This window comes from Mus caroli, unplaced genomic scaffold, assembly GCF_978045245.1.
Source record: "Mus caroli unplaced genomic scaffold, Mus_caroli_1 scaffold_13, whole genome shotgun sequence".
In the NCBI taxonomy this organism is placed as follows: Eukaryota; Metazoa; Chordata; class Mammalia; order Rodentia; family Muridae; genus Mus; species Mus caroli.
Genome location: NW_028227268.1, coordinates 56162582 through 56234670, shown reverse-complemented (window position 1 = coordinate 56234670; position 72089 = coordinate 56162582). Strand labels below are relative to the sequence as shown.

The following is a 72089-nucleotide window of genomic DNA, read 5'->3' as shown; positions in this document are numbered from 1 at the left end:
TGCTCCTCTAGAAAGTGTTTAGTGCTTTACCAGGCTGTACATATTGATAGTCTAGACTAGTCTGACAGTAGGTGTGGCCTTGAGCTCAGAGGTTAGCCTCAATCTCAGTGGAAGAACTTGATAATGGATCATCAGATAAGGAAGAAAGCTCTCAGGGTAGAGATGGGCTGTGTCTCATTTCAGGACCTGAAGTTTAAACAATACTATTTTCTATGACTCTGCCCCCACAAGTCCCTCCCCGTTACCCATACTCCCAGAATAGAAGTCTAAGTTTGCTTTACTTTACTTTGTGACTCAGAAGATATAAAAAGAGCAAAAAATATACAACACTGTAATAAGTTATTCTTCATGGATCCTCATGAGAGCAGTACCAAAGATAATGCCACCAACCCTATAGACTATAATTGCTGAGTTCAATGCCTCTTCCTCCAGCCAGGAGTGATAGCCTCTCTCCACATACTTGTCTAAATACACTTATTATTTTCATAATAAGAGGGGTGCTAAGAATCCAGAATTCAGATTCTGACTTTAGAAGACAGAAGCATTTCTTGGGTACCAGTTAAATTTATAACCCAATTCTGTTCGTTCCAAGTGCCCTACATTATAGTGTTGGGTTAAAGGGGATTATATAACTTCTTGTGTGTATCTCTTTGGGAAGGAAGAGGTGATCAGAAAATCAGAATTTGAATAGTGTTGAGGTCCTTGACCACAACAATATCAAAACCTGCTCTTGACTTAATGACATGCTACTCAGAGATGAAGAGATGTCATATGGGAAAATTCTCAAAAGATGAATAAAAATTTGATAGGCAAATAAACAGATTAATTCCTCAAGTTCCTGGGATGTGTAGGGAGAGGGTCATTTGGGACAAGTTTGCCCGAGAAATCAGAGAGCATTGCTATGTGCATGAAGGCAGACTCTGCCTCCTTGATGTTTGCACCATCTAATTGGAGTTGTCTCCTTGATGGATGGGCTAGGATAGCTGTTTCTTGGCTGGTAAGGGATTCAGAGTCTGCTTGGTCCGCACGTTTTTTGGCAGGCTGTCTGTCTTGATTTGTGGCTTTGAAGGGCCATTGCTCAGAAAGCTTTTGTTATCAGAGGAGCCTAGGGCTGTTGGGTCCTGTCTGTTTCTGTACTCTGTAGACATTCCTCTCCAGGCTCAACATTTTGCTATCTTCATTATCCTAGCTGGGAGGACAACCCAGCTGATGGCTGGGCAAACCTGTCCATCCACTGCTTGTCAGCAGGTGATTCTGAGATGGGTTGGAATCTTGCCATTCAGTGCTTAGGACTTGAGTTGTCAATGAACTTAGGTGAAACTGGAGCCAAGAATAGACTGACTGCCCCGCAGGACAGCATATCATACATTATTCATGGAACAAGTATTTCTTGAGCTCCTGGTTTGTTTCAGGTGCTGGGAAGAGATACAGAATGATGCTTGTTTTCCCTAAGAATAAACCAATGAGCAGAGCAGCATGTCAATGAGTCACATCAGAGGGGAGCACCAGAGTGTTTGGAGCCTTGGAAGAGCATCCTTCACAGGACTATTCTGTACTAGCCTAGGGTAGAGAGAGGGCAGTGCATGCTGTGATAAGGTTAAAGGAAGACTCGACCTGGAAACCTTCACCCCATCACATATTATTGTTGTGAGAACCAAATGACAATGTCAAGGTTGAAGGAGGATTGTGTAAGTAGAAAAATCAAAGAGGCAGGGATCTGGGTTGTTTTAACTGTCAATCCCTGATGATGCCACACAACAGAGTTCTCAGGTGGGTATGCAAAGATTTGATTCAGTGTGATCCCTCCTAATCCCTGTGGGTGGCATTTCCCTGCACTATATCATCTTTATAGAATATCTTTCTCTCAAGTTCCTTGTCAATCCCCAAACTACATGTGTTTGTTTGTTTGTTTGTTTGCTTGCTTGCTTGCTTGCTTGTTGAGTAGTAGCCTTGCTCCATCCTCACACAGAATCCTCTCCAAGGGAGCCTGAGTATAATGCCCCCTGTGGCCTGACCAGGTAGGTGATAGATATAAAGTGAGGGAGAAATTCTACTCTTTTGGACCTTAAGCCCACAGCTCAAGCCTACAGTGTACATGGCATTTGGACAGCCTTAACTTTGCCCTCAGCCTATTTCATGCATGAAAACCTTATATTTCCAACTCTACCATAAGTTCTTCAAGGGCAAGGCCAGTGCCCTTTGGGTGCTTTTCTTTACTCTTTATTGGCTAGCATTATGTGAAGCACCATGCTTGTCACTGTTTTACCAGTGAGGCTGATCAAAATGAGACTGCTAATTTCATCTGTGGAGTTTCATTTGCAATTAAATGAATAGTGATGCCTTGGTTATGGCTTAATTAATAAATTCAATAAACATGAATTAAGAATCTATGATGAGGCAGACTCTGTGTTAAGCACTGACTCTCCAGAGATGAATGACAGCTCTTGGCTCTCAAAAAGTTCATAGTCTAGTAAGAGACAAATAAACAAGTGTGAATGCATAGTTATAAGGCAGGGGGTAATTGCCAGAGAATAGATTTGTTTAAAGGACTGTGAAAACTCCAGAGGAAGGAGTGAGAAATGATGCTTGCTGACATGATCGATCATTTTGGTTTTGAAGGATGCAAACAGAATTTTTGAGGAGTAGAAGGAAAGTATCAGAGGCAAAAGTAACAAGGGTAGCAAGGGCACAGCTATGTGACAAATCAGGAAGCCATATTTGAGGGTCTAGGACCTGGGTCATGTGGTGAGGAATGGATTCAGTGGGCACGGGTGGGGTCTTTCCAATCAAGTTTCATGCAGTTCTGGAAAAAAGCCAAAAGAGATGCTTAGTGTGTGGGACACCGTATGTTATCCTATCTGTGAATATTCTTTGATTTGGTTTGGTTTTGCTTGGAATGCTAAGGAAAGCTCCACGGAGCTGAAGAATGGCTAGCCTACTGAGTACACTAAAGGGCAGCTATGACAGGGACCCGTTTATAAAGGAGACGTATTAAGTCAAACATGACAACTCAAGCCTGTAATCTCAGGAAGGAAGAGATAGAGGGATCAGAAATTCAGGCTGGTCTTGAACTCACTATGTAGTTATTAATGACCCCCCTCTCAAAACTTTAATATGATGTGATATCATTTGAGATTATGCTGACAGCAGAGAGAACCCTTCAAGTAAAAGGAGAGAGATAGGGGATGGTGAATGATCTAAGAGTGACACACATTTCCTAACTACTAAGATGTTTTATACAAACACAGCAACAGGGATGCAAAACAGGTCAACATGCACATTAATTAGGTCAATTACAGATGCAAACAAAATACAGTTTTTGAGTGTGCAGAAAATACAAGTGACTAGATACAATGGAGAACATGCCTGCTAACCTGTGGCCATAGCGAATCTTTGCCCAAGTCAAACTGGTCTCCTTCCAGGCACATTCAAATTTTGTTGCATCAAAACCTGTAAAAAAAAAAAATGTTGTTGGAAGATCTTCAATGGCATATCATGTACAGTATGACCTCCTCCCCTTCTATCTCAGACATATTCCATCCAGTACTTCCCTATCCAGTACTTCCGATAGGAAATCCTAATTCTCTGGCATTAGAGAAAGAGACTAAATAGAGGACATCACAAGCATAAAGCATTCCAAGAAGGCTCAAATGGTGGCAGCTCCTCACAGGAGTCACTGAAGTCCACAGACTCCTCCTCCCCCATCCTTCACATTCCCATTGCTATTCTCCTCCATGTTTCATAGTTAATTGAGAAAAGCTGAGCCAACAAAACACTGCCAATTCATTCATTACCACCAGCAACATAACGTTAGATGGATCACACACTCCTGTCCTCTAGCCCTCAAATAGCATCTTTGCTCTGTGTTGACATTTCTAGGAGAAGCTGAATTGCAAGTAAGCGAGAACTCTCAGCTGTGAAAGATGGAGGTATGAAGAAATAATTGATGGCAGTAGGTACAAGCTGTCTGTTGCCGTCAAAGGGTTCTCCTGCCCAAACTCCCATGAGCATCTGGGGACTATTTATTTCAAGAGTAGACAAAGTGTTTAAGAGAAAATCCAGGAAGAGATGTTATTTAGGTGGGAAATTAAAAGTAGCTGGTAATATTAAGGTTTAGAATTAAAGTTGCAGAAGATTTTTTTCGTGCATGGGTTTATTAAACAGTCATCCAATGCGCATCTGGGTTTTCCTGTGCCAGGTATCACAGTGCAGATCCATCAGCAAGCAAAGCAAGGGCTCTGTCATCAGCAGGCTCGGAATCAGTAGGGTAGAGATGTGATAACAAGACACTACAATCCAGGATATAGTATCATGGCAATGAGTCATTGTTCTAGATATGGCAGGAGAGAGAAGTAAAGAGTTCTGATACTCCTGACATCAGGGAAGGCTAGACAGGGGGTTAAGTAGTTGACTTAACTCCCAAAATTAAAGAAACTGAAAGAAAGAAGAAAGGGGGAAGGGAAGAAAGAAGGAGGAAGGGAAGGGAGGAGGGGAAATGCATTTTTATGGTTGTACATTTACTGATAGTACAATCATACAGGGAAATACTACTGACCTTGTGGATCAATTTGAATTCTCCTACATGATAACCACCAGTTGAGCCAGCACCATTTGTTGAAAATGCTGTCTTTTTTCCACTGGGTGGTTTTAGCTCCTTTGTCAAAGATCAAGTAACCATAGGTGTGTGGGTTCATTTCTGGGTCTTTAATTCTATTCCATTGATCTACCTGTACCAGTACCATGCAGTTTTTATCACAGTTGTTCGGTAGTACAGCTTGAGGTCAGGGATGGTGATTCCACCACAGGTTCTTTTATTGTTGAGAATAGGTTTTGCTATCCTAGGTTTTTTTGTTATTCCAGATGAATTTGCAAATTGCCCTTTCTAACTCGGTGAAAAATTGATTTGGAATTTTGATGGGGATTGCATTGAATCTGTAGATTGCTTTCGACAAGATGGCCATTTTTACTATATTGATCCTGCCAATCCATGAGCATGGGAGATCTTTCCATCTTCTGAGACCATCAGTTTTTTCTTCTGAGTTCTTATCATACAGATCTTTCGCTTCCTTAGTTAGAGTCACACTAAGGTATTTACTATTTTTGTGACTATTTTGAAGGGTGTTGTCTCCATAATTTCTTTCTCAGCCTGTTTATCCTTTTAGTAGAGAAAGGCCACTGATTTGTTTGAGTTAATTTTATATCCAACTACTTCACTGAAGTTGTTTATCAGGTTTAGGAGTTCTCTGGTGGGATTTTTGGAGTCACTTATATACATTATCATATCATCTGCAAATGTCACTTGATATTCTAATTGTCTGGCTATAGCATAATTTATCTAACTGAAACCCCAGTGCTGAATGTTTAATTTATATTTACTTAAAATTATTAAGTTATTATCATATTATAATAAACATTACTTATACTAATTTACATGAATTCTTTATTATTATAATTAAATTGAGAGGATTTTTGTAATGGCAGTAACTCCGTGATGTACATGGACGTTAGAATCCAGTATCTCCTGCAGTTACCTGCCCCACAGATGTGCACAGATGCCCTAGCATATGCTAATGATCTTCAAGCATCCTCCTGTATACTTTGCCACCTCCAGATTACTTACACCACTTCATAGAATGTAAATTGTTGTTAGGCCATTCTGTTTAAGGAGTGGTTGCAATAGGATTGTCTGTGCTTGCTCATAGGTGCAATTTTTAAAAAATATTTTGGATGCACAGGTGTTTAAATGCACAAACATGGAATCCAAAAAATAGGAGTCTGACTATAATATATATATATATATATATATACATATATATAACCTTTCACTTCATAAATGATGAAATAGGCCTCCAATGAGTTTAAGTATGATTTTCCCCAAAGCATGTGAATGACTAATTATAGGCCTTGGTTTATAAACCTGACAACACTCACTTGGGAAGGAGGAGCAGAAGAGGCTTATCTAAGATCTGATTGACATAGAAGGCCCTGGAAGGATATGATGATCAGGAGGAACTGAGCAACTAAAAGTAAACAGGACAGAGGAGTCATGGGGTCTTGATGTCATGCATACATGTGAGATCTTTCTATCTAGGGAAATGACCCTAGCCAATCAGCCTTCAGGGGTGACAGTTGGGAGATTGGGGGTGGGGGTGGGGGGAAATGTGACCTTTTGCACAGTATCTGACTGCATCAGGAAACTTTCAAAAACTTCACTTAGCCTGGCTCAGAAAACCCACTACAGAGGATCTGACCAAGGCAGTTGGTACTAGAAAGAAGTAAACTACTATTGGGGGAGTGGGGCTGGAGAGGTAAGCTCATATCTGGTCACTCACAACCATCTTTTACTTCAGGTCCAAGGAATGTGATACCCTCTTCTGGCTTCTATGGGTACCCACACTCATGTACACATACACAATTAAAAAATGAAACTTTTTTTAAAGAAAAATACTCTTTTCTTATGCACAAGGATCTTTGTATCTAAAGATTAGCTACTTCTCTCACTGCCACAATAAAGCAACTGACAGAGTTAACTTAAGGGAAGAAGAGGTCAGTTTGGCTCACAGTTCTAAGGACAACAGTATATCGATTGCTCACATTGTGCTCACAGTCAGAAGACAAGAGAACACTAGTGCTTACACTCAGATACCATTCTTTTTTATGTTCTCTCTGAGGCTGAATGGAATGGTACTGCCCACATTTTGGTCCGTCTTCTCACCTTTTTTAGTTGTTGAAGGTCAAGATTAATATCACAGCTCTCTATGACTAAAACCAGATTATTAAGAAGAAGCACAAGAATGAATTACTGGGCTGGTGAGATGGCTCAGTGGGTAAGAGCACCCGACTGCTCTTCCGAAGGTCCGAAGTTCAAATCCCAGCAACCACATGGTGGCTCACAACCACCCGTAATGAGATCTGATGCCCTCTTCTGGTGCGTTTGAGGACAGCTACAGTGTACTTACATTAAATAAATAAATAAATAAATATTAAAAAAAAAAAAAAGAATGAATTACTATGTTTTATAATAACACCAGGCCTTCAGAGATGATGCTGCATCTGATGAAGAGTGGACAGGCATATTGAACTTTGGCTGGAAGAAATGTATGTGATCTACTCAGAATAAACAGTGGTGGATTTAGTGTGGGCTGTTTCAATTCCTCTGCGTTGGTGTCTTTAGAGAGAAGGATTCTCAGGAAGACCATATAGCCTGCCTCAGAGGACACCAGTTGGGATGAATGAGAAGAGAGTTCCTGTGATTTTCTTAAATACCACAGGCTGTATTCTGTACTCATCCTAAGGCCCAGGAACATACGTATGGCTACTAATAAAAGCATAGCTTATAATATGAACAAGGGAAGTCAATGTCAGGGAAGAGCTGAGCATGTCATGGTACCTTCAAGGGCCCAAGTTGAGTTCTGTGATGACTTCTTATCTCATTCTGCTTTTCCAGGAATTGTTTCTTTCTCTCCTTTTCATAGTCTCCTTTGACATGATAGCTGTATTTTCCTCTTCTGTTTTAGAGATCTACTGTGACACAGCACGATTTAGTACTATACAACTACCCCCATCTTATGACACACATTCTTTTCTTTATTGTTCACTTTATGGTGGTGTGAAAGCAAGACATGTTCAGCAAAAATTGTACTTCAGATTTAGAATTTTCATATTGTCCTGGGCCCCTGGTATACAGTACAATCCTCTCTCGGGCTAGACAATGGCAGAGAGTGGCAAGACCCAGGAAGACACAGGAACCACAATGGAAAATCATCCACATGCCAGGAAGCTCTGATTTGCTAAGAAGAGATGTTTGGTAGGCTAAGTGTGTGAACCTGTTTCCTTTATGATGGGTTGATCCAGACTCAACTTCTTCATAAATCAAGGGTGTCTGTAATACTGTAAGTGGACCATCAGTTGGGGGATTTTGGGGTGTATCTCCTACAAGTGATATTGGCTGGGGGGCACTTGGTAGTTGATAATCACTGCCCTCAGGCTGGGTTGAAGGATTCCAGAAGCTTCCTTACATTCTTAGAGCCATGGTGGGGATAGCTGAGGAATGGACTCGGCTGCCCCTTCTCTGTCTACTCCTACTCTAAGGCTCACCATGCAGTCTCCTTCGCAGGTCTCAGGTTATGATGCGGTCAAATTTAGGCCTTCCAAATATATCCTGTGCTCTTTGCTTTCTTCCACATTTTTAAAAACGCAGGAAAAGGAAAGCATAAATGTATGTGGTTAGTCTTCTATATCAGTTGCAAAATCACCACTTTGTAAATAAGTGAAAGGGAGGTGAAGAATAGATATGAGACAGGAGACAGGTGGCTAGAAGCTTCCAAATGTGCCCATGTGCAGAGTAGCAAATGCCTTCAGAACACTGTTTCAAGAAGTATCTGAGCCCCAGTTAGAACTTACCAAGACTCTTCCTTTTTTTTTTTTTTTTTTTTTTTTTTTTCTAGTCCAGCCTCAGACACTGGTATTGCTCACCCTTCCATTTGCCAGCTATGGAATATCAGACAACTCCACTTTGTTTCTTTGACCCTTAGGATTGGCAAAATGCCTCAAAGGGTTAATGTGCTTGCCACAAACTCTGATGACCTGAGTTCAATCTCCAGGACCCACGAGGTGGAAGACAAAACCAACCCACTCCTGCAAGTGGCCCTGTTGTCCTCTGACCTCCACACAAGTGCACGATGTGTGTGGCTACATGTATACAAAAGAAATGGATGTAATAGAAGAATTTTTTTAAAAAAAATTTCACTTTTCTTTGATGTTTTCTTCTGAAAATGGAAATTAAGATGCACTTGGGTGAGGGATGGCTGGAGAGATAGCTCAGCTGATAAAAGCACATGCTGCCAAGCCAGAAGACCTGAGTTTGGACACATAGAACCCAAATGGTGAAAGGGAAAAACTGAATGCCCCAAGCTGTCCTCTGATCTCCACACATATGCAGAGGTATTCACAAATCCTCATCCATGCACACAAAATAAATAAATATGGTACTATGTTTAATCAGGAGGAGGAGGAGAGGCGGAGGAGGAGGAAATGAAGTCAGGCTGTTATGAAAGGCCCGTGATCCCAGCACTCAAGGAACTGAGGCTGGAGGATTATAAGTACTGTCTGAGCTACATATTAAGACTCTATTTCAGATAAACAACAAAACAAGAATAAGTTGAGTCATAAACATCTTCATACCCTTCAACCTAGTAATCTTATTTAGTGTAACAGACTTAAAAACAAAAACAAATAAGAGCTAAAATCGTCAATATTAGTACAATGTAAACCTGGAAGCAGGTTAAGTGGTCACAAAAAGGATTAATTTAAAATCCAGTGAGTGCATAAAAAGATAAGGTTGGGTAGCATTCTTTTAAGCTTTAAATGATAAGACTAAATTTCCCAAGGGTAATTTCTTATTATAACTCTAAGCAAAAAGACTAGTTACAGCTTTGTGGGAAAAAAAAAGTACAAGCATGGGGGAAAAGAGCAAGAATAAAAATAAATTCTAGAAATTGCGTCTGAGTGGTGATATTTCACACGATGCTTCTTGTGTTTAAAAAATGTTCTCTAATGTTATCACACTGGTTTTTAAATTATATATATATATATATATATATATATATATATATATATATCAACACCCCTCGATGGCATCATGATTATTTTGGCATACTGGGACATTTAACAAAAGGATGTTGAATGTTGGTGCTTTGCGGTGTGAAGCTTTGGGTTGGAGGCCAAGAAGGCTTGTCCTGCTTCTGGCTTGATGCTCTGCTCTGGGAACATCTGCCCATGTGCTGGCAGCTGGGGTGTCTGAGAGACTGAGCAGATAGTGTTAGTTTGTGCCTGTGAGGTGCTGCTTCAGAATACGTTGTACTTTGCACCTTTGTGCCTCCCACCATCAAGAGACACACAGTTCCTTCCTGTGAAGTTTGCCCAAGAGTCTTGTTGTTGTTTTCTTCTAAGTATGGATTTTCAGCCCCAAATGGAGCATTTCTCATAGTTCAAAGGACTACAGCAAGCTGTGCTCAGAGTGTGCACCAAGGGGAAACTGTTACCATAGTTGTTTAAATCACACTCAAATTTTTGAAGACTTAGTGCAGATGCAGCTCATCCCACAGACTGCATCCCATTATATAGTTAAAGCATTTAGAAACATAATGCCACCATAGCTGTCCATATGAGAAGTAGCTCCAGGCAACAACGAGCCGTGGCTTTCAGCATAGAAGACTGAAAGCCAGCTCTAAGAGTCCACTAACACAATTCAAGACTACATACTTCAACCCTGAGTCTTGCCAGTGAATACAGAAAGACTGGGCATCCTTAGTCAGGATGCTGTAGTTTCTACATATTCCTCCCCATGTATCTATTTGGTTTTAGTGACTCTGGAATGACAGAGTCTCAGAGTCACTTATTAGACCTAACCTCTTTATTCTGCCCTGAGATGCACTTCTCTGTAATTCATCAATGAATGTCTACTGTATGCCTGTTATATTCTAAATGCTAACTATTTGCATCTTGAAATAACTGCGATGATGGTGAAGTGGATGCTGTTAGCCCAACTCATAGCTTAAGCAACTTGTCCAAGGTCAAAGTACACTGCTCATAAATAGCTACAGCAGGAATCAACCATAGGGCATCTGACTTTAGACTGGGGCTGTGAGCTACTTTTGCTGTCTTTTGAATACAGAACAATCGACATGACCTGCTTCTGCCTTCAGTAGCCAGAATGGACAAGAAGAGTGAACAAATGTGAGCTTGGTCTTCCCACATCAATTAATAAGCAAGACAATCCCCTACAGACATGTTCACAGGTGAACCTGATAAAGATAAGTACTCAACTGAGACTCTTCCCAGGTGATTCTAAGATGTGGCAAGTTGATACTTAAAAACTAACCATCACAACCCCGAGTACAACAATGGTCCTGTGAGACCATAATGGAGCTGAAAATCCTCTACCTTCCAGTGATGTCACAATGTCCCAATGCATGGCTCATGTGCCTGCTGTGATGTCATTATAAACAACCTAAAGCATCAACAGTCATATGAATGTCTAGCATGTACAACTATGCACCATGCATAGCAATGGAAATAAGCACATGTGCTACCAATATTCATAATTATGGAACTATACTTCATATTATTATTTGGAGTTTGTTTCTCCTTGCCATAAAAATTATAACCATCATTCTAACAACATCCATCTCGTTATTCATAATAACTTCAAGAGGCCAAGTCCATCAATTGACACATACCATGTTGGTATGTGTAAATATACTCTATGATGTTTCTTACTATGCGTTTCATAGCACATAAGCCCATCATCAAATGATACATAACTGCATCAATAAACTTTCATTTAATGATGCAAGATAGTACTGGCTGCAATCTTGGTTGAGCTACTGGTACCCATCTCAATGGCAATTTGTTTCTTGGTCTTACTGGTTTTTTTTTAAACACATCATTTCTTTTGTAATTACTTTTATTATCTTTAATCCTTTTTCACAGTCTAGTAGTTATCCTCCTCCTGTCCTACCCTACAATGGTTCCCTATCCCATTCCTCCTCCCTCATCTCCAAAAGAATGTCCTCACACCCCAAAATATACCCCATACCCTGTCAGGCTTCCCCATTCCCTGGGGACTCAAGTCTTTCAAAGGTTAGGTGCATCTTCTCTCATTCAAGCCAGACCAGGCAGTTCTCTGCTGTGCATGTGCTGGGGGCCTCAGACCAGCTAGTGTATGCTACCTGGTTGGTGACTCAGTGTCTGAGAGATCTCAGGGGTTTGGGTTGGCTGAAACTACTGGCCCTACTATGGGGTTGCTCTCCTCCTTAGCTTCATCCAGCCTTTCAAACTCTGACTCAGAATTGTCCCTGTCTAAAAGAACTGCAGGAATGGGAAGAGACTACAGGAAAGGAGGTCCAGTGACCAGTCCAAATTGGAACCCATCTCAAGGGGAGGCTCCAAGGCCTGAGACTATTACTGATGCTATGATGTACTTACAGATAGGAGCCTAGCATGGTTACCCTCCAAGAGTCCCAAAACAAGCAGCTGACTGAGACAGAAGCAGATACTTACACACAACCAATGGGCAGAAACCAGGGACCCCCGTGGTTGAATTAGGGGAAGGCTAAACACATCATTTCTTCTGAGTCATATAGCATTAATCCTCAGTGAATGGCAAGGACCAAGGTTTCCTTGTTCTGAGGAAATTAGAAGATGTGTTCCTGAAAACTGCCCGATACATTCAAGTAAGACACCAAGACAACAGAGTCCAAACCAAAAGACTGAGGGTCTCAGCCCAAGAGTTCCTGTCTGTTCTTTATCTGGCCTAATCTCTGTATTTATGCATGCTGTAGCCCCTGTATATGAATTTACAGAATGCATCACTGCATTTTCTTCTGACAAGAAAATTGCAAAGGAAGTCACAATTGATGGAAAAGAGTCATTTTTCAATGAGTGAACTTTTTGTATTGTCGGGTCTGTTTGTAAAATCCTCATATCTGACTGTTCAACCTTAAAATTGTGATATTCTATGCCTGAGATTGATAGTTTAAGCCACTTAAGATTTAAATAGATCCTTGAAAAGTACCTCTTCAGGAACACCTCTTAAAATGACCAAAATATACCAATTTTTCCACTAGTAAAATTCCTTCATCCCATTCATTTTCCCTTGCTTATTTACATATCAATTTATTTATTGTTGAAAAAATGTTTTCTGTGGCTTAAATTATAATATGTCCTTAATTCCAATTTCTTAGAGGCATCAGCTTTCAATTTCTCCAGTTACATATTTATTCCCTTCTATTTACCCCTACCTTCCTAGAGACCGTGCATGAGTGTTGAATTTTTCAGGCACTGGGTTTTGCTTCTTGGTTATTAATGTAAGCAATGAGAATTCAGTTCCCACCGCAGCTATTCCTGCCACTTTAGAAACATGGCACTCCCCCCTCCATCCTTACAGTGTAGACTCAACACGGCTTGTTTAGACACATATGTATTACTTACCTTGTTTTATTTTTAACTGGTCCATTGTCTTAGTCAGGATTTTGTTGCTGTGAAGAAACACCATGACCAAGGCAACTCTTATGACTCTTATAACATTTAATTGAGGCTGACTTGCAGTTTCAGAGGTTCAGTCCATGATCATCATTCCAGGAAGCATGGCAACATGCAGGCAGACATGGTGTTGGAGGAGCCAAGAGTTCTCTACATCTTGATTAGAAGACAATCAGGAGAGACTGTCTTCCTCAGGTAGCCAGGAGGATGGTCTCTTCTGCACTGGGCACAGCTTGAGCATAAGAGCTCAAAGCCCACCCCCACAGTGATGCACTTCCTCGAACAAGGCCATGCCTACTCCAAAAGGCCACACCTCCTAATAGAAGCACTTCCCATGCGCTAAGCATATTGAAACCACCACATCCATGTAGTCTCATTCTGCTTTATTTTTCTGACTTTCTTACTTCCTTTGTTTTCTGAGTATCTGTCACTTATTTACTGCTAACTCTCTTACCAATGTGACTATCTTCTCATGGTGCATTTGGTCCCATTGTACTTGAATTTCTAATGTGATAACAAAACACAGATTGGATAATGTATATAACACAGAAATTTCCTTCTCTTGGGGTTCTGAAAGCTGGAAATCCAAGGATATGGCAATGACATGTATGTCTCTGTTGAATATGTGATGAGTACCTTCCTGCTGCATAACGTGACAGAGCGGCACACATGATAAGGCATAGCACATCATCTAGCATGCATCTATCTTCCTCTTACATAATCACTAATGCCAATATGGAGACCTGTGCACACTTGATGCTAACTAATTACTTCCTGACACCTTACCTCCAATGATACCTACACAAGTATGTCAAGGTTGTTTCTAGAACATGGGTGTGAGGGAGGGATTTTTTTTTTTTTTGAAACCACAGTGAACAGTCTGTGTTTCTAAGTAACTTTTCTGTTTACTTGTCTTTGCCCTACTACTCAAACCCAAGTGGAGAATGAACTTGCTGCCTTCCTGTCCCTGGAGTCACCAGCCACCTTTCAGGACTTCCTTCATCCCCTTAGGTGCCATTGCTTTCCTGGATCTGATGTTTGAATCTTTTTCTGTTTACTTTTTTTCGACAGTTGATCTTCCATTAACTTTCGAACAGATGGACAAGCCGACATTGATGACAACATTCATGAGAACTCTAAGATCTAAAACACACTAATTTTGCATTCACATCTGAATAATAATTTGACTGATTGTAGAAGCTGGGAGTAGAAAATCCATCACAGAACTCTGACCACAGTTGATCACAGTAAGTCACAGGGCTCACTGAATAAATGGATGCATTTGATCAAGGTTCTCAAAATGATACCTCTCTTCACTTCTCTTCCTCTCTCCATCTCTCCCTTCCTCCCTCTCCCATCTCATTATCTCCTTCTCATGTGTTCTAAAGTTAAGGGGATCTATCTTTTTTCTTCTTTTGAGGAATTCTGTTTTGACACACACCTGATTTCCTTTGCAATCTAGGAACTCATAATCACAAAAATGGAGAATTTATTAAGATGCTCTTCAGAACATTCTTCTATCTGCTTACCCTTCCACTCCTATTCTTTAGCTGTCAAACCTACCAAACTGGTCTATTATTGTTGTCGTTATTGTTGTTGTACCACCTGTGAAGGAGTCTCTCAACATTATTCTCCAGAAATGTGTATTGAATATTTCATCTTGCATCGTATTCTTACCTAAGTGTTTTTTCCATCACATCCAGTATTCCTGTCCTGTTCTGTTTCTCCCGTGTGTCTTTGGAGATTTACATTTTGTAAGTGGAAGATTTTTGCAAGCTTCACTTCTGCTCCTGGTATCTCTGCTTCCTCTGAAACCCTTGTCTGCCTTTCCTGGCATAACAGAGGGTTTCCATTGGTGATTGGTAATCCCCAGCAGTAAAGGAATCTTCATATAAATGATGCAAGATATTTTAATTTTTTAACTTATGCTTTATCAGGATATATCAACTTTTATATAGTAATATGCTTCATTGTGTCATTTCATATGTGTATATAATGTGTATAATAATTGTACTAATTCCCCATTCCCCACTCTTCTTCCCATACCTGTTAATCTCCTCTTCTTCTATTCCAAATTAGTGTTTCTCCTACTTTCATGCCATGTGTGTGTGTGTGTGTTAGAGAGAGAGAGAGAGAGAGAGAGAGAGAGAGGGGGGGGGGGGAGAGAGGAGAGAGAGAGGGAGAGGGAGAGGGAGAGGGAGAGGGAGAGGGGGAGAGAGAGAGAAAGAGAGAGAGAGAGCTCTGAGGGGGAAGGTATCCTGACAGTCAGGAGTCAAGGAATACTACAAAGTCACACTGTATAACAAAACTCACAAGAGGTTTATCGAGAAGGAAAAACCCAGAAGTCCAGAAGTGTAGTTGCTTCTACTTGGGCAAGAAACAGCAGAGTACTGAGCAGAAGACAAGGTTTATATAGGGTTTCTTGAGGGGTGAAGCTGTCCACAGCAAAGATTTCCATGGTGGGAACTGGTAGGATTTCAAGCCCAGGGGTTGATGGGTTTTCAACTCCTGAACTTTTTACTGTAGAGCAGAGCTTGGCTGCCTGTGTCTGGAGGGACTGGGTCCAGCTGATATGGTTGTTTGAGTGTTTTGTGGATGGAGCCTGGTGGTTGAACATGCTCAGAAGCAGGATCTTGCCACCAGTGCACCTCTAGGGGCTTACATGCTACAGAGAGGTGGGGGAGAGGGAGAGAGAGAGAGAGAGAGAGAGAGAGAGAGAGAGAGAGAGAGAGAGAGAGAGAGAGAGAGAGAGAGAGAGACCCTGCAAGCTACATCAGGGTTGCTTACAAGAGCACAGGTGAGATATTACTTAAGGAACATGGGCACCACACCAATGGCTACACCACTGATGAAAGTATCTTCCTACTGCAGAAACCATAACCTACCTACAGATCCTTGGAGAAAGAGGGATTAAGGACCTCAAGCTGTTCCATCCATACCAATCTGCACCCTCCCCCATGAATCACTAATCAAGAAAATGTCCCATGACCGGATCTTAAGAAGGCATTTTTTTTTTCCAATCACGATTCTCTCCATTCAGATGACTCTAGCTTCTGACATGCGGACATGAAACTATCCAGCACATGGAGTACCTCTATGGTCTTTCCCAGGTCATTGGTATTGCTTCTGTCTGCTCCATTCTTCAGAGCTAAATTCCTCAGCACCAGGCTCTTCTAGCCAAGTCCTCAGTAAAGAACTCTTTTGACTGAGGTGACCAGGTAGAGACATTTTTGTGAAGATGTTCCCAGCTTTAGCATATCTTTTCTCTTACTTGATTCATATTCCAGAGATACTGAGATACCTCATTATAGTTCCTTCATGGAGATGTGGCCTGGTAGCCTTCCAGAAGCAAGGGGAGAATGAAAGCCAAGTGATCTAATTATTTATGGATTCATGCTTTCCCTCTCTTTCCATTTAATGCACCTATGATGGCTAATCTTGTCCATTTTATTACATTAAGAAATGTCTTAGAGATTAATTAAGTATGCCTCTGTGAGCCTTTCTAATGGTTCTTCCAGAAACAATTAGATCATGAGGGCAATGACCTAATGAATGAATTAATCCCTTGATGGATTAATGTTCTGATGACATTATTAGGAGGGGTGAAAGGTAGGTGGTGGGGCCTTGTCAGAAGAAGTGTATCACTGGTACATGTCCTTGAGGGCCCTCTATTCCACTGAGTTCTTGTGTATCCCTTTCTCTGCATGTGATTGCCACAAAGTGAGTGGGTCTGCTCTGATGCACTGTCTTCATCATGATGGACTAACACCTCTGAAACTAAGAAGCTAGATGATCCCTCCTCCCTTAAGTAGTTTATTGTGTACCTGGGCCATAACAATAAAAAACTAACACAGCATTGCCCATAGCTCTGCCCTTGAGTTTCTCCAATTCAACTTCCCAAGGACTTAGAACAGAGACTTGGGAGGGTGAGTCTGGTCTACCCGCATCCTATACACCTTGTTTGCCATTTCCACTTTTTCTACAATACCATCTCTAGATGGCCCTGGTACTTACATTTCTGAGAAGTCTCACTTCTAGTTTTCTTCCACTATCAACTAAAGAAAGCTTCACATTTCCCTGTCCTGACAAATTCACCGATAGCCATGTGCCTGCTCTCTGGGTTTCCAGTCTTTGTTGTTCCCTTTCTAGTTCTTTTTGCCTCTTGGCTCCATGTTCCATTTTCATATCTGGGAGATTTTGGTAGGAAGTTATAGCAAAATCAGATGTTCCATCGAATATATTTAATAAAAAGTCACATGCATTGAGTTTTTATTTCATTTTTCATGTCAACAATTTATAGGAAGAAAGTGGTAGCAGTCACTGCTGGCAGGAAAGGGAGACTAAAGTGAAAAACTTCCATATTTTGGGTAAGGCAGGCCCCTTCTTATCCAGGGTTTCACTTTTCATAGTTTCAATAACCAGAAGTCTGAAAATATTAAGCAGAAAATTGCAGAAATAAATCATTCATAAGCTTTAAATTGTGTGTTATCTGCAGTGGTGTGATGAAATCTCACTCCTGCCTGCTTTGCCTCTCCTGGAATGGAGTCAGCCCTTGGTCTAGCATACCCACACCTTCTGCTCACGTCACCTAGCAGCCATCATGGTTGTCAGTTATCATTGTATCATATTGTTTGTGTTCATGTAGCCCTTGTTTTACTTCATTATGATCCTAAAGCACAAGGGTAGTGATGCTGATACTTCAGATACATTAAAGAGAAAACACAAAATACCTCCGTTAGGTGAAAACGTGAGAGTGGTCAAAGAGAGGAAAGACATCACATGCCTCTGTTGCTAGACCCTATGATAGGAATGAATTTACCATCTAGGAAACTGTAAGAAATGAAAAGATATTTGTGTTGGTCTGCTGTTACACCTCAACCTGTAAAGGCTATGGTCAGATTGTGCACTTAGCAAAAACGGGAAAGGGCATTAAATTTTTGCATGTAGAAAACATAGGTCCTAGAAGCTTCCATCTGCTCCACAATTTCAGTTTCCCACTGACCATCCTGTAGATGAAAAGATTAATATTCATCTCGGAGGTATGAACTTTGTAACACGTATAATGCAACAATACCTGCAGTGGCTACAGTGCAGGTGCACAAAGCCTCTGGATTCAATCTCCAGTACTACAAGTCCTGCATATAGTGACACACACATGGGATCTCAGCACTTGGAAGGGAGGGGCAAGAGGAGCAGAAGCTCAAGGTTATCCTTAGCTACACAGTGAGTTTTGGGCCAGCTGGGGCTACATGAGAACTGTCTCAAAACAACAAAACAAACCCATGGCCTATGAGTGTCAGTTACTCTATGGCTAGTACAGGCATAGCTACGGACAACTTAAGGGAAGTATTCATTTCAGCTCATGGTGGCGGTCCATTGGTCTTGCTCCATCTTTTCTGGGCCCATGGAGAGGCATAATTTCACAGTAGGGCAATTATCTTCCAAAGGCACTCTCACCTTATAGCAGACGAGGAGCAGTGAGCCAGAGACAGGCCTGGGACAGATATAGCCCCTACTGACCTACCTCCAATCACCTACTTCTATCTAGGCCTCACCTTCTAAACTTCCCAACATGCCCTTCCCAACACCTCAATCTGGACACTAAGCCATCAGTATGTGAACACACAACTATGACATCAAAGCTTCTGTGATTTTACTGCATGCAAACATTTCATCACTTTTTTTTCCTTCTTGATCAAAACTGGGGGTTATGTTACTTATTGCTGATTTCTATCATTGGCTAAAGCAATGAGTTGATATCCAAGTATGATCATCTGGGTGGTTAAGGACCAATGCCCAATGGTCTGCATTCACTGATACCTCCTTGGTATTGATTCTAACATGCTCTGCAGTCTCTGACAGGGCTTGAAAATAAATTTAAAATTGTATCTTCTAGGAGCTGGAGATGTGGCTCATTGCTTACTGCTCTTGTAGAAGCCCCAATTTTACTTCCTAGAAGCCACATTGGGTAGTTCGCAAATGCTTGTAACTCCAGCATTCATGTGCACACACATCCACATACAATCATAGACACAAATCTAAAAATAAATAAAATAAGGTTTGGAAAAATCTACCTTTCATGGCATGGGATTTAGTAATTAACAGGAATAAAATTTTCAATATGTTGAACACATATGTCTTCTTCAAATCTATCTAGATATATGTGCATATATATATATATATATATATTACCAAAAATGAATTCAATTGCAGCATATTAATGGTCATGTACAAGTTAAATGCAGATGACTTAAAGTGAGATCATAGCAGTGACTACTTATGGAATCCACTGAGAACCTCAAAGCCAGGAGTACCTGCCAATGAAGGAATCTGGCCAATGACATGTTCTCCTTTCCATTGTACCATAATACTTGTCATTATTTTGAAGTTGACTTTAGAATGTCCTCAGCAATGATGTGACTTGGACCCATTCTTGCTATCAGAGATGTAACCTTGAATGCTGCCTCTACAATTTTAGCCTTCACCCCCTCCTCCACCCCTGTTATTTTGTCTTTGGGAAAGCATACTACATACTCTAAACTGGAAAGCAGGCTTGTGCTTCAAAACTTCAATTAATTTAATGAAAAGCGATGGGCTTTGCAAGTAACATGGAAACATTGGTGGATTGATGGCTTCACACTCACCCTGTAATAGACAGCTGATAGCACAGGGGTTGGAATCCAAGGAGGTATGGATTCAATTAAAACCAGTACTTGGTCACCTCTGAACTCACCCTTTCTTCTTTGGGCTGCTTGTTTAAAATCACTGGACTCAATAGGTCTTGTTTTCTGTTCTTAAGACAGTATTTGGACTTGTAATATTACTATTATTATTATTTTCATTTCTCTTTTTACGAACCTTTCCTAAGAATAATTTCTGATTCATAAGGAAGTTAAGACTGAATGCCACTCCTAAATTTTTCATTGACTGGTGTTTTATATCACAAGTTCTCACCAGCGACAACTAAGGAATCAGCACTGGTTCGCCATTAGCAACTCATGCCTATACACTGCCTCAGTTCCCTTCATTTTTTTGCCTCTCATTCTTTGGTTCAACTTGGGACCCTGCCCAGCTTACCATCACTTCTCATCTGGTATTGTGTCTCCATAGGCCCACTGGTCTGTGGCAGTTTATTGGACTTGGCTTATCTTGAGTAACCCTGACACTTCTGTAGTGTTTTGAAAATTTTTTCTCTTGTGGTTTGACTAATGTGTCTCATGATTACTCCAGAGTCTAGAAATTTCAAGAAGTCCACAGAGGTGTGTCACATCATATTGTGAACATATAACATTAGCTAGCATGGATTGTCACTGTTTTTGCCAGGGCTGATCATTTAAGGAGGGAAGCATTTGTTGTGTTTTTCCCACTCAAGAGTCGATCCTTTTTCTCTTTTTATGGTACATATTTTAGGGAGCACAGCACCTTCCAGAGCCCATATTTTGGATGTGGGCTCCTATGTTCCACCTCCTCAAATGTATAGAAACTACATAAATAGCTTAAAATTCCTCTACACAAGGGAGCTTTCTTTTTTAAATAGTGTCTCACTGCGTAGCCCAGGCTACCCTCAATTTCTATATGTATACCAGTCAGTACATATAATTGCATTAAACTAACTCTGATATGTATGCATTTATGATATGTATGTATTCGTGTGCTTTCTGCCTTGGCATTCTCCATATTTGTCCAAAAATATGTGCTATCCGTTTTTCATCCTTCAAGAAATATTTCACCACTCTAAAAAAGGGCTTATTTTCCATTTACCAATGTGGCCCCTCCCCAATTCCTTGTCATAATCTGTTCGCTGCCTCATATATTCTTCTTTTCATAAGCTTTATGGGATTTTCAGACAGGTTTCCCTATCACTCATTCATTCATGTTTTTTCAGGACTCAGTACCCCATTTCTTTTAATTGTGATAAATAATATCACAATGTACACATGTACAATGTTATCTCATTCAATAACCTATTGGAAGGCATCTTCCGTCCAATATTTGTTGATTATGAATAGAGATGCTATAAGTGCACATGTAGGCATAAGATTTGCATCAGTTAGGTAAATACCTAGGGAAGCAGTTGGTGCATACAGTAAAATTGTTTTTAGCTTTATGAGAAGTTGTCTTTCAAAGTAACTATGCCATTTAGTATTCCCACAAGCACTGAATTAGAATTCTCATTTCTAAACAGCTTCCAGAAATTACTATTTCTAAAGCTGTGGAGCTTAGCTACCCTCATTGTTGGTTTGATGGTATCTTGTTGTGATTTTAATTTGCAATTTCATGGTGACTAATGATGTTATGCATCTTTTCATTTGTTTATTTGCTATCTACAATCCTTTTGACTAAATGTTTCTTAGATTATTTTTCCCATTTTTCAATTGAGTTCTTTTTATATACACTTCTTATATAGATGAGTTAAGACTTTTATGAGAAAAAAGTCATCTTTGAAGTGTTTTTTTTTTTCGTATGTGGCTAATCCACACAGTAAAACCCATCATAAAGTATAGGTTGCCTCAATTTTCTCTTATATTTTCTTCTGGATGCTTTATAGTTTCTACTTATATCTATAATCTATTTTGAACTAGTTTTTGTAAGATATAAAGGCTTAGGTTTATGATTCAGTGGTTTCACATATGAATAGTCATTTGCTCCAGTACCGTTTGTTGAAACGTTTGTACATCCTCTTTGAGTTGACTTAGCACTTTTGTCAAAAATTCCGTTTCCTCTCTCTCTCTCTCTCTCTCTCTCTCTCTCTCTCTCTCTCTCTCTCTCTCTCTCTCTCTCTTTCCCTCTCTCTCTGTGTGTGTGTGTGCATTTCTATATCTGGATAGTTGTATTTCTGTGAGTTTCTAGTCACTTCCATTAATGCATGTGTCTTTACATTGACCAATACTATATTGTCTTGAATATGATAACTTTATATTAAGTCTTGAATAGGTCATGTGAGTCCCTTAACTTTGTCTGTTCTGTGGTGCCTTTGCTGTGTTCCTTTTCCCCCCTTGGTTCTAGTTTTGATTTGGTTTGCTTTGGTTTGGATATAACGTCTCACTCTGTAACCCAGGTTTGGTTTGGTTTGGTTTGGTTTGGTTTGGTTTGGTTTGCTTTGCTTTGCTTTGCTTTGCTTTGCTTTGCTTTGCTTTGCTTTGCTTTGCTTCTGATACAGTGTTATAACCCAGGATGTCCTAGTATCTACATGTAACCCAGGCTGACATCAATCTTCCTAACACAGCCACTGAGTGCTAGAATTGCAAGAATGAGCCACCATACCGGATTTCTAAGGACTTTGAGTAGGATTTTTACCTTTCCATGTATATTTGAGATTAAGTTTGTCAATATCATCAAATAACTTTCTAGGTTTTGACCAATGTTGCCATTTAATTGTACATGAAGTTAGAAAAATTTGTTTCTTGACAATACAACCATCAGACAGTGGAGTTGTACCAGGACCACCTCCCCACTGTAGTGAGAATTTTGGTTTCTTTAAAAACCCAATTATGTTTTGTGAATATGTTTTGTTTTAACTCTGGGCTTCACAGCAGGTGATTATGATTTGCCTCATGCACTAGCAGGGGCGTGATTTTTGTCAGCTGCAGATAGTTTAATTCTGAAAACTCTGGAGTGAATATAAATGGGAGAGGCCTGAGAGAGCCTGTTGCAGCTGCTGCTAGTTTCTATTGTTGCAGTTTGTCAAGCAGTTGTGAGTAAAAAGAGAAGAAATTAGACATCCTGACAACGAAGATTGGACTTGCTCCAAGGAACCCAATGCCCCTAATCAGAAGGAAGTAATCTAAAGAGATCTGTGCCCCATTTCCACTACCTAGTGTTGGTGGGTTAGAAGGGACTAAAGTGGAATAAGGGTAAGAAGGATGATAGGCATAAGAACCCAATAAAATTGCTTTAAAAAATACACCTACACACCACTGTGATCTGCCAAAGCTCTTTCATCAGTGTTTTATATTTTTCTTCATAGATTGCCCTGAGTCCCTGAATATATTCTATTAGATCTATAGTGAATGTGTCATTTTTCCCACTGTAACCTTTTAAAATTCATATTTCTATTTGTAATTTCCTAGTGTACAGGGAAGCAGTATATTTTATGTGTTTACTATGGGCTCTGTGCCCTTGACACCTTCATTAACTAGATCCAGCAGATGCTTTGTCATTTTTTTTTTAAGTGTTCCATTTAGGCAGTTAGGTTATTTGAAAATAAAAGCAGTTTTATTGCTTTCTTCATCATCTGTACTCCTTCTATTTCTTTTTATGATTCTATTGCACTAAGTAGGTCCTCCAGGAAGATGTTGACTTGGGGTGTTGAAAAGAACACATTTTCCTTATTCCAGAGCCTAAGGGAAAGCACAAAGTTTCTTAGAGTCAATCCTGGTATTAATTGTACATGTTTCCTATGCTTTCTCTATTCACTAAAGTAAACTCACTTCATTTCTAGCATCATATGAGTTTGGTCTGAAACTACTGTTAAGTTCTGTCAAGAAGCTTTTCTGCATTTACTGCTCTGTTCATCAAGCCTTTCTCTTTTTTATGGTTTTTATGTTTTGGTTTGATTTGGTTTTTTGTTGTTGATGATGTTTGTTTTTTTGTTTTGTTTTGTCATTTTCTTTTGTTTTGTTTTGTTTTGTTTTTTGTGGAACGAATTGCCTTTACTAACATACAAGCATCAAACTAACCTTCCATTCCTGTGGCAAACTATACCTGGTAATTTGTTGTCCTTTGTATACTTTGCTAGATTTGACTTATTTTAAACTATTTTGAGTTGAGATATATAATAGAGCTGACGTTGGTACAATGATAGTCTTATAGAATGATATCTATATGGAAGGAGTTGGGAACTTGCTGTTATTTTTTTTCTTTCATTGTTTGATAGAACTCTGGGACTGGTATAAGTGTATTTTTCAGTGGAAGATTTTAAGTATGGATTTCATTCCCTTAATAGAAATATGTTTACTTAGATTGTCCATTTTTTTTCTTCAGTGAGATTTTGTGGCCTGTATCTATAAGACATTATTTCATCTGAGTACTGCATTTCTGATAATAATGATCATAAGTTGTTTGTAATTTTCTTATCTTTCTGTTTTCTTTTGGTTTTGTTTTGTTTTGTGGAACAGGATGTCACTTTGTAGCCCAGGATAGCTTAGAGCTCACTATGTGACTCAAGGTCTGCTCAAGTTGAAGTCATCTTTCCTCAGGCTTCCAAGCTACGGGGAATATAAGCATGAGCCACCATGCAATGCCCCTTATTGACTTCCTTACTCTCTGTAGGGTTAGAAGGATGACTCTTCTTTCATCTCTAATGTTAGCATATGTGTTTGCTACCTCTTTTTTTATTCTATTATATATTGCTTGATTACTATTAGCTTTGATGGGTTATTTTGGAAGCAAGGTTTTATCATAGTAGCCTCAAAAATCTGAGATAAGTAATACATAGGACTCAGACTCCCAAGTAGCTGGTTTTACAAAGTCCATTCTACCATGCTTGGCTGCCCTTCAGCTTCCCTAAAAGCTGGTTCTACTGTGTTGGGCAGTAGTAAACAAGGCAAATAGGTCTTTAGTATAGGGTTTAATGTGAATTTCATAGAGTTTAGGATATATTCAGGGATTAAATTCCTTTGGTGTCCTTATTACTATCTCTTCTTTTTGGTTTTATTTCCCAAGTGTAATATTCATGTACAGAGACTCTATGTCTTGCAACTGTTTGTGTTGGGGAACAGAAAAATGACATTTTGTGATTTTTTTCTATATAAGTCTCTGCTTTGCTCACAAATTTTCCTGTGCAATTCCCAATGGTATGGCATTTCTTTCTCCTACTGATCCTCTCTTCTCACCAAATTCCTGTTCCAACTTCTTTCCTTGGGGCACTTTAAACCAATTCCTTCAGGGTCCTGTCCTTTCTAAAGTAGTTATTTCTTAGGACACTGGAATGGGGACAAATATCTTGCTTAAAGTAGGAAAAGTTTTCAGAATTGTGCAGAGGCCAAGTGAGCCATCCATGGAGTGAGGATTCCTACCATGTTTTTAAATGGTTAGCTTCAAGAGGGACCAGATTTGGAGGGTACAGTCATTGGGAAAAATAATAAAATAAAATGGTTAGCATGTTCACCAATTAGTTGGGGTCAGCAGGTCATCTTTGTTGGGTTTGCACCTTGGGAAGCTTGTTGGAGCTCCTAAAGGGAAGGTAACCAAGCTTAGGACCCTCGGACTAAAGCATGTCCAACCTCCAAAGACGGTTGGAGCAACCTGGTACTTGGATGGTTATACCCATTTCTGTGGCCAGTGGCTTCTGATGCAGATCAACAGGTCTCATACATGACATTCCTGAATGCACCTAATGCTTTATTTCCACAGCTGCCCACATTCAGCAATTATTCCTGTAATTTAAGCTTTTGTGAATCAAAAATTGGGGGGGATTGATTGTTTTTATTTGCCTAGCCTTTTCTTACTTTAAACGTGGCAGTAACGTTTCCATACTCCATACTGGAGATAGTCCCTTTGTACTATTTCCATACCTCAATGAATCACTGTGATTTGTTGGTCGATTTCTGTGTACCACAATGTGACCACAGAAAGGCAAGCCCAATAAGCAATAACAAGGACAAACATGAGTCACTCGTGGCAGGATAAGTGTATTCTGTAAATGGTTTCTTAGTACAAAAGCACTGATGAGAACCTCCTGGGGAGCCCTGCAGTCTTCAAGGTGTTCTGATTAAAAAGTGATAGTATTTCCAAGAAGAAGGAAAAAAAAAGTGTGATGAGCTCATTTCCCTATTGTGAAATTCGTTTCTCGCAAATAAAGAACTTACATCTTGCCAATTTTTCCTCCAAAACTGCTGAAATATCTGTGGATTACTTGATAAAACTAGAAAAATTGCATTTGCAGAAAGTCCTTCCTGAGTGGATTTTGCAGGTTTCACTGAATATGTGGCATCCTGTAAGAAAAGACAATATTAATGGTGAGTCCAAGATAAAATTAGGTTTCACATACTCGTGTATTAAGCTATCATTAAATGTAATTGATCTCAAATACTCCAGAACATAAAATTTATTCCCTTGGAGCTGTGCCTTGGTCCTGTTATGATGTTACAACAAGACTACCATATACTGAGAAGCATATAGCAACAGAAACATTATTCACAGTTCTAGAGGATGAAAAAAATCTGGCCCAGGGGCTGGCAGATTTAGTGAGGGCCTGCCTTCTGGTGCAGAGACTCCAACTCCTCACAGCATTGTGGAAGGGTCTGGATAGAAGTCTATGGGTCTCTTTCATGAATGGCATTAATTCCACTTCATTAAAAGTGGAGTCCTCATGACTGCATCATTTCCCCAGAGGTCAAGCTTTTAATACTATCACATTATGGTTAAGATTTCAATGTACACATATTTAGGAACACATTCAGACTGTAGCAAGAGCTATTGTGCATTCCTGTGAGTATAGCCATCTATATATGCTTGAAACTTGCTGTAGGGAAAGGATTTGTTCTTCAAGGACCAAATAAGCTTTCCCTCTCCTTTCAACTGGATCCCCTCTTTGGATAAATACCAACAAGCCATGATAATTGTGCCAGCACTGGAAAAATAATTCAGCATTGGTGCCTCAGCTAGCACCCCTGACTAGTACTATTCTCACTCTTGCATGCAAAACTCATATGTAATATAAAGTGCTTGACACCTCTGTTCCATGCCTAATCTCATAGGAGGAAGGGCTATCTATTTCACAAAACAGGCTTCAAGTGTCTAATAAGAGACTCTTACTCTTAGATAGTGTGTTGGCTAGCCCCTATTCCCTGGAGAAAAGAACATTGTTCTTTCAAGGGTGTTAGATCAGTGAAAGAAAATGCCTTCTGAGACCTGATTTGTCAATTGTAGATTTCTCTAGGCAGGACATGCTGTCACATATCTGTAATTCTAGCACAAAGAAAGCTAAGGATCATGAGTATGGGGCCAGCCTGGGCTACATAGAAAGTTCCAGGCCAGCTTGAGCTACCTAGCAATGTGAAAGAGAAGGTCAGTGGAAGAGGGAAGAGAGGAGTTCTAACTCATAAAAAAAAATCATTTGACATCAAACTGTATTTTTATTGTATTTATGTATGTGAGTATATGTGTCTATTGGGGGAGGCATACACAGGTGTGTATGTGTGGAGTAGATCAATACCAGGTGTCTTCCTTACTTGATCTACACTTTATTTGAGACAGAGTCTCTCACAGAACTCAAATCTCTCTTCTTCAGCCAGACTGGCCTGTGAACCCCAGGGATTCCTTAGTCTCTGCCTCCCCAGTTCAAGGGGCACACACATGCACCACTACACCTAGCTTTTTTATATTAATCTTGAGGTTGAACTCATGATCTCATGCTCACATGGCAAGCACTTTCTTGACTAAGCGAGAGCCTCAGCTCCCAAAACTGTGTGTTGAAAAGAAGTAGGCTATATGAGAAAACGTTTCAATACACACGCTTCTTTTTGTGGGGGAATGTGTTTTATTGTGATAAACTATATATGACATAAAAAAAAATACAGTTCAGTGAACTTGGAAAAAGTTTAAAATTCTTGGAAACTGTCACCACTTCGAAGTTCTTCTCAAACTTTCTCATCTGCCTTAGATGAAACATTGTATCCACTATATTCTTCGTGCCCGTGCACGCGCGGGCGCGCACACACACACACACATGCACCAGCATCTGCCAAATGCTTGTCTACCAGCATACTATGAATTTGACTACTCTAACATAAATGAAAGTATGCAATATATCCATTTCAGACCTACTTTATTTAACATTACATTTTCCAAGTTTATTCATCCTGTAATGCCAGAAGTTCCTTCTTTTGACTTCTGGCTAATCCTCTTTGTGTGGGAATGCTAAGTTTCAGTGGACCATTAGACTATTTTCATTTTTGACCACTGTGAGCATGCCTTGAACATGGTTGTATAAATGTCTATTCAATTCCCAGCTTCTATTTTAGGGCTAGGAAATCTGAGTTAGAATTTCAGGATCATATGGAAATCATATGTCCTACTGAAGAACCGTTGTACCAGCTCTGCAGTGCCTGTACCAGGTGCAAAGTGACATTTTCCTGATATCTTCACGTCCATTTCTTTGTGGATTGACAGTTTGCACCCTTTCAAGTGCTTCCTGGCCTTTCATGTTTCTTCCTTTGGGGAAATGTCTTTCTATTCAAGTTCTTTGCCTGTTTTTAAATAGGACTTTCATAGACTTTTCCTCTTCATTGTTGTTCAAATATAGGAGTTCTTTATATATTGTGGCTATTATTAGTCCTTTGTTTGACAAGAGATTTGGAAATGCTTCTTCCCATACCATTCTATTTAAAAAAAAAAAAAAAAAAAAAGATTTCTTAACTGATTTAGAATACACTTTGGTATAGAATCCCGCAATCTGTTATTAGGTCAGACATGTGGAATAAAAATCCCAACTGCCCCAGTGGAAGAGCTGCTGGAAAGGTTAGCTTCCAGGGCGGTAGACACTTGACAAAACCTTTAACTGAACAAAATGCTTTAAGGAAAGTCTATGGCAGTTGTAATTTTAGAAATTTCATGCAAATCAAAGTTATGATGAATATTTTATATTTTAATTTAGAGTAGCTATTTTATAGATACTATTAATTACAAGTCAGCTTTTCATCTGAATACCTGGCATAACGCTTCAACGTCTCACAAGACCTCAGGATACATCTTTCCAGTGAGAGTTTCATACCCCACAAGACACTGGCTTTTCTTGCTCTCAATTTATACCATAATCACAGAAACATAAAACAAACAAACAAATAAAAACAATACCCCATTGCTTTATTTTTTTAAAAGTCACTATTTTACAAAAGCTCTTAAACATTTCCACCAGAATTTTCAAAGTGGCATTGTTGTAGTAGCAAAATGTTTAAAATAACTAACGAAGACAGATTATAATAGGGGAAAGCCTACAGCTACTGCTCTGCTAGAGGACATAGTATTATATTTTTAAGCTGACTCTCAATGACTTGGGGTTTTTTTTCCTTTCTTTTATTGGATATTTTCTTTATTTCTTTATTTATATTTGCTTCTATGAGGGTGCTCCCCCACCCATCCACCCACTCTAGTTCCATCCATTTGCCTAAGAATTTTATGAAGTCAATGTTTTTAATAGCTGAGTAGTACTCCATTGTGCAAATATACCACGTATTCTGTATCCATTCCTCTACTGAAGGACATCTGGGTTCTTCCCAGCTTCTGGCTATTATATATAAGGCTGCTATGAACATAACATGTGTCCTTGTTATATGTTGGAGCATCTTTTACGTATGGACCCAGGAATAGCACGGTCCTCAGGTAGTACTCTGTCCAGTTTTCTGAGGAAACACCAGACTGATTTCCAGAGTAGTTGTACCAGCTTGCAATCCCACCAACAATGGAGGAGTGTTGCTCTTTTGCCACAGCCTTGCCAGCATCTGCTGTCACCTGAGTTTTTGATCTTAGCCATTCTGACTGGTGTGAGGTGGAATCTCAGGGTTGTTTTGATTTGTATTTACCTGATGATTAAGGATGTTGAACAATTTTTAGGTGCTTCTTGGCCACTTGATATTCCTCAGTTGAAAATTCTTTGTTTAGTTCTGTACATCATTTTTAAATTTTTTAGAAATTTCTCTTTTTTTCATTTTGAATTAGATATTTTCTTCATTTACATTTCAAATGCTATCCCCAACACCCCCTATACCCTCCCCACACCCCGCCCTGCTCCCCAAACCACCCACTCCTGCTTCCTGGCCCTGGCATTCCCCTGATCTTCACAATACCAAGGGCCTCTCCTCCCATTGATGGCCAACTAGGCCATCCTCTGCTACATATGAAACTAGAGACACAGCTCTTGGGGATACTGGTTAGTTCATATTGTTGTACCTCCTATAGGGTTGCAGGCCCCTTTAGCTCCTTGGGTACTTTCTCTAGCTCCTTCATTAGGGGCCCTGTATTCCATCCAATAGATGACTATGAGCATCCACTTCTGTGTTTGCTAGGGGTTGGCATAGCCTCACAAGAGACAGCTATATCTGGGTCCTTTCAGCAAAATCTTGCTAGTGTATGCAATAGTGTCTGGGTTTGGTGGTGGTTTGTGGGATGGATCCCTGGGTGGGGCAGTCTCTGGATGGTCTTTCCTTCCGTCTCAGCTCCAAACTTTGTCTCTGTAACTCCTTCCATGGGTATTTTGTTCCCCATTCTAAGAAGGAACGAAGTATCCACACTTTGGTCTTCCTTCTTCTTGAGTTTCATGTGTTTTGCAAACTGTATCTTGGATATTCTGTTTGGGGGCTAATATCTGCTTATCGGTGAGTACATTTCATGTGTGTTCTTTTGTGATTGGGCTACCTCTCTCAGGATTATATCCTTGAGATACATCCATTTGCCTAAGAATTTCATGAATTCATTATTTTTAATTGCTGAGTAGTACTCCATTGTGTAAATGTACCACATTTTTAATAGGGTTATCTGGAGCCTAACTTCTTGAGTTCTTTGTATATATTGAATATTAGCCCTCTATCAGATGTAGGCTTGGTAAAGATCTTTTCCCAATATGCTGGTTGCCATTTTGTCCTATTTACAGTGCCCTCTGCCTTACAGAAGCTTTGCAATTTTGTGAGGTCCCATTTGTCTATTGTTAATCTTAGAGCATAAGCTCTAAGATTCTGTTCAAAAATTTTCCCGTGTCCATGTGTTTTTCACCACTTTCTCTTCTGTTAGTTTCAGTGTATCTGATTTTATGAGGAGGTCCTTGATCCACTTGGACTTGAGTTAAGGAGATAAGAATGGATCAATTTGCATTCTTCTACATGCTGACCACCAGTTGAACCAGCACCATTTGTTGAAAATGCTGTCTTTTTTTTCACTGGATGGTTTTAGGTCCTTTGTCTAAGATCAAGTGACCATAGGTGTGTGGGTTCATTTCTGGGCCTTCAATTCTATTCCATTGATCTACCTGCCTGTGTCTGTACCAATACCATGCCATTTTTTATCACGATTGCTCTGTAATACAGTTTGATATCAGGAATGGTGATTCCCCAGAAGTTCTTTTATTGCTGGGAATAGTTTTGCTATCCTGGGTTTTTTGTTATTACAAATGAATTTGCAAATTGCTCTTTCTAATATGAAGAGTTGGAATTTTGATGGGGATTGCATTGTATCTGTAGATTGCTTTTGACAAATGATCATTTTTACTATATTAACCCTGCCAATCCATGAGCATGGGAGATCTTTCCATTTTCTGAGCTCTTCTTCAATTTCTTTCTTCAGAGACTTGAAGTTCTTGTTATACAGATCTTTCACTTGCTTGGTTAGAGTCAGACCACGGTATTTTATATTATTTGTGACTATTGTAAAGGGTATCATTTCCCTAATTTCTTTCTCAGCCTGTTTATCCTTTGAGTAGAGGAAGGCTACTGATGTGTTTGAGCTAATTTTATATCCAGACACTTTGCTGAAGTTGTTTATAAACTTTAGGAGTTCTCTGGTGGAATCTTTGGGTTACTTAAGTATACTGTCATCTCATTTGCAAATAGTGATATTTTGACTTCTTCCTTTTCTTTTTTTTTTTTTGTTTTTTTTTATTTTTAATATTTTTATTACATATTTTCCTCAATTACATTTCCAATGCTATCCCAAAAGTCCCCCATAGCGCCCCCCACTTCCCTACCCACCCATTCCCATTCTTTTGGCCCTGGCATTCCCCTATATTGGGGCATGTAAAGTTTGCAAGTCCAATGGGCCTCTATTTCTATCCCTTTGACCTTCTTTTTGAGCATCTGGCTAGGACTTCAAGTACTATATTGAATAGGTAGGGAGAGAGTGGGCAACCTTGTCTACGCCCTGATTTTAGTGGGATTGCTTCAATTTCTCTCCATTTTGCTTGATGTTGGCTACTGGCTTGCTGTATATTGCTTTTTACTATGTTTAGGTAGGGGCCTTGAATTCCTGATATTTCCAAGTCATTTACCATGAAGGGGTGTTGAATTGTGTCAAATGCTTTTTCATCATCTAATGAGATGATCATGTGATTATTTTTTCTTTGAGTTTGTTTATATAGTGGATTACATTGATGAATTTCCATATGTTGAACCATCCCTGCATCCCTGGGAGGAAGACTAATTGATCATGGTGAATAATCATTTTAATGTGTTCTTGAATTCAGTTTGCAAGAATTTTACTGAGAATTTTTGCATCGATATTAATAAGGGAAATTGGTCTGAAGTTTTCTTTTTTTGTTGAGTCTTTGTGTGGTTTAAGCATATTTGTATAAGCGTATAGGTATAAGTGTGATTGTGGTTACATAGAAGGAATTGGGTAGTATTCCTTCCATTTCTATTTTGTGGAATAGTTTGAAGAGTATTGGTATGAGGTCTTCTTGAAGAAGGTCTTTTAGAATTCTGCACGAAATCCATCTGGTCCTGGGCTTTTTTTTTTTTTTTTTTTTTTTTTTTTTTGGGTTGGGAGACTTTTAATGACTGCTTCTATTTCTTTTGGGTTTATAGGACTGTTTAGATGGTTTATCTGATCATGATTTAACTTTGGTATTTGGTGTCTGTCTAGAAAATTGTCCATTTCATCCAGATTTTCCAGTTTTGGTGAGTATGGGCTTTTGTAGTAGGATCTAATGATTGTTTGAATTTCCTTGGTTTCTGTTGTTAGGTCTCTCTTTTCATTTTCCATTTTTCTCTTTTCATTTTCCACTTTATTACTTTGGATACTGTCTCTCTGTCCTCTAGTTAGTCTGGCTAAGGGTTTACCTATCTTGTTGATTGTCTCAAAGAACTAGCTCCTGGTTTTGTTGATTCTTTGTATAGATCTTTTTGTTTCTATTTGGTTGATTTCAGCCCTGAGTTTGATTATTTCCTGCTAGCTACTCCTCTTGGGTCTATTTGCTTATTTTTGTTCTTGAGCTTCCAGGTGTGCTGTCAAGCTGCTCATGTATGACCTCTCCCATTTCTTTTTGGGGGCACTCAGAGCTTTGAGTTTTTCTCTTAGCAATGCTTTCATTGTGTCCCATAAGTTTTGGTATGTGGTGCCTTCATTTTCACTAAATTCTAAAACGTCTTCAATTTCATTCTTTATTTCTTCCTTGACCAAGTTATTATGGAGTAGGGCATTGTTCAGCTTCCATGTGTATGTGGGCTTTCTGTTGTTTCTGTTGTTATTGAAGACCAACCTTAGTCCGTGGTGATCTGATAGGATGCATGGGATTATTTCAATCTTCTTCTATCTGTTGAGGCCTGTTTTGTGACCAATTATATGGTCAGTTTTGGAGAAGGCACCATTAGGTGCTGAGAAGAAGGTATATTCTTTTGTTTTAGGATGAAATGTTCTATAGATATCTGCTAAATCATTTGGTTTATAACTTCTGTTAGTTTCACTGTATCTCTGTTTAGTTTCTGTTTCCATCTGTCCATTGATGGGAGTGGGATGTTAAAGTCTCCCACTATTATTGTGTGAGGTGCACTGTATGCTTTGAGCTTTAGTAAAGTTTCTTTTATGAATGTGGGTACCCTTGCATTTGGAGCACAGGTGTTCAGAACTGAGTAGTTTTTCCTTTGACCAGTATGAATTGTCCTTCCTTATCTTTTTTGATAACCTTTGGTTGAAAGTCAATTTTATTCAATATTAGAATGACTACTTCAGCTTGTTTCTTGGGACCATTTGCTTGGAGAGTATTTTTTCCAGCCTTTTACTCTGAGCTAGTGTCTGTCTTTGTCACTGTGGTGCATTTCCTGTATGCAGCAAAATGCTGGTTCCTGTTTAAGTATATAGTCTGTTAGACTATGTCATTTTATTGGGGAATTGATGTTAAGAAATATTAAGGAAAAGTGATTGTTACTTCCTGTTATTTTTGGTGTTAGAGGTGGAATTGTGTTTGTGTGGCCGTCTTCTTTTGGGTTTGTCAAAAGATGTTTACCTTTTTGCTTTTTCTAGGGTGTGGTTTCCCACCTTGTGTTGGAGTTTTAGATCTATTATCTTTAGTAGGGCTGGATTTGTAGAAAGATATTGTGTAATTTTTTTTTGTCATGGAATATCTTGGTTTCTTCATCTATGGTAATTGAGAGTTTTGCTGGGTATAGTAACCTGGGCTGGCATTTGTGTTCTCCTAGGGTCTGTATGACATCTGCCCAGGATCTTCTGGCTTTCATAGTCTCTGGTGAGAAGTCTGGTATAGTTCTGGTAGGTCTGCCTTTATATGTTACTTGACATTTTCCCCTTACTGCTTTAATTATTCTTTCTTTGTTTTGACAATTTAGTGTTTTGACTACTATGTGAAGGGAGGAATTTCTTTTCTGGTTCAGTCTATTTGGAGCTCTGTAGGCTTCTTGTATGTTCAAGGGCATCTCTTTCCTTAGGTTAGGGAAGTTTTCTTCTATAATTTTGTTGAAGATATTTACTGACACTTTAAGTTGGTAATCTCTCTCTTCAATACCTATTATCCTTAGGTTTTGTTTTCTCATTGTGTCCTGGATTTCCTGGATGTTTTGGGTTAGGAGATTTTTGCATTTTGTATTTTCTTTGATGGTTGTGTCAATGTTTTCTATGGTATCTTCTGTGCCTAAGATTCTATCTCTTGTATTCTGTTGGTTATGCTTGCATCTATGACTCTTGATCTCTTTCCTAGGTTTTCTATCTCCAGGGTTGTCTCCCTTTGTGATTTCTTTATTGTTTCTATTTCCGGTTTGTTTGTTTGTTTGTTTGTTTAATCCTGGATGGTTTTGTTCAACTCCTTCACCTGTTTGGTTGTGTTTTCCTGTCATTCTTTAAGGGATTTTTGTGTTTCCTGTTTAAGGACTTTTACCTGTTTACCTGTTTTCTCCTGTATTTCTTTACGGGAGTTATTTATATCCTTCTTAAAGTCCTCTATCATCATCATGAGATGTGATTTTATATCCGAATCTTGTTTTTCCAGTGTGATGGGATATCCAGGACTTACTGTAGTGGGAGAACTAGTTTCTGATGATGCCAAATAGCCCTGGTTTCTGTTGATTATGTTCTTGTCCTTGCCTCTCGACATCTGGTTATCTCTAGTCCTATCTGCCCTTGTTGTCTCTGACTTGAACCTATCCCTCCTGTGATCCTAGTTGTGTCAGAACTCCTCAGAATCCAGCTGTCTCTGTGATCCTCTGAGTCTGAGATCTGGGTGTGTCAGAGCTCCTAGGAGTCAAGCTGCCTCTGGGATCCTGAAATCCTGGTGTGATCAAGCTCCCGAGATCCTGTTATATCAGAGTTCCTGGAAGTCAAGCTTTCTCTGGATGTTGTATGGGTGGGTGGGGAGCCAGAGTCCTGATTTGCAGTCAGGGCACAGGTGTAAGCTGGAAGGAACCCATTCCTCTGGCTGAGCAGGGGTTTGTGTTTCCCTAGTTCCTGTGGTGTGTTGGGAAAGATGTTGTGGTCTCAACTGTGATCTTGAGTATGTCAGAGGTTCAGTGCTCTTGGGTGTGTCTGACTCAAGCTTCCTCTGTGATTCTGTGATCCTATGATCCTGTGATCTTAGGCCCCAGAGGGATGCTAATGGGTTGTAGCGCTAAAGAATGACCATTGGGGGAAGAGCTTGAAAGGGAGTAGAGGACTCTGCACTGCTCTCTGTTCTCCTTTGCTTCCAAGCTAATACCTTTCCACATACTTCCATCATGAAGATGCACATCCTTACCAACCAACCATAAACTGGAGCCTCCAAAACCATGAGCCCAAATAAATCTGTTTCCTTTTATATACAACTTAGCCCAGGCATTCTGTTTAGTAATATAAAACTAACAGGAATTCTACCAATCAAGAAGTGTAGCTATCCCTGAATAGAGAAGGGCAAGAAAAGAATGAAATCAAGAACATGAGAAGAGGATAAACTCTGCACCTCATCCTTCATGGTATAAACTAGGCAACAAGAACACACTCAGTAAAGAATACCTTATTTTACAGTGAGGCATTTAAAATAGACAAAACCAAGGTAGTATGTAGTTTCTGAGTCCAGAGACAGCTGTTTTAGGAAAGTGTTTCCATTATCTGCAAGCTTTCAGGCCACAGATGTCTCTACATGCTATTTTGCTTCCCATAAAATGGTGGGGAAAATATAAGGCAGAGGTGACATGATGAATTTAAAGATTTTAGCACATCTTCATGTCAAGGGAAAATGGCCTCTATTCAAACACACCTCCCATCGCCTTCATGCTTCTTTAAATAAGCACTCTTATCCTGCCATCTTCCTTCGCTGTTGTCAATGTGTTTCAGCCCCTCATAGAAACAGGGAATAGATGTGTTCTAGTTTCTTCAGATGGCTCTGCTGTCCATATCCTACAAAGATCATGTTTTTGAGACTAGATACTCACCAAGGATTATCCGAAGGAATACTATTCATCTATTTTCTGGAAATCATAAATTTTCCTGCTGGTTCAACTCCCACCATCTGACTGCTGCTGCTCGTCTCAATGGCCTCGTTCTGACTGTTGTTATGTTTACTTGACAGAGCTGAACCTCGCCGTTCTGTATTGACTTGCATTGAGGGATGCTGATCGAAGCAGCTGAGCAAACTTTGCTCTTGAATTTATTACTGAGTGGAATCTGGGATGCTTTCTGCTGAATCAAAAAGTGTTTTGGTTGTTTGTTTGCTTTTTTTATTTTTCTGACGATCCAAGAGAGACATTTTTCTCAACTCAGCAAGATGGAAACTTTAAACAACTGGATTGTCTTTGCAAGGAGACCATTGATCACATTTCCCTACTTCCTCTAGTTTTTAGAAAATGCACACTTTAGTCTGTACCCATCTCCAGTACATCTATAAGATAATTTGGTACATGTTCCTGAGAGTCTAGTATATTGACTCCTGAAATGGTATCTTCTCCATGTTATCTCTTCACTCCAATGTTTTTGATAATTTATTTCCCAAGTAACTTTAAAAACTGACTCAAATCTTTTATGAAAGAAAGTAGGGAGAAAGAGGACCATGAGGATAGAGCAAAAATAAGCATAACATAGAAAGAACTAAGTCAACAAAACTATGCCTGGTCTCTTTTTTATCACCCAAAGCATCTTATGCTCAGCTTCATAAGTAGCACGTGATTGGCCAATATTTGTGACAATAATGATAAAGAAAATGAGCATCTCAGCCTGAAACCATTGTATGTCTGCTCATTCATGGCCTTATGGTTGAGCAGCAAATGAGAAAGGCCCAATGTGCCACTGAAAAGCAAAAGCGAATACTTTGATGCTCTGATTAATAATAAACAGTTTCCAAAAGGAAATGGCCACTATTCGATCACACTCAAATGTCATCTGCCTTCTTTGATAAAGTCCCAGATGGTAATCAAATGTCTCCCTGTGTACGGTCACTCACTCACGATTTGTCTCATGCGAATATATCTTTAAATACAAACACAAAGACAGATTAGGGAGAAAGATCTGGAATCAGGGGAACCTATAGCTATGCATATAATTTAGTATTCATAAGCATATTAACTATTATGTTTGATATGTTCAATAAATATTTTGACTCATTTTATAAGTTCATGCATGTACACAATGTATTTTGATCACATACACTCCATCTCCTTCCAGCTCTCTCTCAACCCCTCACCCCAGCTATGTCCCCTCCTGTCCCTTTTTCATAGCTCACTTGATCCAACTATCTACTGAGTGCAGGGCTAGCCACAGGAGAAGTATGAGCATATTACCAGGGTCCTCCTCCCTGAAGGACACTCTTCACCTATTAAAATATTTTAAGTTCTATGTTAGCTTTCTGTTACTGTAACAAATACCTAAGATCATCAAATTATAGGAGAAAATCTTTCCATATTGGAGGTTCTGCTGTGAACCTGAGCATGTGTAGCTGAGCCCATTGCTTTAAGTCTATGAGGAGTCTACAGCAGGGGTACATAGCAGTATAAAATTACTCCAGAGCAAAATAAAAAAAAATGAAGAGAACACAATTCCTCTCAAGGCCATATCCCCATGACCTAAAGACCTTAGACTATGGCCTTTCTAAAGGTCCCACCACCACCCAACAGCAGGGCTAGGAAATAAATGTTCAACACACAGAGCTTAGGGGATGTTTCTGATCCCAGCCTTAGCCAGTTGGCAAGTCTTTTGCACTAATTTATTCCTATTTATTTATTTATTTATTTATTCATTCATTAATTCATTCACTTTACATCCTGGTGTACCACTACCATTCCCCTTCAGTTCTTCTCTGAAAAAGTGGAGGTCTCCTTGGTATCCCCCACCCTGGCACCTCAAGTCTCTGCAGGGCTAGGTGTATTCTCTCCTCTTCCACTGAGAACAGACCAGGCAGCTCAGCCAGAGGAACAGATTCCAAAAATAGGCAACAGCTTTAGGGACAGCCCCCACTTCAGTTGCTTGGGGACCCACAAGAAAACAGAACTGCACATCAGCTACCTGTGTGGGGTGTTGGGCTAGGTCCATCCCCTGTATGATCTTTGGTTAGTGGTTCAATCTCTGGGAGCCGCTAAGGGTTGAGGTTAGTTGACTCTGTTGGTCTTTCTCTGGAGTTCCTATCCCATTGATTCATATTTTGATAAACTTTGTGTTGAAACTGTTTTCATAGACTAAAATATACAACTGTCAAACACATTGCATTGAGTAGAAGAAGACAGACTCAGAGCATGCTTTTGGTTCTTGGAAGAGCATAACTATCAGGATAGAAAACAAGTTAGCTGGGATGAAGGAATGCAAAAAAATGGTATAGGAAAACTGATAGGGGAGAACAAAATTCATCTAAACCTTGGTTGGCTGGGCAGTTACCTTTGCCAAAGTGCAGAACTCTAAACAAGTGTAGATCTTACTTTCTGGAAATAATGTGCATGTTATAAAACAGTAGGGAAAAGGCAAGATTCACTCAGGGCTTGTTGGAAATATGGAGACTTTCCATCTTCCCTTAGCTAGTAAGTGAACCCACCACTAAGACAGGGCAGTGGGAGGAAGCTTGGGCACACACTGCTGCAGCTTGTGGTGCCCAAAATAGATGTTACCAACCAACGACAACACCATTTTGCTCTAAGTCAGGCAGAGCCACATGAAGGACCTTCAGCAGCATGCTCTTGGCAGCTACTACTGCATAAGAACTGGCATGAGATAAAACCTATTTTATCCGTGAGAACCAGTTCAACTCAAACACGAACTTTGTTTATTATATTGCCCTAGGCTAAGAGTAGACAGTGTTGACAGTTGCTTCACTTTCCACTGCTCTTATTTTTATTCGCCCCAGTGAAAGATATACGCATTTAAAGTAGGGGAATTGTAAATACCAGCACACGCTGCTGTTTTTGCAAACTTCTTCCACCAGCACTTTGCGGAGAATATGTTTTGAACCACACAAGTAGACAAAGAAGAAGTCTCAGGATGTAACTATGGTTGACACATGGAAACTGCAGTCGAATAACAGAACAGTAAACTGGGGACCAGAAGACCTGGTTTGAGACTCTCTAGAACTTGGAATCACTGAGTATGGGGATAATGGTGGACAGGAAAGATTAAAGGCATATCTCACCAGAGATCTCATTTCCTGTGGACTCTGTTCTGGGCACAGGCTTCTAAGCTAAAGATCCACCAGGGTCTGTGGATCAAAATTCACTTGGAAAAGTAGATGTTAAAAAAGCTCCCAGACAAATACATAGACATGACCCATAATGAGAGGAAGCACAGGGTGTTTTAAGAGCATAAAGAAGAGCAAATATCTAAGATGAGCTCAAGGGATTCCCAGTGAATCCCTTTGAAAGAAGTGGAGCCTTTTTCAGAAGGCCAGAGAAAGTGAGGCATTGGCCGGGTGCAATAGACAAGCTGATGCCCAGCCCTTGGAATGGGGAGGACTTCAGTTGAAGCAGGGGCCTTGGCAGGGCCAGGTCACACAGCCCAACTAACCGACTATCCACACTGAGATTTTAAATACATTCTAGGAATACTGCAAAGGGATAAAGTCAAGTGAAATCATCACAGCCATGCTGAAGCAGTGGAGAGAAAGGAGACAAAGAGACTCCAAGGTACTCTCTAAAATTAAACAAAATTCAGAGGGTCACATCCTGAGATTCATGCCATTCTAAGCCTTCTCAGCCTGTCCCTTCTCCTGGAACAAAAGCTCCTACAGATCACCAGCCACATCTTATGAACCCTTTTATGCCCAGTATTTGGAGCACAGTAGGTACTCAGGATATATTCAATGAATTGAAATGAATGCAGACTATCTAAGCATGCAAATACAGAGAATCCCAAAAGCAATTTCATACATGTATTCTATGTCCTGTCCAAAATTGCTTGATCTCTAAAGCTGGGAGGCAGCAGTTCTGAGATGTGTAAAGTTACAGATGTGTCTGCCTTAAGAGACAATAACCTTTACAGATGTCATGAATGTATGCTGATTGGACATAACGCTAAGAATCCTCTGTCATGTATCCAGCAGTGTGCAGCACAACAAAAGACAACATAGAGATAAAATTACAGGTTACTGGGGAAATTTTCTGGAATTCTTTCAAAAACCAAGGCAAGCACAGTAACTACAGGAGAACAGCCAACTAGTAACATTTCCCCTCAGTGCATCAGGAAGTGGAATGACAGCCCAAAGCAGGGACTAAATTGAACAACATGTTTGAAACTGGAAACTCTATGTGTGGCAGGTGGCAGAGTCTTATGGGGAATCCAAAGAGCTCTCAAGCTGAGGAGCCCTGACATAGAATACAGCAGCAGAGAGGAATTACAACAAGGTAACTGCTACAGAATGAATTCTTCCTCACCTCAGAAAATACACAATTTGAGGTTGTAACCCTGCATATTTCAGAAGGAGACCTTATTTGAAGACAGGATCTTCACAAAGACACCAAAGTTAAAATGGGATCATTGAAATGGACTTGAATATGATATGACTCACGGCCTTTCAACAAGGGAAAGTTAGACACAAAGATCTACATGAGAGGAAGGTGTCATATGAACACACAAAGAAGCTCAAGACAAGGACCTGGAGCAGAGTCTCTCTCACAGTTCTTGAGAGGAGACCAGTCTACAGACTGGTTTTATCTTGAACCTGATTACAAGCTTTGTACTTGTGGAACTTCAGCAAAACCACTCAGTTTGTTATACTCTGTTTGGACAGGCCAGCAAGCAAGCATAAGTGACCTGAACAGCAGTAACAACAACAACAACAACAAAATTTCATTTGCCAGAAGAATAAAAAATTAAAGGAAAGGAATAATTGAGTTTGGATGAAAAAAGAAAAGCAGGTGTCCTTGGGCTCATATTTATATAAAGTAGTTTATTTTGGTAAAAATCTATTCATCAAAAACTTCCCAAAGTTGAGCATATGGACATTGGCTAGTAATAAACAATAGTTTACTTAGTACACTGGCCATAACACTACTCATTTGACATAAAACATCTTACTTTAGTCATACAAAATAAGTTCAAATACTTTACTGATATGGATTTGAATGTCAGAGATTGCAGAGACTGATCAGTGGTCAAGAGCAGTTGTGGAAGAATCATGAGGACCAGAGTTCAGATGCCAGCACCTACATAGAAATCCAGGTATCAAGTGCACACCCATAAGCCCAGCTCTGAGTGAAGCAGAAACCAGAGAATCACCAGGGCTTGCTGGCTTCTAGGCTAGCAGGGAAAAAAAAAAAAAAAAAAAAACAGAAAAAAGAAAACATAAGCCCCAGGGAGAGACACTGACTCAAAGGAGTATATATGAATACAAGAGGCCATTGGACACCATCTTCTCTCCTCTTTGCATGCATATATGGGTGCAATCCACTCACTCATAGAGACATATACACAAATAGATACATAGACAGATAGATAGATAAGATAGATAGATAGATAGATAGATAGATAGATAGATAGATAGATAGATAGATAGATAGATAGATAGATAGGGCTGGAGAGATGGCTCAAAAGTTAAGAGCACTGGATACTCTTCCAGAAGACTTGGAGTCAATTCCCAGCACCTACATGGCAGCTCACAACTCTTCATAACAGTTTCAGGGTATCAGACATCCCATAGAAAAACATGCAGACAAAACTCCAATGCACATAAAATAAAACTATATTATAAATAAATAAATACATCTTTGTTAAAATATGAGTCTCAGAGATGCTTGGTTACTTGCCTAATATCAGAGGTTGATAAGAAATGGAGCCAGAATAAAAACTCCATCATCTCCTCTCCCACCCCACCTCCAGTTTCTGAAAAGCTGAGTGCAGAGCACACAGAAAATCTCTCTTAAGCATCAGAGGTTCATGTAAATTGAGAAGGATGGAAATTAGAATCTCTTCCTTGAGCTAGGGGACAGAATATTACAAGAGCAAAAGGTGTTGTCTTCTGTTTCTTCTGCTTCTGCCCCTCTTCCTTCTCTTTCTCCTCCTCATCCAACTCTCTCTCCTCTTCTTCTTTATATTCCCCACGTCTTTTGCCTGCCAATCACAGAGCCGGAACTAATCTCCATGTAACTATGTTACTGTGCTCTGCAGAGTCAGCTGAATTATATGAAAGAAATTCCCCATTTACATGTGAAGGTTTGCAAGGAGAACACAGAAAATGGTGGCCAATGGGACAGAATACAAAGTGAAAGTAACTGAGCTGGAGCAAGCTGTCACAGCCTACCAACGATCAGATAGTTGGCAAGTCAGGTACCAACGGAAGATCAGGCTTGAATTTTAACCAACATAACTTCATCATGGGTCTAACTATCCACTTATATTTCAAAGGATAAATGAGGTGACTTCTGTTTCAGCTCTAACATCAAAAATTCTTAGAAATACTCACACCTCCTCCTTGCAAAAATAAAAGATGAATAATTCAAGGACATTTCCTAGAGACTGCACTGAGAACTGCCATCTTAGAATAGTAAGTGACAAGGGCATCCGGAAAGTCAGAGCTGAGACCTGCTTACCTGAGCAGAGGTTGAAGGAACCTAAACTAGTAAGGACACTAAAACAGTCACTCACATGAATTGCCAGAAGGGATGGAGGAACTTGAGAGGAGAAAGAAAATGCTGGGGACTAGCCAGGGTTCAGACAATACCAAAAAATGGAAGAGGCAGAGGAAGTGTGTGTGTGTGTGTGTGTGTGTGTGTGTGTGTGTGTGCAAAATGATAACTTCTGGGCATGGCATGACTGTTGTACTCCTGAGCACAAAGCAACTGTAATTGCCTGCACAAGATCTCCACAAGATTAATCTTATCAATACCCAATGTAGGGGAAAGAGCTCCTGGGTCCCCAGAATATCCTATGGATATAGATGTAGCTAATGCTTGGTGAGGGAGGAAGATTTTCTTCAGTGGTACAGCTACCAGCTAAGTGCCCATGCATCTGTAAATAACCTCTCACCCAAGATCCTGTCAACAGTCCTAATGAAACTCATTGCATCTCAAGAGAGGTTGAACATGACTGAAATACATTAGGCACATGTCTGAAAATATTATAACGAACTCACTATCATATAGAATTAATATATGTTAATATAAATGTTTAAAAGAAGCTCCTGGGAGTTTCTAAAGGAAGAAGCTCCATTGCCTAGCTTTATCCCCAAGCATTTCACCAGGTTCTCACAGTGAACATGGTTCCTCTGGCTGTGCCATTGTGGTAAGAAGAGTAGCTGTGTGAAACACAAGCAATCCTCTGCCACAAGCCACAGGACGAAGACCAGCCCAGAGCCTCAATCCCACCTCTCCCCAGAAAATATCTCCAATTGCACCCTCCTATGCTCATCCCCTGTTACCCAGAAGAAAAATAAAAAAGCCTGAGAATACCCATTGAGTCCACAGCCTATGGACACTCTACTACACATATATGTTATTACACATCTACACATATAACTTACTACACATAAACCTTACTACACATATACCTTACTACACATATAGTTTACTCATCTATTTTCATAATCTTTCCTAATAGTCTCCATCTAGTTTTTGTTGGTAGTAATGCTGCAATTTTAAAGGTGTGTGTGTGTGTGTATGTGTGGTGTGTGTGTGTGTGTGTGTGTGTGTATGAGAGAGAGAGAGAGAGAGAGAGAGAGAGAGAGAGAGAGAGAGAGAGAGAGAGGTGAGCATTTGCCTGATGAGGCTAGAAGGAGGTACCTGTTCCCTCTGGAACTAGAGTTACAGGTGGTTTCAAGCCACCCAGTATGGATGCTGTGATCCCAACTCTGGTCCTCCTGAAGAACAGCAAACATTCTTAACTGCTGGGTCATGTCTCCAGTCCTCCAGCCCCCACTTTCTGAAATTTTTAAGGGAATGAAAAGATGTCTGTGACTACAGAAACTATGTGTCATCATGAAGGAGTGAGCTGCCCCGCGGTCATTATTTTTTTCATAAAATACATCTACCCCCAAGTCCCCCATCTAGATCTCAAGCTGCTGTGTGTCATCCACTCTCACAATGTGGTTCAATGAGTAATTGGTTCATCTCCCTCCTCAATTTTCCTCTGGCGTTATTATTAGTAAGGAATGTTTTGGCTTCAAAAGATAGAGCCCTACTGTGATGATTAATTTTGGTTGTCAACTCGATTGGATTGATTGATTGATCGAATGTTAGTAAGGACCAACTCTGTGTGCAATGGCATTTCCAGAGACACAGACTTCAGGAATAGATTAACTCTCTGATAGATTCATAGTAGGGCATAATATGGTGGAATTATTGGGAAATGATTAAAAATAGGAGAGGCATACTTAGAAAAATTCACTGGAAGTGTTCTCAGATGCTATACCTTACCACAGTTGCTTCCTGTTGTGAATTTCTACTTCCTGTGCACCAAGACTAGTGAAAAATAATCTCCACCACATATTCCAACCACTAAATGGCTGCCCAAAATGAATTCCTAGTGAAGCCAACTCTCTAGGAGGTCTCACCAGAAATAAAGCAAGCTAACAAACAAAGTCGGCAAGAAAAAAGTAATAATAAAAAGTTAAAACTAGAAGACATATTCATTCCAGCAGAGGACATAAAATATAACAAAGAAACACAAAGATAAAAAGTCTAGGACCCACCATGGTTCACAACCAACTCCCCAGCTCCCCTTCACCCAAGATAGGCAAAGTATCTTATTTTTTTAAAAATGCAGATTTCTGCTTTTAGAAAGAATCAATGACTATATAACAGACTCAAATAAAACTATGCAAACTAAGGATATCTACTCAAGACCTCAACAGGCCAGTCTCTGAAATAAACAAAACAGTTGGTACACTGAAGAAAAAGTTCAAAATATGGAAGAAAGATTCAGCAAGAAAATTGGAACACTGAAAAATAACCAAACTGAAATTCTAGAAATCACAAAAACAACTGATCAAATAAAATAATTTAAAAACACATACACACACATCAGGAAGTGTCACCAGAATGAGGTTCATGCAGAACAAAATCGAGAAAGCGACACACTCAGACATATATAAAGGAAAACAATACTGAATGTGACCAATACAACCAAAAGACCAAACTTGAGAATCCACAGAGTAGAAGAAAATTGAGATAAAGTCAAAGGAAAAAAATAAACTCTTTAGTAAGGTTATAGAATAAAGATTCCCAAATCTAAAGCAAGAAATCAACATCAAAACACAAGAGACTTTAGACCTTTCCACAGACATAAATGGAAAAGATTCTGTCTCCAACACATCACTCTCATGTTTTCTACATGAACCAATCACTGTGGTTAGAAAAATAAAAATATGCTCTGATTGGCTGGATCAATTCACTTTGCCCAGCCCTTGAGCCAAGAGTAACATTCTTCCATATCTCGGTGGAAACGAAATGTGACAGGGAATGTTCCTTGAGAAGAACTAACCTGAGGCTATCAAAATAAGGAGAAATATACTATGCCAACTACCACCAGCAAAGACCAGTACAGCTGGTCCCCTTAAGAGTAGAAACCTCTTTTTTATTGTCCTATATCTCCATCTCTTGACCTGCAGTGCTTAACATGTGGCTTAACAGCCTAGCCACTTTCTGAAAAAGGTATCAGTAACTAACTCTATCACTGTATGAACACAACCCTAGGTGGTTTAGGACACCGCTCAACATGGCTTCTTCTTTAGCTGAGAGACACTAACACAACAACACAGCATAGTATTTTACCGTCAGTTATAATTAGAAACAGGAGACTCTAATAATAATAATAGTAGTAGTAATAATAAACATGATTTGTCATCATTACCAAGCATACAAATGTGCCTTTCTATGACTGGCAATGTAGTAGGAGTGTTTCTACCAGCAACAGCACAAACACATGGGCTGCTTTGGGCTATGGTATTCCAATGGTTACAATATTACTGGGTGATGGGAATTTTTAGCTTCATTATAATTGCATGGGACTTCTGTGTATGGGGCCTGCTGTTGGATAACAGGTTGATAACAGCAAGAATATAGAAAGAATTTCAGTTTAATAAGTTACTCATTTAAACAAATTACAACAATTAGAGCCATCATTAGAATCACTCACTGACACCTTGTACCCCAATCAATGCATGATGTCAGATGACAGGCATAAGGTACTAGTCAAAAACACATGCCCATGGTTCCCTGGATGTTAATGATGCTACTGTATGGCATATGGACCTCTGGGACATATCTTAAGCTTCTACTTCTTTATTTTCTTTTTAAATGATACAGCTCTCAGCTCCAAACATAGCCATTGGTAAAACATTGCCATCTTTTTAATTAGATATCCCAGGAGATCAGACCCGGGATGCTGCAGGAAGACAAAGCTAACAGGAAGGAAATGGAAATGTCACCCTCATTAACACAGCCACTCACAGGAAGAAGGGCCAACTCAGGGTCCTGGTGAGTGTCAGACACCGGGCTACTGGTTGGAAGCTGAAAGGAGTATCAGCGAGAACTGACGATGGAGCCTAAGAGTCAGGCTCTGGTACTTCCTGAACCAAGAAATAAGGGAGAAAGGGCATCATGGGGCAGACTCCAGCTCTGCCTCACTCTATGGTCCCCTGGGGGATTCTAAGGACATTTGCAAGGTGATTATGAAATGTGCATATTGTGGCTATTGCTTATTTATTTCCCATTTATATTAATGTGCCCTTATTATATGCAACTTCTAACCATGATAGACAGGAGTCTTCCAACCAAGCAAGAGGTCAGATGAAGGTGCTTTCTCAAGCGTGCTTCTCTTCTCTTTCCAAGCCCTGCCAGTTCTCTTTACTCTATCCTTTCTACTTGTCTGTCTCTGTCTCTGTCTCTGCTTCTGCCTCTACCTCTGCCTCTACATATGCATACACACACACACACACACACACTGCAGAAAAGTCTAAATAAATACCCTTGGTGGATCCTCTTATTGCTCCATCACAAAACAATGGACTGGACTGGGCTGGCCAGAATGCTGACCAGATGTCCACACCGAGGAAGCCTTGACTCACAGCAGGAAGTACAGCAGACTTTGCAGAAGTTCTGAGTTTAAGTAACATGCTGGGAACTCAGGCACAGCAGTCCTCCTAGCCTTTCATTTCATTACCTGTTAAAAATAAAAGCAAGATTATACAGAGTCTATTAGTGATGAAGTCTCTGTCTTGGCATTAATTTTAAAAATAAGAAATAATAACCCTTTGACAGCATGACTAAAAAAAAAATGTGCAAACCCAAGTCAGACCAAATCCCAGTATGGAGAGGAGAGTGAGACATGCAATCCCACCCTGCCTGAGGGCTATTAGCAGTCATTAATGTTGGAATAGTGAGGGACAGTTTTCTCAAAGAATGAAGCACCTGGTAAGTTGACCAATCCCTAGTGGAGGACCATGCATGGCAGAATCTTTAGGCATCACAAATTGGTATTAAAGGGAAATAACAGACACAAAGTTGAGTAGATGGGGAGGGGGTATGGATCTGGGTGAAGTTAGGTAAATACAACTAAAACAGATTGCACAAAATTCTCAGAGTGAATAAAATTTTTAATAATTAAACAAAAACATATATAGAAGGAAAAAAGAAACAAAAGTTCCTGTCAACAGGGGCAAATCACTAGTATCCTTGAGTTCTCACGTTGCAGCTCTCAAGTAAAAGACAGAAAACATTGGGGACTAGGAGACTGGAAATTTTGGGGATGCCAGGCTTGGGAATGGCAGGACCCAAAGTCGACCTGGAAAAGCACAGGAGCAAGACAGCATCCTGAGATTCGCAGCAGTTACGTGGCTGGAGAGGAGTTCTGGCATGTCTTGGTGGTAGCTGCCTCTGCTCCATTTGGCCCTCTTCTTCCCAACCAATTCATGTCTAAGTGTTTCCCACAGCAGGACCTACCACCGGGATCCACTATGACCAGAACCATAACAGAGGCCTCGTCTCTGACAAGGAAAGATAACTACTTGTCTCAAACTAGGCCATAGATGGCTAGATCATCATAAAGTTTTCATGATACTATGTCTAACAAGGAAAACAAAACAAAACAAAACAAAACAAAAGCATGCCTCAAAGGAAACTGTAAGGGCCTTTTGAGTGAAAGCAGATGCTAGGAATAAAAAGAGAATTAATGAAAGAGTGAAGACAGATGTCATTATAGCTTCTACCACAAGCCTAAAATCCCAACAGGCCAGGACCACATATACATCCACAGACAATGCCAAGGTCACCAGAGACCACATGTGCACCCACAGACAATGCCACGGCAATGCCACGTTGACTCAGCCCTAAAGCAATTGTTCTCACTCCAGCTGGCTCTCCACTTTCCTCACCAAGACCACCAAGAACGTGAATAGAATCTCACCACGCAATGAGCTCTAACAAGTACACATTGCACACAATACTGTGGTTTGAAATCTTTTACCAAATTGCAGTAAGAGAGTGATTGCTGTTGACCTAGGACACCCTTTGGAGAATTTACAAATGGGGTACTGGGTGTAAGGTCAAGAAGTAAATCTGGTTCCTCACTGGAAGCATCTGCTGTTTCACACCCAAGCTAGACAGTTGGCTTGACATCCCCAGACAGCTGTGCTCCATATTCCCAGCCCCACCAATATATCTTCACCTTCCTCCAAAGCTGACAGCCTCTGTGTCTGAATGAAGTCACATCCTTGAGACTGAGCCAAAGCCTGAATCCTTGTTTGATAAGAGAGAACAGGCTCTTCCCACCTCCCCTTCTCTGCATATTCTCCCTATCTCACCCCACCCTCATCTCTGATGTTGCCCATAGCCCCTGCAGGTTAAGCAGAGGGGAGATTAGAAATTATCTAAATCACAACAATTCCCTGGCAGCTTTGTATGATTGCAGGCTCTGGTGAACTAAACGGTCCAGCTGGGTAATTGAAGGAAACATTATTTATTGAAATTCGCATGCTTACAGTTATACTTAGCCCCCAGATATCAGCAAAGCTGACCTGAAAGGGAATAAAAAGGCCCTTGTAGCATTCGGAGTAATCACTCTGTTCAGGCCCTCGGGGGCTTAACTCTCTGGTGTCAAGAGAGAGCTTTGATTTTCCACTCTCCTGGTGCCACTCTCCTGGTGCCAGCTGCCAGCTGAGCTGCCGGGACTCAAGCAAGATATGAAAGTGGGACCCACCCGTGTGACATTTCCCCCTCATAAAAGGCTTTGCCCGAAAGGTGTCAGAAACATAGCCTTGTTGTTCAGACTTCATTTCAGGTTCAGAAAGAGCGTGGCTTTGATCAGCTGGGGAGTCTGTGCTGAGTGACAGCTACAAAAAGTCACAGATGACTTTCTAGATGGAGCACCTAAGACAGAAGCATGCCAATCTGGGCAAGGTCACCCTGTCCCTGTATATCTCCACCGAAAGAGCTAGAAATGCTATTGTGCTAAGATAAAGTGTGTGTGTGTGTGTGTGTGTGTGTGTGTGTGTGTGTGTGTGTGTGTGAGAGAGAGAGAGAGAGAGAGAGAGAGAGAGCCTTTTAGCAGCACACTAATGCTTTTGCCCAGCTATATGTTCAAAACATCCCAGGTCATCAGAACCCATATCCTGCCAGCTGTCAGAATCCTTTCCCTAGACTCTGTTATCTTAACCGGGATTCTGGTCGATTTCAGTCCATCCGTAACGAGCATGAGGTTCCTTGGCTTAGGGTTTGGGAAATCACACACTTGAGTTCATGGGGAAAATATGCCATGTGACAGTTGATGAGGGCTCTGGCAGGCGTGCTAGCATCCTTTCTGCAGGTATTTACTGCCTGCATTCAGCTGCCAGAAAGGCTTCTGGTAATGAGATCTCTTTCTACTAAATGGGCCTGACCCTGTCACCTCTGGGATGACATACGACAGGCAGAAACCAGGTTGAATGAAACTTGTTAAAGCGTTATTGGTCCCCTGGCTAGCAATGTGTATATAGGTAATGAGACCCCATAGCTCAAGTCATAAGAAATAATTTTTTGACAAAGGTTTCTGTTGGATCTGCACCCCCAGATCTGAAGAGCTTTTCCTTGGGACTTGCCTTATTAAAATATCACTTACTGTAGTATTTTTTAATCTTTTTTTATCATTTGAGAGTCTCATATATGCATTCAATGTTTCCATCAAATTCTTCCCCCATTCCCTCCTTTCCAATCCCCCTACCGATCCCAGCACTTTCCCTTCAAACCTCATGTGCTTTTTCCCCACTGAGTCTACAAAGTGGTGCCTGTATGTGCACTGTGCAGGACTATGCTGCAGACGTATAGGGAGATAGGCACACCCTGCATGCTTGAAGAAAACTGATTCATTCCCCCAGTTACCATCAACAGAAGAACAACTAGTGGCTAGGAAATGTGATGGGGGTGGTGGTGGTTAGTTTTGTCTTTTTGTTTTGTTTTGTTTTGTGTTCAACATTCTTAGCCATCAGAAAAATGCAGATTAAAACTACTTTTAGACTTCATATTACCCCAGTCAAAACAGCTAAAATAGAAGAAGAAAACAAACAAACAAAAAATGCTGGCGTGGATGCCTGCAAAAGGGAACCCTTTATTTATTGCTGGTGACAGTGCAAACTCGGTGCTGATACCTTAGAAATCACTGTGGGAGTTTCTCAAGAAACTAAAAATAGACCTATCATACATAGTATTTCTTTTAAATTCATTGAGATATATGAAAGTTCCCAAATAATAAGATTTAGAAATGTCTTAATGGACCCAGGATTTTTATTTGTTAGCTTGGTTTTCTGAGGGTTGCTTTGGTGGCATTTGTTGTTATTGTTGTTGTTGTTGTTGTAACCAACACTGACCTCAAAGGCTGACTTTCCACTCTGAATCCTCCTGCCTCCATCTCAGAAGTGATGGGGTTATTGACATGCACCGCCATGTTGGCTTGGACTGGGGATCTTGGTGTTGAGACTATTTCCTGGAGCCATAACAAGACAATTGGTAAATGACACCAACCCTGTGGACTGCGGGTGACAAATTGTGACGTCAAGAGGAATGTACACTAGAGCTCAAAACTCTTCCGTGTGAGGAGTTGCAAAAAGCAAACAGGCACTGAGTTTGGGCTTTCAAGCTCAAACCGTTCTTTCCTAGGCCAGCCGGGTGGCTCAGACCCCTTGGGTTGAGGAGTCTCCAGCATGAGGAGCTCTTCGACTTTGCTGTTTGAAAATCCACCGTGTGTTGTTTAAGTCCTCTGTGCTGGGAGTGAAGCTTATGGTTTCATTTTCCAACTCAGAAGGATTTGTTAGGTACAATGGACTACATGAATCATATTTAAGGGAGTTAGGAGGACAGACTGAGTTCAAGGATTTTAGCACATCAGCTGCTGAAATAAAGATGGATATAACCAATTACAGTCACTTTCCAAAGCAGTCTTCCGGGGCCTCTCAGCCAGAACACCTTGTCAGCAACTAGTGGTGATGCAGGTGTCTAAAATCACCTGTGATAAGGGAACAGTTGTTTGAAAAAGTAGATTCACTGACCCTCCCTCCAAAGGGAGAGTTTGTTCTGCTTTAAACCGGTAAAATCTACAGTGTAAACTTAGATTTATAAATTACAAGGTACAAAGAAATTTCCTGGATTTACAAGATGGCTCACGGGGTAAAGTGTTTGTTGGACAAGCCCTAGAATCCAAGTTCAGATCCCCAGAGCTGACAAAAAAAAAAAAAAAAAGAAAGAAAAAGGGAAACCATGTTTGTAAGAGGAGTGAGTCAGCATGTTCCGCCTAGCAGGCCGCAATGGCCCACGCATGCGTAGTAGGCACTACCACATTCGCTAACCCTGGACTGGACTGTGTCTGGTACCCAGAGACAAACAAAGACAAGAGTGTGTTACTGAGGCAGCCAATCAGCTGGCGCCAGCTTCAAGGGATAAGCAGTTAGAGTGGGCGGAGGGTATAAAGCACTTTCCACTCTAACAGTAAATCTGCTTCTGCTTGTCATCAGGCTCCTGGAATCTGTGTCGTTGATTCTGCACTGTCTTACCCCCTACTCTCAAGGACCATCTTGGGGGGCCGAGGGCTAGGGAAATACATGGTGACATATTCCTGTAACCCCAAACCTGGGGTCCAAATGTGTGAGGACAAGCAGAGCCCAGGGTCACAAACAGCCAGACAGTTCTAGACAAGTCATTGAGAGGCTGTGTCTCAAAAATTAAAGCCAGGCATAGAGGTGCACATCTTTGATCCAAACACTGAAAAGACAGAGGCAGATAGACCTCTGTGTTTGAGGCCACCTTGGTCTACAAAACAAGTTCCAGGTCAACCAGGGCTACACAGAAAACTGTTGTCTCAAACAATTTATATATTTATATGGTTTGTGTGTGTGTGTGTGTATATATATATATATATATATATATATATATATATTCATCCGATACTTGAATTAAATTTGAATATATATGTATATATATTCAAAAACAATCAAGGAAACATACTAAATATAAACCTATGGCATCTACATGCACCTATACATGTGTACACATGTGCTCACATCCATTCTAACAATCACATATACCACACACAAAACAACATATACAAAAATTTACTATTGTATATCTATACAGAGAAAATTCTTTACTGAATTTAAATGTGTCAGTATCTAAAAACATATTCTTTAAGATAATCTTGGAAGAATTCAGTGACAAAAATAACCTTTATTTTTGGTGTATATATATACATACATATATATACAAAATACATTCTTTCATAGGATCACCCTCCATGTAAGGACAAAGACTAGATTTTTCATGGGCTGTGTTGCCTGGCTTGATGGCCACAAGAACTTCTACTAAGTGTTAATCTGTCTGAAGTGCTTGGAGTATTGATCCTTCTGTGGATCCAATGAGCTTGTGCTAAGCACCTCTTATGGCCCGACTATATCCACACATAGGTGAGACATGCGGCATGAACACCAGCCTTCAGAAATGGCTGACAATGGAATTTAGCTGATATTTGCTATTATCACAAACTTTTACTTCCTCGAGTCCCTCAGTTTCTGCTCAAAGAACCCCCTCTGTCTTCGTGGACTCATTAGGCTGTTGTGGGACTTGGGTACCCATTGTCTCCTGGACAATTATTGAACATCTTCATTCATGCTTGCTCACCCCCTCCCTCCATGAATTCATCTGAGTGCTGTTGATTCTAGGCTTGTGAGTGTACTGTTTGACCATGGTGTTTATACTACATCATGAAAGCTGTGCATCTGCTCCAAATCTGGTGTTGGAAAGCCAGCTTTCCAGCATGATCTCCTTCTGCGACTAACCGCTTTACCACAAATTCACTGTTACCTAAGTTAGCACCTGTCATTTGCTGTTACTCATAACTAAGTTAGCATAGGGTCTAGTATAGACCTTAGGACTTTACATGGAGCCTTAAAAACCTTCTATCAAAGAGGCTAACAAAGCTTTCCTAACAAAGATTTGGAAAATCTGCACATTTTCCAACTGCTTCCAAGTCACTTGATTTGGGGATAGTATCCTTCATCCTTTAGTTTGATGCACTCACTTATAAGTAACTAATTCATCTAGATTTGCCTGTTGCTTATCCATTCTTAGCAATTCAAGTTCCAGATCCTGGCAACTCTTTCACACATATTAAACTGACATGGCAAATACTATAGTTTGAATGTGACTGTCTTTCAAAACTCCATGACTTAAAGGCTTGGACCCCAACAAGACAGTATTAAGAAATAATGCACCTTTATTTGTTTGTTTGATTGGTTGGTTGGTTGGTTTTGTTGTTTTGTTTTGTTTTTTTATTAATTAATAGTTTTATTTATTTACATCCCAAATGTTTCCCCCTTCTGGGTCCCCCATCTCAGAGTTCTTCCCTTATGACCCCTCCTCTTTGCCTCTGAGAGGATGCACACACACACACACACACACACACACACACACACACACACACACACATGTACCTCCCACTCTGGGGCATCAAGTCTCTACAGGATTAGGTACATCCTCTCCCACTGAGGCCAGACAAGGTAGCCCTCTGCTACATATGTGCCACAGTCTTGGTCCAGCACATGTATACTCTTTGGTTGGTTGCTCATTCTCTGGGAGCCCTGAAGGGCCCTGGTTAGTTGACACTGTTGTTCTTCCTGTGAAGTTGCCATCCCTTTCTCTTCCATAGGGGTCCCTGACCCCAGTCCAATGCTTGACTATGGGTGTCTGCATCTGTCTCAGTCAGATGCTGGGTAAAACTTCTCAGAGGTCAGCTTTGCTAGGCTTCTGCCTGCAAGCACAGTATAGCATCAGTAATAGTGTCAGGGTTTAGTGCCCATCCATGGGATAGATCCCAAGTTGGGCTGGTCACTGGGCAGACATTACTTCAGTCTCTGCTTCATTTTTATCCCTGCATTTCTTTCAGACAGGAGCAATTTGGGGTCTAAAGTTTTGTAGGTGGGTTGGCATCCCCATCGTTCCACTGGAAGTCGTGTCTGTGGTCTCTTCAGGTTCCATATGTCTACTGTTGGGCATTTTGGCTAAGATCACCCACACTGAGTCCTAGGAGCCTCCCCCATCCTAAGTCTCTGAGACTTCCTAGAGATTCCCCCCACCCTACCCCCAGCCCAACCTTGGTTGCTACATATTTCCATTCATGCTCTCTCCTGCTCTCCCCATACTTGATCCTGCCCCCTATTTCCCTCCCCCTCCCCTTTCCCACCCAGACCTCCCCCCCACCCCCGCCTTTCATGACTATTTTGTTTCCCCTTCTAAGTGGGATTTAAGCACCATCACTTGGGCCTTCCTTCTTGTTTAACTTCTTTTGGGTCTATAGGATATATCAGGGGTATTCTGTACTTTTTGGATAATATCCACTTATCAGTGAATACATGCCATACATGTCATTTTGGATCTGGGTTACCACACTCAGGATGATATTTTCTAGTTCCATCCATTTGCCTGCAAAATTTATGATGTCCTTGTTTTTAATAGCTGAACAGTATTCCATTTTCTGTATCCATTCTTCAGTTGAGGGACATCTGGGTTATTTCCAGTTTCTGCCTATTATAAATAAGGCTGCTATGAACATAGTGGAACACCTATCCTTGTATGGTGGAGCACCTGTTCTTGTATGGTGAAGCATCTTTTTGTTATATTCCCAGGGTCGGTATTGGCACAGGAGAAAATTTCCTGAAGAGAACACCAATAGCTCAAGCTCTAAGATCAATGATTAATAAATGGGACCTTCTGAAACTGAAAAGCTTCTGTAAGGCAAAGAAAACTGTCAATAGGATAAAATGTCAGCCTACAGATTAGAAAAAGATTTTCACTCACCCTATATCCAACAGAGGGCTAATATCCAAAACACATAAAGAACTCAAGAAGTTAGACTCCAACAAACCAAATACCAATTTAAAAATTGGGTACAGAGCAAAACAGAGAATTCTCAACAGAGAAATCTTGAATGGCTGGGAAGCACTTAAAGAAATGTTCTACAGCCGTAGTCATCAAGGAAATGCAAATCAAAATGACCCTGAGATTCCAGCTTACATCAACCAGAATGGCTAAGAGTAAAAATTAAAAAAATAAAAAATAAAAAAAATTTTAAAAACCTCTAGCAATAGCACATGATGGCTAGAATGTGGAGAAAGAGGAACACTCCTCCATTGATGTAAACTTGTACAACCACTCTGGAAACCAATCTGTCAGTTTCTCAGAAAATTGGAACTAGTTCTACATGAGAACTCAGCTATATGGCCCCTGGGAATACACCCAAAAGATAATGGGCCTTTAAAATGTGGGTCTTCATAGACAGTAACTAGGCAATCAGGTGCATTGCCCTTGATCTATAGGACTGAGTGGTGATAAGAGCTAACCAGCCTCTGAATCTCTCTCAAACTTCCTTTCGCTGCTTGATTTCATCTGCCATGTGGCTTTTGCCAGAGGCCAAACAAATAGGATGGCTGTATTTGTTTTACTGTCTGAATTACTATGACAAAATATCTGGTGGAAACAAGGAAGGAAGGTTTATTCTGGCTTACTGTTTCCAAGAAAGTATGATCCATCACTGTAGAGAACACTCAGCAAGATTGAGGCTCTGTCCATGGTGATGGATGCCTGTGGCCAACTCCTCACAAAGGAAACAAAGAACATAGATCAGAACTAGAGGAGGAATAACCCTTGCCCTCATGACCTAGCTGCCATCAAGCACCTATATCCCAAATGCCCTAGGACCTCCCAAAACAGCTCCATCAGCCAAGGACATTTAAAATTCAAACCTTGCCTGGATTTCTAACATCCAAATCTGTGAGCAAATCTAACCTCTCTTCTTGAGTCAGTGGTTTTGTTACAGCAATAGAAAGAGAGAAACATAGTCACACCCAAAGTGCCGTGCCCCCATCTTCCTTTGCGTGATTATAGTTTTCTCTACCTTGACCAATCACTTATTCTTTCGTTCTGAACATCTACTCTTATCCCATCTTCCCATACCCTCTGAGAACTTATGGAGGCATCAACATAAATCCATATCTCCACTCTTCACCTTTACACCCCACAGATACCAATGCTCGGTGTAGGTATTCACTGTCACTTTGGAGACAACATATCTCAAAGGATTGAAAATAAATACTGGATGCCTTCCATATTCATGAATCAAGCAGGCCAAAAAACACTCCTTGAAGTATTAATTTCAAAGGCAAAGCTAAGGAAAGTGAATGAAAGATAGCATGCAAATGAATTTTGTTAGATCTTTGCTGTAGACTCCTATTCAGCCATGAAGAAGAACTGTTAGAACCTAACTTGTCTTGTTGGGGGGTCTGGTCAAAGCTCTCAGGTATTATATTAGTTACTTTTCCCATCGCTTTGACCACAGACCTAAAAGGTTCAAATGAAGGGGAAAAGGTTTTATTTTGTCTTAGGGTTCAAGACAGGTCAGTAGTACATCATGACAAGGAGCACATGAAGATGGAAGTGGCTAGCCAACTGTAGCTGCAGGAGCTTGCCCATACGTGGAAAATTAAAAACCAGGGAGCAGGCTAGAACTATGGCCAAGCTATAAATTCTCAAGACTTAACTGACCTACTTCTTCCACCTATGCCATCCTATGGCACAAGTGATGGTATCACAAAACTGTCAGTCATGAAAGAGGACCAAGCTGGAAAGCTGGCCTTCCAACAGCAGCAGCAGCAGCACAGCTCCCACAAGGTGATACAAACACTGAGATCCAATGGTATACACAGAAGCCTAGAATCGCTAGCACTTCCAGATAAATTCAGGGAGAGAGCACCGAATGAACCTAGTTCAATACCTGCCCAGGAGAGAGCTGGTGCTTAAATTACAGCTTCCTAACACACCACTGCCCACTAAGGACCAAACGCTGAAACTCATGAACCCGAGGGAGACATTTCACGTTCAAATTGTAACAACTGTACAGAGAAAGGTCAGATAAGTCACATATCAAATAACATGTGTGTCTCAAAGAAAGGAATCGGGTTTATTGAGAAGTAATCAATAATAATGAATGTTTCATTTGGGGCAAGTGTTTGAATAATAAATATTTCTTTGAAATAATATTATTCTCCTGATCAATTCCTTGTCAACCAATACTATCATCCTATTTGAATAGCTCAGACTCACATCCATAATATTAGTCCCTGACACTGCCCTCCCACCTCTGTTTGTCTAATCAATGAGTCTTCAAGCACTATCAAATCCTTCTTGAGATTAGATGTTCAGATCAATGTTCTAGAAATCGCTGTTAATAGGCAAATGTTACCTGAAAGGAGTAGCAGATTAGATGTGCAAGCATTAAAGTCAGAAACAGATACTTGGGCTTGATTGGTGTGTCCCATCTGACTCTGCAGTGGCATGAAAGGAAATCTGTAGGTGGGCCACAGAAAGAGCAGTGCTCTCCAGGAATCTGGTGGGGCTGGGGTGATGCTTCAGGAGGAGCAGGAATAAGGGATGAGGACTAACCACAACTTTTGTTAGGTACATCAACAGGGGAGAGTAAAGTAGAACAGATTCGATTGGAAACTCTTGGGAAGAGTTTTAAACTGAGGACAAAGCATCATCACCTAGGAATTCCTTTGAGACTGTATCCTCTAATCCACCGGAGCATGTTGTGTGCTTTAAAGGAAAGAGAACTGCCATGAAGTGGGGCTCCACAAACATGTCTTGAATAGGTGAACTATGCAGATAGGGAAATGAAGTCAGAAGAGATGTGATTATCCATCTCCACTCAGGAACAAAGGATGGCCATGTTGAGTTTTATTTCCCTACCTATGTTGCTCACACACCACCCCAATATTCAGGAGCTTTCACCCTAGCTTCTTCTTACAAACCCAGGGCAGTTTTTGTTCCACTCCACTGTCTCGGGATCCATTTGCAAAGCATGAGTGTTCTCTGCTCCTCTCAGTAGATAAAAACCAGAGCCCAGCTGCTTCACACTATTTCTAGCAGAGAGGAAAGGCTGATAGGGGTTGCTCTACTTTATCATGGAGCTTGTAACACTTCCAAAATCCATAGAACTCCCCCTGGCTGTTCCCAATATTCTTCAGGAGCCTCAAGGCAACAGGAAATTAGAAAGAGTATCCATTCAATGATATAACACCATCTCTCTAATACCTTCCCTTGTGTTCAAATCTCCAAGCAGAAAATAGAATAGAAGCTGCTGTTGGACTAGAGGCTCTGGCTGTAGTTCAAAAGTTACACAGACACCCAACAAAATAGTGTGTTTGATTGGTCTCTGTTGTGGAACCCAAGATGTCTCCATTTGGTGAGATCCAGGGCTCTTGTGCCATTCTCACTTAGTCTTCAACACTCCTCTCCTGCAAGAGTAGTGTTCCTTGTTGCTCCTCAGTGCTCATGTAATGGAAGTGCCTGAACCAGGCTGAAGGAAACCTAGCTCTCAGGGTGGGAGATACAGCAATTCCATTAGTATTTTCATGAGGTGCAAGTAGACATGTATTTAATGCTCCCATGAAAACAGAGTAGAAAACACTTTATACTTATTGGTGGACACATGAATCATAGTGTAGTGTGATTGGATAGTTCCTGCTTAGACCTGAGAATCTGGGCCCAGATACTCCTCATTTTGTCCCTAAGGAGGCAACACCTACTCCTAAAGGCAAAGCAAGAGATTTGAGCCGCATCTTTTGTGGAAATGAGCCTTTAGGTTCTACCCTGACTCATTTTTTTTTTTAAAAAAATACAAGTTTTCCTTCTTATGGTACTTGGGGTCAAACTCAGAGTTCAGCAGATGTTAGGTAGACACTCGCCAACCAGGCTGAATCCCCAGCTCCCAATGTGAGTTTTAAAATTAAATACAGAATCCATAACTCTTTTCAAAGTTAGTTTTAGCCTTATAATGCCTTATTCCTCTCTATAATCCCTTCTTTTCCCCAGCCAGCTCCAATTTCCAGAGGCAATGAGTAGTCATGCAGATCCATCAAAGGCCAGTGGCTTTTGTGAATGGCCCAACTCCAGTAGGGGTAATACCACCTTGATCTCTCATGAGCCAATCCTGAGCTGGCATGTTACCCAAGCCTTCTGTCTATGTCCTCAGTGCTGGCTGGCCCTCTCCATCATACATCCTCTCTTGTCTGGTGGTAATGGGATGACAGAAACATTGAGGAAATGTAGTTGAAGGTGAGTTAGAAATACAGCTTGGAGTTAATGAGACACATTAATATCATTCATGATTATTTCCATGTATAATAAAGATACTACTGACTCTCTTGACATAGGAATGGCTTCCAGGAAGTCTTATCCACTCTGCCAATCACAACTCTTTGACTTGTACAATATGGTGCTGAGCCAGAGTTATATCACCATAAATATGCCCTATAACACTCAGCAGAGGAATGGAAAAGGCCTATGGAGTTAAAGCAAGATTTGAGAAGATCAAAGCAATATGCTAATATGAAAACAGTCTTTCTATCCCACAGATACAGTAGCTTTGTATGTGTGAGGTTTTTCATGTGTAATTTCTCCAAAATAAATGCCATCTATTCATACAGTGTCAGAGTAAAGAAAAGACAATGCCTGGAAGAAACATGTATTCTTTCTCTTAAAGTCATGCCCACTTCTGGACCTTGGGTCTGTGCCTGTTTCCTACTGTGTTTTCTTTCTCTTATTTCTTCCATCTCTTTTATCCAAATTTTCTTTTTCTCTCTCTCTCTCTCTCTCTTCTTTACTTTACCCATCACCTCTCTTGTTACCCATCACCTCTCTTCCTGCACAATATCTGAGCATTGATCTGTTGACATTTAGGACCAGATCTTCAATTGAGAGGTGACCATCCTATGCACGAAGGATGGCTGTCAAGATCACTGGTTTCTGTCTACCACATGCTCATATCACCCATTCTCTAGCATTCACAACCAAAAAAAAAAAAAAAAAGTTTATCTATTTCCAAATATTCTCTACCGGGAGAGACAAAATTGTCACTTGGTGACAGCCACTGACCTAGACCATCAGGAGGAAAAAGCAGATGATCTAAACACGTGTCCACTTTCAAATCTCTGACCTGGTAATACACTGCCCAGTTCTTGATTATCAATGGTGTTGTAACCTAGGTTACAATGGCTCTAAAATGCTATTTTGGGTCCTCCAATGTGTCATGTTCTGAAAATGAAGGAATAAACACAAGGACACAGGGTTTGGTACCTCAACAGAGTTAGAGGAAAATAGTTAAACTTTTATGTCAACCACTCCAAAGTGCTGGGACTCTTATGAAAGAAGGGGTGGAAAGGATGTAGGAGCTAGAGGAAGGAGTGGAGTCCTGTGTAGAAGTTTCTTCCAAGATGAAACACCTCATCCTTCAGGGAAACTTGGTAGTTCTCTAGATGTTAAAGGGAGACTCCTTTGGGCTCAGGAAATAAACAACTCAAAAGTTTCAGGAAGTCCATAAAACTGATCAGATGTACTATGCTATAAAGCTCTTCCCAAGCTTTATTATAAGCAGCAAATAGTGCTGAGAGATATTCTCAAACAACTAAGTTATCTAGAACATGCCCAGGCTAGTCAAATTGCCTGAAACTCAGAGAACCCAGATGAGCTACCTGGAAGAGACACTCTATGATCTATTAAGTTGCCTTCAAGTCATACAGAGGACTCCGGGGTTTCAGCTTTTATGAATTATCACCCATGGTGAATTATTTTAATGATATAGCTATCTTTGAGTTGTTTCTGCTTCTTAAGTAACCCCTCACACATACTCTTGTACCAAGTCCCAATACTATTTATTGGTTTACCTAGTTGGACTTTGATAGTATCCTTACTTTGGTCTGTCATTAATTCCTTCTATGGGCTGATTGGGTACTTGTTCACATCTCCCCAGGAATAGTGTCACATAACAACTTATGTATGCATCAATACATGTATTGAGTGCACTCAATTATTTGGAAATACATAAATAGCTGTATACCACAAACACAAATATATTCTCATAGTCATGCATACATATGTGTATACACAGACAAGCATGTGTGTACACACATTCATAAGAAGATGTATATGCACATGTACATACATACATTGTGACCCAGTTTCCTCTGAGCTATATCATTCTGTGGGGGAGGCACATCAAGACTCTGAAAGTTCTAAAAGAAGGCTCTCTGATACTTAAAATGTAAACAATGCACAAGTCTCAGAAAATCACCAAGAGAGACAAGATGCACAAGGTTCCTCCTCCCAAAGCCTGTAGCAGCAGAAAGAACTTCTGAGGAAGGAGACTTTCTAATATATCAATCTGTCAACAGAAAGCCCAGAGGTTCAACTTTTATGAGTTGTTACCAAGGCTGAGGGCAGGGGTCTTGATCCATCAAAAAAGATGCTAGCAGCCAATGAGCTGGGAGAAATAGGCGGGATTTATGGGTCCCCACGGGCAAACTGGCAAATTCAAGGAGAAGAGAGAGGGAGTTCACAATGCCTGGGAGGGAGAAAAGCCAATCAGCCACAGAGATCTCCAATAGAGCAACCACAGGCTGCTTCTACAGGCTGGAGGTTGGGGATGTAGACTGGGATTGAAGGTGGCAGAGCAACTGAACATGAGTGCAAAGTTGGGAATTCTGGAAAGGGCATGCTAGCCGAGGTAGAATGGGGACGCCCAGCAATTGTGCTAATAATGCAAGATAAAATTGAACAACTGTGTGTGTCTGAGTTTTTCATCCACGGGCCCAATATTCTCTGGGTGGGAGCTGGTAGTGTGGTCAGTTCATGGAGCTTAGGCAGAGTATCAAAAGCTACATGCAACACAGGGGAACTTTTGGTGATACAGCTGGCTTTGAGTCATCCCTGCTTCTGTGAGTAAGCTCAATAAACTCATTGGATCACCAAGGTGGACTTTGTCTGTTGGTTCCCTGTCTAAATGCTTGCGTCATGTCTCTGCAGGAGAAATCTCATACAAACATAAATAAACACATACAAACATGCATACATGTATATTCATATTTAAACACACAAACTTATGCTTCGAATAAGGAAGCATGTACACATACACATAGGGGCATCCACACAAAGAAAAGGACAAGTATGCTTTCATGTATGTACATGCAAACATACATATATTCACATGTACAAATATACACTAATTACTATATGTACTAATACATGTACACAGAACACATAAATGCACACCTACAAACATTCACATATTGATACAGATGCACAAACATATACACAATCACACCAATGTTCATGTATATACAAATAAACACATGTGTACAAAAACTGGTACAAATGCATACTTGTATATACAAGCACATATGTACACAAAAGCATACACAAATAGGCGTGCACACTCTCAAACATGCACACATACATATGATCACACAGAAATACATACATACACAGAAATACACACTCAGAAACATATGACTACACACATGACAACATATACACACATACAAACATGCACACTTACACAAACATATGCATCCCCACATGCACACAAATATACATACATACACATGCACAAATATACACATGTACAAATATACCAATGTGTATGCACACGTATATGTAACACTTGTACATGTATATAGAGAGAGACATTTACTTGCTTGCATTGGCACACATAAGTGAAACCCAGTTTCACACATGCCAATCACTTATTGTATAGTTTTCAAGTGTTGATCTATGAAATATAGATAATACATATGCTAATAGGCTGAAACACTAAACTGTGGAAGACAACCACCCGAGCACAATCTCGGATGAGGTTGAGATTCCAGAAACAGGAGAAAGGGACAGAAATTGTCCATACATTTCCTCTTATTGAGAAAAATATGAACTAAAGCAGGAAGCTCAGTTTCCATTGTTAGGAGCAGCAGGGACTATTAGGGGATATGTGTGCTGAAAATAGTTTTTGTGTATTATTTTGTAAAGAGTGGCACATTTGGCTTCATAGCAGTGAGATCAAGCATAGAATATTTCCTTAAATTCTTGGAGTGCATTACTGCTGCACACAGTTTTTCTGTGTAGTTCACCCGTAGAAAAGGGTTTAATGACCTCCCTGTTGCATTCTTTGTCTGGGTAAAAAGCAAAGGGGTAGGAGCTTGATTGGATGTGATGAATTACAACCTGGGCTGAATGCAGGACAAAGCTCATTTGGCTGTTGAAAGGCAGAAAATTGGTGGGTGATAAAAGCTGGTATAGCCAGGAAAACAGTGCATTTATCTTCTTACCTGTGAAGCCTTAAGGACACTGCCCCAGGGGTCCAGTGCCTACCGGGACAAGTGCGCACAGGACTGCAGAGTCTTGTGTGAGCATGAGTAAGGATTCCTCTCTGTAGAGTGCAGGTGGGGTACAGCCCATTTACAGAGAACATCTCTGTGGCTCATAAGAGTTTCAAACTAGTTAAGCTGTACTTATAATGATGAACCTCAAAATTACCTCCTAGTATAGCACACAGATTCTCAGCTCCAAGCATACAACCATTCACATCTGACCAGATGAAGGCATGTCCAAGAACATGGTATCTGGAACCAGGCTACCTAGAATACTGGCGCCAGTGGGCTGACCAGAATGGTGTGAAATGATTCTAGTCTCCTGGGACTTAAGCTCCCAAAGCATGCTGAAATCTCCACCCTGTGCTCTTTGGATATATGCACTGTCCTTATTAGGAGGAGCAGCTGCCATGTAGCCAGAGGTTAATAGGAGCCCAGAAAACAAGCATGGGCATTGTCCCAGCCCTCCTTGAGTTTATCCAAGCCATAGAGAAGCCATTGGTTTATCTCATAGCTGGAAAATTCCATGAGAAAAAAATCACTCTCTCTCTCTATATATATAAAACACTATTGACAACCCTACCAAATTAAGAGGATTTTCCCTTTGCAGAAGGTCTGTTGTTTAACTTGGTAAAGGTTAATGACTCCTGGGGTTTGAGTCTGCCTGGATCAGTAGTTTACAATTCTGACCATCCATTAGAAACTCCTAGGGGAGCTTTTAAAAAATGTCAATGTTCCATCACCGAGATCCTAGTATAGAGGCGGCGGGGGGGGGGGGGGGCGAGCACAGAGCTACCATAGTATCTAAATTCTCCCTGCCTGCCTCTGATGAGTATTGGCTAGAGTACAAAATGGACTGCCTTGATGGGAGGGAGAAGGAGTCATTGCATACCATATGTATACACACAGAGGCATGGTGAGCCAAGTATTTCTTAGAGGTTGCCATGGTTAGCATTTCTGTTGTTGTGATAAACACCATCACCAAAAAGAAACTTGGGTAGGAACGGGTTCCTTTGGCTTACAGTTTCACAGCATAGGCCAACACTGAGTGAAGTAAGGGCAGGAACCCAAGGCAAGAACCTGGAGGCAGGAACTGATGCAGAAGCCATGGAGGAGTGCTATTTACTAACTTGTTCCTCACGGCTTGCTCAACTTGTTTGTTTGTTTGTTTGTTTGTTTGTTTGTTTGTTTGTTTTATGATCCAGTATCACTTTCTCAGGGGCCACATCATCATAGTGGGATGTGCCCTCCCATATCAATCATTAGTTAAGGTAATGTCCCTTCAGGCTTGGCTGATGACCAACCTAATGGAGCTAATCCCTCAATTAAAGTTCCCTCTTCCCAAATGGCTCAAGCTTCTGTCAAGTTGACAGAAAGATAACCAGCCCAGAGGCTCTGAAGGTCCCCACCTACCCAGCACCAATGAGTCCTACTATAAGAATATAGCTAACAGGAAGGCTGATCAGGGAAGAAGGGATGTCATAAAGGGCTGGTGGTGACTGTGAGTTGAGATGACTCAGTAACTAGACTTATATCCAACCTCCTAGCTGCCTCAAAATGGACGTAGTTCCTCAGTATTCGTCAGTAACCTTCTCATACACCCTGGTGCTCCTGTAGACTGAACTCTCTCCCGGCTTTCTTTCTGCTCTCTTGAACACACTTTCTGTGATTCACATTGGATTTTACACTTTCACCATTCAATGCATTTTTCATGTATCTACCCACCACCAAAATGAAAAATCCATTACAGAATTAGAATTGGAAAAACAGTTAACCTTATATCCTCCTTCATAATTCACGTCCACTCCCTGTTTGGTCCTTGTGGATCACCTTACATGTAGTCTTTCTTCTCTTTTCTTTATGTTATACTGTTATCCGTGTGTATGTTTATTTCCATAGATACATATGTACCTATATTACTTGCTAGATTCATATGAAGAAAAACATGCTGAGGTTTTTTTTCCTCTCTGAATTGTATGATCTCACATCATATATTCTAAATCCTGGTTAGCTAATGACCGCCACGAACTAAACGCCACCTCTTGTTATTGGTAATTGCTACCTGTTTATAATCCCAGACTATGAGCACCCTGAAGATTGACTCTAGACTTTCAATGCACTGATGATTTGTAGGGAGAATTTTGGTTTCTTTAAAAATCCAGTTATTTTATGTGAATATGTTTTTGCTTTAATCCCAGGTGTGGGATATGGAGCTACTTCCAATTGTCCACAGCAGCTGACTATGATTTGTCTCCTGGTCTGATGGGAGCATGATTTTGCCAGCTGAAAATAGTTTACATTTGGAATTCTGGGGAGTCTTGAGAGGGTATGAACATGAGAGTCTGGGGAAAGGGCTATGGCAGCAGCTGCTTTCCCTGTTGCTGCCCCACTGCTGCTGGTTCCTGCTGTTGCATTTGCTGCTTTTGCTATTGCTGGATTGAAGGATTGATATTTGCTGGTTGGAGATATTCTGATGATGGAAATTGGACTTTCCCCTAGGAACTCAATGCCCCTAATCAGCAGGAAATAGTCTAAAGAGATCTATGCTCTCTTTTGAAACTCTAACTTTCTTACCTACCTAGAATTCGGGAGTTGGAAAGGATTGGGGTAGAGAAGGGTAGTGGGTAAAAGAACCCAATAAAGTTGCCCAAAAAAATTTTGCCTACAATACCTCCTTCTCTTTCAAGGTTATAATCAACTGAAACAAAACTCAAGTTGGAATTCATAACACTCAGTTTGTCAGCAATGCATCCTGTGAGGAAATGCAGCCTAGTGCTTGCCTTCAAATGATCACTCCCACATTCACTGGAAATGGCCTCCCAGCTCAACTTGGAGACCTGTCACTGCTCACCTGATCACACACACTATAGGTGGAGAGATGACAGACGTTGCATACACGGAAGAAATAAGAGTGCACACAAGAGAAATCCAAAAGAAAGGAGAGCAGGGACAGAAGCAACACAGGCCAAGTTCCCATCTGAGCAGATGGATAGGCCAGACTCACTTCCTCTGGACATGAAGCAGCAATGCTGTGGAAACAGAGGGTGAACACTTTCTGCCTGGGAGACGAAGAGACCAGTCTCCTTGTACACCAAGCCTTATGTTCACTGTGGCGAGCTTAGAGGAAGTCTACTCTGGGGGTGTTACATGGCATTTACTGAAGCTTTCCATCCAAATTGGAAAGTTTCCTCCAGAAAATAAGAAGAGGTTAGAGAGCCTAAGGAGGTTTTTTTAAAAAGTCACACTTCAAGGAGCCAGAAGCTTAAAAGATTCTTGAGAACCCCCTGACCAGAAGGAAAAGAGAGATTTGGATTGTCAAGCTGCCTGCAAGCCGAGAGCTTCCAGATTGCAGGTTTTCAGGAGTCCTTAACCATGCTGGGTTGGGCTTTCTGGGGATATAGATGCTTTTGAGTCATCACCGTTCCCTTGTAAACAATTCCTCACAGTAATTAAGAGCACTGACCACTCTTCCAGGGGTCCCTAGTTCAATTCCCAGCAACCACATGGTGGCTTACAACCATCTGTAATAGGATCCAATATACTCTTCTGTTGTGTCTAAAGACAGCTACAATGTACCCATATTAGATAGATAGATAGATAGATAGATAGATAGATAGATAGATAGATAGATAGATAGACAGACAGATAAAGTCACTCATTGGTTTACTAGATTGGACACTGATACAATCAATACATTGATCTTTGGCCCCCTTTCTGATGTGAGTAGCTATGTGTGATGAATCGTGTCTCCCCAGGAAACACCTGTCACATAATATAGGGAGCATGAAGGATGTACCCAAAGAGACATTGGATACGCAGTACATACTGCCTGTTACAGGGTTCACACAGATAAAAGGAAAAACAGAAACAAAAGCTAAATGCACACCTTTCTAGAGCATGGTGGGAGTCTCTCCAGATGGAGGGGATGAAACTGACCTGTTCATACATCACACAACGAATGCTTCTAGCTTGTATCCATGATGATATGAAAAAGGAATGCCTACCCTATACTATGGTCCAACCGGGGAAATGTATACCCTCTATTCATTTAGCCCAGTCACATCAAATTCAGGGAGCAGAGGCAACTCTTAGAGCCAATGTCCAATGCAATAAAAGGGAAGTCAACTCCGAAGCACATACTACTATTCAGCGTGGCCACATATCAGTCATTCTGCCCTTTTCGCTCTTCTAAAGCAGGCACAATATTAAATGAAACCTTAATGTAGTCATTTCGGACTTAAAATTATATGTTCATTCTCAAAGAAATATTTCATGTTTCTCTTGAATGACTTCTTTGGCTCACAACTAAAATGGTCACAAAGGGGAAACTGTTTCTCTCCAGATAGGGGGGAAAGCTTTAGATGTTTAAGAAGAAAAAAAAAAAGAACCTGCTTAATTGTCTGCCAGTAAATAATAATAATAATAATAATAATAATAAAGTTCCCCTTTGTAAATATTGCAAAGAGACTGACCTAGTTTCTACCACCACCACCCTGCCCCGTACCAAAAAGCACTAGACTTTGTCATACACCTTTCAAGGCTCCACATGCAGGATCAGCCCACATAAATAACCCCTCTCTATCTATGCAGGGCCTTCCCACCTTCATACTTTCTCCTTTCCTTCCTTACACCCTTTCTTCTATCCATACAACGTCTTTTGAATCTCTGTGATATACCCACCACTGAGAAGAGCCAGGTGAAGTCCCAAAGGCTAGCCTCCAACTATATGGAGGTTCCATTTACAGAGTGACCTTCTTCTCCACAAGGTCATCAACACCATATAATCTCCCCTTCTCTTCGCCCCTGCTCTTAGACACCCCAAAGCTCACAGGAGCCAGGGTGAGTCTCTTGGGAGCTCGTCTCTGTTCTCTGGAAAAGTCACTATAAATCTGCTTTCTCTTTCTTAGGTAAGGGACCTCAGGCTGTTAGTAATGAAAAGTAACAAGTGTTCTGTTCTCTGTGTACAAGCACATGTATGTATGTACAGGGCTATGTGTACACGTGTGTACCTGGTCATACAAACCAAAGGTCAAATGTAGGTACAGTTTGCCGGGAACTTGGATTTGTTGGAGAGCCTTTGTGTTTTGTTTAGTGACACAGTCTCACTATGCAGCTCTGGCTGCCCTGGAAATGTCTTTGCAGACTAAGGGAGCTGCCTCTTGAGCACTGGGATTTATGGTGTGTACCAGCATGACATAATAGTGGTCTGGGGTTCTGGGGAATCCTAGGTAGCCATGCAGAGCTGAGGAGACTGGAGGGTATCATCCTGGGAAATTCTCTGGCTCAAAGATGCAGACTTGGGAGAACATTTGCCTATGGATCAAACTCAGCTGGCAGTTGCATCTTGTGGTATGCAACATTTTTGAAGAGTTCTGCTTATTAGTATCTTTAAAATTGGTTTCTCTAGACAACGCACTAAGTAGAGCATGTATGGACCATGGCCAGAAGCAGTGGCTTGGAGGAGAGTGATCTTCTCAAATCACCGCAGTCCTAAGGTTACCTTCACATCTAGTAAGAGGACCTGAGAGAGCAAAGCTGTGCGTATCTGTGACTTGGATTTAGTAGCTGCTTGACCAGAACAGAAGAAGATGGGTCAAAGCCCCTGTCTTCTTTTCAGTGACCAAGCCCTCAGACTGCTCGTTCCACTCAATTCACCTCTTTCTCTTCCATTTGGCCAGAACTCTTGGTAGAAACAACGTCTCTGTCTGGCTATATCAGTCCTCTGGGGCAGATGCACAACACACCGAGCATGCAAAGTTTCTAATGAGCATCAGCTAAATGGTAACCTGCTTTCTCCAGGTTCTTTCCCTGTGACTGTAACTCACTAAATTCAAACCTACTAACCTGTCGGCGTGCAGGGTCTGCTGAGCTCTCCTAAGCAAACACCCTGAAAGAGGAGCTACACTCGATGACGGTGGCTTCTCTCTTTAACCAGCTTTAGTTCAGCATTTGCTCCAATCTGAAAAAACGAGCTTGCCAAGGCCCTTGCTGAATCCAAAGGGAGAAAGGAGAGAGTAGACAGTGAGGAAACAGAACCTGCTGAAGGAGTTGTGCTTCCAGCTGGAGCAAGCAACACCATGTTATGAGAGGGGAAATGCTACTGTAAAACACAGCAGGGAAAGCGGCCAGCATGGCATGCCAGGCAAGGTGTGCTTATTTTCATTTGAGGCGTGGGGAGCACTACCGGTGCAGCCAGAGAAACAGAACAGAAGGCAGAGCATATGATGTAGGTCCATTGATGAAGTTGGTGGTGGGGTTTAAGGAAACCCTCTCTTCAAACAGCTCCATTTCCCCAGTGGTGTAAGAAGCAAGGTCCTGAGAAAGCTGGATGCCCCAGTGTAGGGAAATGCCAGGACAGGAAAGCGGGAGTGGGCTGGTGGGTAAGCGGGGGGGGGGGGAATGGACTAGATGGGGTTTAGAGGGGAAACCAGGAAAAGGGATAACATTTGAAATGTAAATAAATATAGCTTCTCCACCTTTTGGCTAAGATCAAGTGAAACATAAATAAATAAAATATCTAATGAAAAAGAAAGAAAACAAACAAACAAAAGGAAGCAGAAGCAAGGCTGTTAGCTCTGGTCCAAGCTGGGTGAGGAGCTTCAGCAGGTGCAGGGGATAGGAAGGGGAAAGTGTTAAACCTGACAGGAAAGAGTGTAAACAAATGAGAGAGTCAAGAGTTTGCTGAAGATGGCTTTGCATTGGAAGCCGGAAGTTGAAACACACGAATCGGCCGTTTTGCTTACTTCTATCTGGCATCCACAGGAAGCTATGACAAGGTGCTGTAGGCAGGGGCAGGATTAGCCTGGCATACAGAATGATGTTCCTGTCAGCCCGAGGGATCGCTAGAGTTACATGTCAGATGTAGAGTTAGAAGGTAGAAGGTGGTGGTCAAAGCTATGTGAAATAGAGTTGCTGGAAATGTCATTAGTGACCATGAATGACCAAATAAATCGAAATGGAAGGTCGGAGCTGACGAATTCCAGTAGAGAAAATAGTCCCCTGAGGCAAGGTCCTCTTTAGTACAGGAAGAAATTAGGTGTCCAGAGAGGAGGCTGAGAACAGAGATTTTGCAAGTAAAGAATCCAAAATTCCAGAGGTCACAGCAGATGACGGTCTTGAGTTGGGGATGAGTGGTAAGAGAGTGGGGTTATGATGTGACAGACTCACCATAACCTGTGAATACAGAGTTTTGATATCAGTGGACATAATGAGGCTAGAGGAAGAGATCAGAGTAGCTGTGAAAGGCTCTGGGCAAGTATTCGTGGTAGATCTGAAAGTGTGAAGGTGCTAGCGGTGGGTATCTGTGGCTGACTGTGACTCCTGGAGTCACACAGCTCCTTCCTGACCCCTGTCACTGTGGATAGTTTCCTGGGTAGGTGAGATCACAGACCACAGCCCAGGGATCACTTGACCCCAACTGAGAGAAATGTCATCCTTCCTTTACCTCAGTTTCCTCCTGAAAACTGAAGCCTAATCATAACTACTTAGAAAATTAAAATGATAATGAACCTGTGAGATAATAAATGCAAAAGGAATGAGTACCATAAGCTTAGCCCATCTGACAGTTCTCCTCTTGAGCGCAGGTCCATGGGGAGAATGCACTATTAATTGATGGAAGAGTGATGTTGGGGGAGAAAAATGCAGACATGATTGGTTCCTATGCTAAGTGCCTGTGCGTCCTAGGCATACAGTGGAAGGTCTACCAGCTGGGCTTCTGTCAATAGGCTACTGCTCTCCAAATGGAAGCTAATCAAAGTGCCCAGGAGGAATTATTCAGTCTCAGTAGGACTGGTCCAGGAATCCACACTTTTAAAGTGACATAGATTCCAACTGGTGGCTTACTAAATCTTGTTGATTGATTGGGGAGGCATCAAGGGGCTGGACCCTGGCTGATGGTTCTGTATTGATTGTGGCACTTAGCCAAGTTATTAAGTGGTTGGAGATAGGGGGTTATATGGCATGAGTCTACATTCCCTCCCAGCCCTCTCTTTCCTCCACATTTCAGCTTAAATGACAGCATTTCCCAAAA

At 40.8% G+C, this 72089-nt stretch overlaps 1 long non-coding RNA gene across 1 annotated transcript; it reads right to left on the bottom strand.

Moving 5' to 3' along the window:
- Positions 1-25920: 25920 nt before the first annotated feature.
- LOC147001486 (uncharacterized) lies at positions 25921-51236 on the bottom strand. Its single transcript, XR_015044895.1, has 3 exons — positions 51191-51236; positions 47320-47514; positions 25921-25979 (listed from the first exon to the last, which is right to left on the bottom strand). It is a non-coding gene; the product is annotated as an uncharacterized LOC147001486 (long non-coding RNA).
- Between the last annotated feature and the right edge of the window lie 20853 nt (positions 51237-72089).